At 44.0% G+C, this 52,817-nt stretch overlaps 6 protein-coding genes and 1 pseudogene across 6 annotated transcripts; 5 read left to right on the top strand and 2 right to left on the bottom strand.

Annotated features, from left to right (window-relative positions):
* Positions 1-6,784: 6,784 nt before the first annotated feature.
* Positions 6,785-6,901, bottom strand: LOC136654756 (5S ribosomal RNA; annotated as a pseudogene).
* Positions 6,902-9,439: 2,538 nt separating this feature from the next.
* Positions 9,440-10,369, bottom strand: LOC136652398 (olfactory receptor 5AP2-like). The gene has a single exon (XM_066629335.1). It carries the CDS (start codon positions 10,367-10,369, stop codon positions 9,440-9,442), a length of 930 nt encoding a protein of 309 aa, XP_066485432.1.
* Positions 10,370-22,768: 12,399 nt separating this feature from the next.
* Positions 22,769-26,139, top strand: LOC136652399 (olfactory receptor 10C1-like). Its single transcript, XM_066629336.1, has 2 exons — positions 22,769-23,689; positions 26,077-26,139. The coding sequence occupies exons 1-2, from the start codon at positions 22,769-22,771 to the stop codon at positions 26,137-26,139; spliced, it is 984 nt and encodes a 327-aa protein (XP_066485433.1).
* Positions 26,140-27,098: 959 nt separating this feature from the next.
* LOC136652400 (olfactory receptor 2AP1-like) lies at positions 27,099-29,719 on the top strand. The gene is made up of 2 exons (XM_066629337.1): positions 27,099-27,238; positions 28,795-29,719. Exons 1-2 carry the CDS (start codon positions 27,099-27,101, stop codon positions 29,717-29,719), a joined length of 1,065 nt encoding a protein of 354 aa, XP_066485434.1.
* Positions 29,720-32,836: 3,117 nt separating this feature from the next.
* LOC136652402 (olfactory receptor 11L1-like) lies at positions 32,837-33,802 on the top strand. The gene has a single exon (XM_066629338.1). The coding sequence runs from the start codon at positions 32,837-32,839 to the stop codon at positions 33,800-33,802; it is 966 nt and encodes a 321-aa protein (XP_066485435.1).
* A 4,826-nt stretch (positions 33,803-38,628) lies between these two features.
* On the top strand, positions 38,629-39,594 carry LOC136652403 (olfactory receptor 11L1-like). Its single transcript, XM_066629339.1, has one exon. It carries the CDS (start codon positions 38,629-38,631, stop codon positions 39,592-39,594), a length of 966 nt encoding a protein of 321 aa, XP_066485436.1.
* A 4,372-nt stretch (positions 39,595-43,966) lies between these two features.
* LOC136652404 (olfactory receptor 10A7-like) lies at positions 43,967-44,932 on the top strand. The gene has a single exon (XM_066629340.1). The coding sequence runs from the start codon at positions 43,967-43,969 to the stop codon at positions 44,930-44,932; it is 966 nt and encodes a 321-aa protein (XP_066485437.1).
* Positions 44,933-52,817: the final 7,885 nt, after the last annotated feature.

The following is a 52,817-nucleotide window of genomic DNA, read 5'->3' on the forward strand; positions in this document are numbered from 1 at the left end:
ACTGAGTTCACACTGAGATCCGTTTCTCCCCCAAGTCCCTTAAAGAGAATTAGGCATAGTCCACTAACAGCAGGAGCAGTTTTCCATTCACGATGCAATCATATGCATACTTTCCTGGAAGTAAGTCCCATTGAACTCAGTGAGGCTTACTTCTGAGTAGATATGCATAGGATTGGGCTGTCTAGTGCTTAAATCCCATATGAGGAGGAAAGTAACTGCTACTTACCCCAGCCAAGCCTATGTGAAGAATGACCAAAACCACCCTTTAAATCAGGAGTGTCAAACATAAGGCCCACATAAGGCTGGATACGTCCCCTGGAAATGTTTTATTTGACTCTCCTTATGATCATTGGGAACTCCCAGCACCACCTTGAGCTGCTCTCAGCTGCTAAGCTGCAAAGTGAAGCCTTGGCAGAAGCATGATAATTGGGCTCTCCCATATTTTGAAAGGATCAAAGTTGCATACTTTCTCTTCTGACATTTGCAGCTGATGAGTTCCTACATGAGAACAAAGAACTTATTTCTAACCATCATTTGCTTACTGATGTCACTTCCTGCTTACAGAGCAATCCTATCCACACTGACCTGGGAGTAAGCCTCATTGACTACAATGGAACTTACTTCCATTTTATGGATATCATGAATAAGCCTGCAGAAAACTTTATGCAATATCATGAATAAGCCTGCAGAAAACTATGATATCCACAATGCTGGCATAACTCGATTGGTGTAGGGCTCACAATTTGGCAGGCATGCGCATGAAACGTGGGCATAAAGGATAGATATGTCCCAAAATCTATAGTCCTTTTACATTCCAGGCTTGTTCCATTTGTCTGCTTCATGTTATATCAAAATTAGAGGTGGCACAAGGAAAAGGTCACTCAATGAACTCCTGCGTGGTTAAAAAAAATAAACATCACCACCACACACACACAATTGCACCTTCTCCCTCCATCTTTCAATTCACCCACCTGATGAAAGTGTCTGAAATAATCAAGAGTACTGACAGCTTAGCTGAAAAGGATGGCTTTGTAGAAAAGCAAGGAGCAATATAGGATATTATGAATGCTGGAGTGAAATGGCAGAAGCTACAACAGGAAACTAGAAAAGGTTAATATGCTGTGGCAGAACACCAGGATTATTTATATTCCTGCATTCCTGTCATCTGGCATTCTTGCACAGTTCATAAGATTTCAAGCAGTAAGGAGTAAAGGAGAGGGAGAGGAATGATCAACTAAAATAAGACAGAGAGTAGAAGAAGAAAGAGATTAGCATCTATTGATGCTGGCACTGCAGCTGTGTTAGAGAGGATGGGGGTGTATGAGGTTAGAATGATGAAAGGGTTCTGATCCTACTATATTACTTAGGGCTCAATCCTAACCGACACTTATGCCAGTATAGGAGCCCTGGGAGGGTTGCAAACGTGCCGTAAAGCACGTTTGCGCCTCCTCCCTACCGCTTGTGCCAGTGCACCCATGCTGACACAAGCAGTGAAGTTAGGCGTGGGGGGCGGGGAGGAGGTGGGCGGGGCGTTTCTGGGTGAGGGGAGGGCAGGCGATGGGCGGCCCTGGCAGCAGGAGCGTGGGGAGCCAGGGGCAGGGCTGGGACCTGGTGGTTATGCTGGATCCCAAACCCCGTCCCCAGGGAGAGCGGAGCGGCTTCAAGTCGCTCCACTGTCATCGGACTTGCGCCACCTCCAGAGGTGGTGCAGGTCCGAGGCGAGGAGACCCATTGGGGCCAGCAGCCCTTACCCATGTTGGAGGAATTTCTCAAAACTGGTTTCCTCCTTAAGGGGGAAGCAGCTTCAGCAGCAGACCCCCCCTCTTGCTGGGAATCAACCCAGGGAGCCTCCCACACCCGGCTGACTGCTAATCAATAAAAACAGACAACAATGGCTGGTTGAAGTTTCAAAAGAAATCATTTACTCACGGTTCCATAGACGCATATGGTTACAGCATCTGAATACGTTCAGAGGTACACTAAACTCAATAGACAACAAGGCCCTAAGGCTGCCTCGTTCTGCGTGTGCCATGCAGTCAAGATGGCGTCGCCAGGAGAGCCCTGCTGTGTGCCATCCCAACGGGTCAGTGGTCAGTGAAGTAAAAAAAAGGAAGAAGAGAGCGAGCCCGGAGGAAAGGAAAGCTATATAGGGTCTGGGCCACACCCCCCCACATAGGTCATCCAAAAGGGACAGGTAAATTGGTGATGACACTGGGTCATCGCTTAACCCTTTCAATGCACAGTATCCTGCCACTTCTTGGAAGCAGACGGAGTTGTACCAACTCCAACAACCCAGGGGTAAGGGGAGGAGCTTCCCCTTGCCTGTGGCTGAGCCGCTGCTGCCCAGTAACCCGCATTAGACGCAGCGCAAGCCTCCTGGCTTGCCTGCTCCAGCACGGGTTAGAATTGCACACTTAGATATCATACCCTGGTCTCAGAATTCACTGAGCTGCCTACTTTTCTTTTAGATGAAAAGTCCGAATTCTACACATGACTACCACAGATAATGACATTGGTAGTTTGTACAGGTTTATATATAGAATTAAGGACAGAAGCAAGATTTGAAAAAGAGCTTCCTGATGTTTAAATCCGCCATTCTACAGCAGACACTTTCTCAAATCAGAGGCATAATACTTCATGATTCCTTCCCCCCACATCAAACTATTTTTATGTAATAAAAACCAACAACTTCTTGGGCTTAATTACAACATCTGTGAATAACTCTTTTCAGGGCTCTCTTGACCTCCCGATTTCTCAGACTGTAGATGAGGGGGTTTACCAAGGGCAGGGGTCGGCAACCTGCGGCTGCAGAGCCGCATGTGGCTCTTTTAGCTGTCTGCTGCGGCTCCTCCAGGTGAAAGTGGCAAAGGGGGTGACAGGAGGCACCTGTGTTGGGAGGGCAGGCTGCTTCCCTCCGCCCCCTGAGCTCACTGCCCTCCTCTCCCTCACCCCCACCTTGGTTTCCCTTTTCAATTTTGCCCGCTCTCTGCAGGCTTAAGCTCTCTGTTTTTCCCTTCCCCAACTCTCCAGCAGGACGCCCTCCTCCTCAGCCATTGCGAGCCCTTGCAGGTCCCCACTCAGTACAAGGAGAGGCTTTTCCTCCACAGCTGTGGAGACATCCTGTGTGTCTACTCAGTAGTAAGCCCCATTACAGCAGATGAAGCTTACTCCCAGGAAAGGGTGCCTGGGATGGCAACCTTGGAGCCTGCTCAATGCCAAGCGCAAGGATGGGTGAGTGGGAGCCTGCACAGGTCTGTTCAAGAGCAAGCCCTGATGTAGGCTACTCCCAGGAAGGTGTGGAGGGCTGTAGCCTCAGCCCCCTCCTGTGCAGGTCTACTCACAAGTAAGCTGTAGTCAGTGGGGCTTCCACCCAGGAAGGTGTGGAGGGCTGTAGCCTCAGCCCCCTCCTATGCAGGTCTACTCACAAGTAGTCAGTGAGGCTTCCTCCCAGGAAAGTGTGGAGAGGACTGCAACCTGAGAGCTCCAACCAACTTGTCTGCTCAGAAGTCCCAATGGGGCTTACTCCCAGGATAGTGTGGAGAGGGTTGCAGCCTGAGTGAGGGAGGACAGGCAGGTAGGCAGGGCAGAAGCTGGCCTGTGGCTGCCCCCCCCCTTCTTCTCTTCCCCACCTCTGGAGTTTGTGTCATTTCTTTCTTCCAGCAGGGTGCCTCTGGAAGGTGGGGGGAGTTGTTTAGTATCCATGTAAGATAAGCAGATGTCATAACCACTATATGTATTGGAATCCTGGAAGATCTGGTGAGGAGGTAGGTGTGGCGTCAGCAGTGGCCCCTTTAAGGGTAAGGCCTGGGCTTCCAGGGCATGTGCTGCACAGCTGCAGCCACTTGAAGGCAATAGGGCCCTCAGGGATATAAGGAGCACCTGAGGCAGGAAGGGGGGTGTGGGTTGGAGAAGTGCTGCAGGTTGGAGAGGCGACTGACTTGCCTTATTGACTTGGATACTCTGACTGATTTGACTGACTGACTTTGGAATCTGACTTTAGGAAGCCAGCGGTAGGACAAAAGGAGGAAGGGTAAATGCAGAAATCAAAAGAACTAACAATGTAGAAGCAAGCTGGGTGTCACTGCAGGACAGTTGTAGAATTGGGAAGGAGTCACAGAAAAAATGGTTGATCACATTTGGGCCACAGAAAGTGAGCTGTGACATCAACGACGGGATGATGGTACTGGCCATAAAGCCACTGATCCAAGATCCACATGCCAGATATTGGCAGAGCCTGCGATTCATCAGTGTTGCATAATGGAGGGGCTTGCATATTGCTAAATAGCGGTCATAAGACATCACAGACAAAAGGTAACATTCTGTGCCAACCAATCCACCAATGAAAAAAAACTGCGCGATGCACAGCCTTATGAAAATACCCTTATCCCCAGATAGGAAACCGACCAGCATCCAGGGTAGAATGGTGGAGCTGTAGCAGAGTTCCAGGACAGATAAATTTCCTAAAAAGAATTACATAGGTGTGTGAAGATGCTGGTCAGCTACAGTGAGCAGCACTATGAGAAAGTTCCCAGCCAGGGTTGCAATGTAAATTAAGAGGAAGAGCAGGAAGAGAGGAATCTGCAGATCCTGCACATCTCCAAATCCAGTAAGGAAGAATTCTGAAATTGCAGATTCGTTGTTCGTTTCCATTTTTGCCATCACATGATCATCTAGAGCAGCCATCTAGAGCAGCCACTAGTGTGCCACGAGTGGTCCACAGGTGTGACTCAGGAGTTTGGGGGAAGATCATTTATTAGTAGGGCCAATGGGGATGTGAGCCCCCCACTGGCAGCATGGTGTGCTTTGTCAATTGTCAAAAAGCTGATGGTGTGCCTTGACAATTTTAGTGCCTTGTCAATGTGCCATGAGATGAAGAAGGTTGAAAATCACTGATCTAGAGAAAGAGTTAGAAAGGCAGAAACAGAAGATCATATTGGAAAAGATGAAGGTCAAAATGTCTGCATGTTGGGCAGTGCACTTGATTGTTTTGCAGTGCATTCCTGAGTATTTTCACTCAGAAGTAAATCTCATTGCATTCAATGTGGCTTACTCCCAGGAAAGTGTGTATAGGATTAGAGCCTCAATGACATTTGTCCTTTTCTGTTTTTAGTACACCCACCCAAATAAAGGAGAAAACAAAATAAAAAAAAATGTAAAAACTACAACCTAGTTCACTGTGTTGGAGAATCCCAAAATACCTGATGCTTGCCCCCACTTTTTCTTGGACATGATTCATTCTTACTCATATGATACATACCTGAGCTATCTTCAGATACACAGTATGTGCAAATGGAAACATGCTAATTGGTCCTTCCATGCATTGGTCTGACCTTCAGAACAGAGCTTATACATGCATAACATACAGGCTCTTATCTGTGTTCTGTACACCAGAAAGTCTATTTCTGGACTCTTCCTTTGTATCATACTCTATTCAGAAGATTGGTATATAATGTTTGGGAGCAGAGGCAGCAGGTAGAAACCTTTTCTGGCCTTCACATGTAAATTCAAACTCATGGAATCTGCTCAGAATGAAAGAATTAAAGAAATGTCCCCCACATTTAATCATCATTTGTATTATAAACATTGTTGGGGTAGTTAAAAAATTTTGTAAAATATTTCCTTGTAAGCAAAATATTTGACACATCAACCAATCTACATGTTTTCACCATTGAAATGAAAAGAAACCTAAATTTTTCCTTCTTTCCTTCCTACCTACAAAAGAGAGTTGTTAATACCTGTAAACCTTGTCCCATCCAAATATCCCAACTCCCTTCTAATGCCCGCCTTTTGGCAAATTAACACCCTCCGTATCCAAGAAACAACAGCTGTGGTGTGCAAAGGAATGAACACAGAACCCCTTATCTATAGCAATTAACAAGAATTTATTGCTACAAACACAGACACTCCCTGCAAGTCCTCTTGTCCAGAGGCTTTCCCTCCCCAAAACTCCACTTAACTCAGTGGGTGAAGGTTTGACACCTCCAGTCCAATCCAATCTCCAAAGCACAGTCCAGTCTTCTGAAGCAGAGTCCCTCCTCTCCAGCAGTGTTCTCTCCAGCAGAACGTCTCCTCCACCAGGGTCCTGGCAGTCCTCTCTTCTGTGTCCTCCAGCAGAGTCCTGGCAGTCCCCTTCTCCTGTAGATCTGGGTCAGGGTCCGGCTTCCGGCCAGGTCAGCATCCCACTCCTGGCTAGCCTCCTGCTCCTTCTGAAGCTGCCTTTTATCCTGCAGCCCCTTGTTAAGTCCAAATGCAGCTCAGCTGAGCCATCTCTTCAGTCCATGTCCATTCAAAGTCCCATCAAGGTGAAATGAAGCTCAGGTGTCCATCAGAGTCCCATTGGCCTTGATTGATTACAGCTGTGGAGCCAGCCCTGCCCTTCCCAGAGCTGTCAACCAGCTGTCAAAACATGGAATCGCTGTCAACACCACATCATCCACCTGATGATCTTCTGATCTTCCATTGCAAACCTTGAAATAAGAAGAAACTGATTTTTCAAACTGATTCTCAGAAATAAAGATATATTCTGGATATTTTCAACCAAAAAATTATGAGCCAGGTAAGATTGGTCATCATTTCTCCATACAGAGTGTTATAAGATTGCCCTTGTCAAGGAGCAATAATCTGTTTTTAATAAACAGAGTTCAATTACACTCCCCCCCCCAAATATCCTCTCTTATCAACCCTCTGATAAGATGCTACACACATGGTGGGTACCTTGAGCACCTTCAGTACTGTATTTGCAAATGGTAGTTGGCAACCTTCAGTCTCGAAAGACTATGGTATAAGCCTACAGCACCCAGTATTCCCAGGGGGTCTCCCATCCAAGTACTAACCAGGCCTGACCCTGCTTAGCTTCCGAGATCAGACGAGATCGGGCATGTGCAGGGTAACAGTTGCTGCCGTTGCGAATATGAAGCCTTTTCATATAAGAAGATTTCTTCTCTGCTGTGGGTCATTTAAACATATGCTAAATAGGACTCAACCTTACTTTTGTAGATGAGTCACATCAGGGACATACATATTTCTCTTAATGGAGATGTGCTGCCCACTGTCTTTCCTTCTAACTTGCTTTGCAGAACACATCTCCTTCAGCCAAAAATTCTTTTTCTGGCCCTTGTAACTGGAAGATCTTGGTTCCATTCTTATCCTCAGTTCACTTTCTCCTCACCATTCTCTTACGTATTATTTCTCTGATCCACATGCGGATTAATTATCCTTTCACCCCATGGGAAAGAGAAAGCTCGCTGGGTCACTCTGGAAATTGTCTTTCATTCAGTGCAGTGTTTGAAATTCTAGGGAGACAATATAGTTCAGGAAATAGACTTCTAGTGAGGCAATGTCACATGATGAAAGACATAGTTTTTCAATATGGGATACTTAACTCCAGTGTCAGAAAAAGTATTTTGGCTCACGTTCAATGCTATTTGCAAGAAGATCTTGGTAGGGGCATTTGAAGCTTCCTCCGTTTCTAGAATCAATTAATCCCCCTGTTGGCAACACATCCTGGGATGCAATTCTGTGCTCCGCCTTGCAGTCTATTAACATCCCAATCCTAAACTTCCTTATCACCCAGGACTGTAGTGGTGCCAAAATGGTGACCACTGCATCCTATGGGGAAAGGAAACAATGCCAGGTCTCCTCAGAGTAACGGAACAAACATTCCCTTACACCGTGTAGTGACCAGGCTGCCCCAATGGGTTTCCTTGGATCTGTGCCTGCTATTGAGCTGGAGCAGAATGGAGGAGACCCATGTTGGGTTTCCCGGCCCATTATGGCAGTTAGGATATGGCAGCAGAGCCTGCCACCATCTCCGCCCCCTCCTGGGCCCATTCTCTCCCACTCCCTGACCTCTCCTTGCCCAGTTCTGCCTTCTCCCCACCCCTCCCCTGCTCCAAAATGCCCTGCCATTGGCTGGTGATAAACCTTACCACTGGGAACCCTCGCCACTTGTTCTCTGGCGCCACGGCACCATGCCATCTGCCACTGGGCCCAGTGCCAGGGGTGCACCTGTACCTCTGGCACAAAAGTGCTTTAAGGAATATTTTGTGACAGTCCGGCCAATGGCACTGGTGGAGTGCTGGTGCTGGGCCCAACAGGCTTGGGCCCTAAGTCACAGGTTTGCCAGAGGTCATGGGTTTGTCCCAGTGATATGACTCCATCATCATGCCAATACAGTGCTATGAGTATGCCTGCATAGCTTTTGGATGGCTTATCCATTATGCTGTCAAAATTCCATTGGTGCAAGGCCCACACTGGCCAGACACATGCATGCAATGTGGCCATAAAGAAGCACAGATTTGTCCCAAATCGTTTAGCCCTCTTACATTCCAGATTTATTCCATTCCTCTGCATAATGTTATGCTGAAATTAGGGTGAATAGGGAGAGTGAAGCAGGCAGCAGCAATCCCAGATGCTCCTAAGTCTGCACTCTTGAAACAGAAAAAGATGAAGCTGCTCAGTCCTCTCCTTTAACTTCCTGGGCATCTTGAAATGTAAAGAAGAGAGATCTCTGACCACTTTTTTCTTATTGCACCAAAGCATCCAAAAGAGTCAAAAGTGGGCAGTTCAATTAGCTCCTTTCTTAGTGCTGCAGTGGTGCTAAGAAAGGCCAAAGCAGGAAGGGGCAACATGTGTGTACAGTATATATAAGCATGGGCATAGACCAAAGAACCATGGTGACCCAATGACAGGGATTTCTCTGAGGGCTCCCAGAACATGTCACTGTTGCAGCACACTGGAAGTTACCCCTCTTCCATTCTCACCCACTTTCCAGCCTATTAAAAGGGTTGGAGTAATGCTAAAAAGGTGCGCCCTTCTCTTCGTTGTTCCTCTCCTCCATCCCTCCATCTCTCTCTGGTGCAGGAAATGATGCTATGGCAGACCACCAGGATTATTTATATTCCTGCATTCCTGTAATCCGGCATTCCTGAACCCTTCATAATATTTCAAACACCAAGAAGGAGAGGAAGAGATCAAATAAAGCAAGGGAGAAAGACAAGGGAGAGAGATAGCTCTCTTTATCCACATCAACCAAGAAGGATAAACAACCACTGACGCTGGCAGTGCATCCGTGAAAGAAGGGATGGGGATCCATGAGGACAGTTGGGATGAAGAAGGGGTTTGAATTCCTTTGCATTACTGATATCATGGCCTGGGCTCAGAATTCACTGAGGCACCTAATTTTCTTAGAAGAAAATAAAATCTGAATTAAACACATCACTAGCAGAGATGGTGACAGTATTTTGTGTAGGTTTATTTATAGAATTCGCAATATAAGCAAGATTTGAATAAGAGCTTCCTTATGCACAGATCAGTCACACAGCCATTCTACAGAACACACTTCCTCAAATCATAGGCATAATGCTTCATGCCCTCCCCACACACCCCTCCTGACACATCAAACAATTTTTAGTTGATAAAAATCAACAACACCTTGGGCTTAATTACAACATCTGTGAAGAACTCTTTTCAGGGCTCTCTTGACCTCCCGATTTCTCAGGCTGTAGATGAGGGGGTTTACCAAGGGTGTGAGAACAGTGTAGCCGACAGAGAAGAATTTATTGATATCTATCAGTTCATTAGTCTCTGGTAACAAGTAGACAATCATGAGGGTCCCATAGAAAATGGTGACAACAGTGAGATGAGAGGAGCAGGTGGAGAAGGTCTTTTGCCTCTCGGCTGAAGAGATTCTCAAGACTTTAACAATGATGCAAACGTAGGAAGCCAATGTTAGGACAAAAGGAGGAAGGGTAAATGCAGAACTCAAAAGAACTAACAATGTAGAAGCAAGCTGGGTGTCACTGCAGGACAGTTGTAGAATTGGGAAGGAGTCACAGAAAAAATGGTTGATCACATTTGGGCCACAGAAAGTGAGCTGTGACATGAACGACGTGATGATGGTACTGGCCATAAAACCACTGATCCACGATCCACAAGCCAGATATTGGCAGAACCTGTGACTCATCAGTATTGCATAATGGAGGGGCCTGCATATTGCTAAATAGCGGTCATAAGACATCACAGACAGAAGGTAACATTCTGTGCCAGCAAAGCCACCAAAGGCAAAATATTGCATTATGCAGAGCCTAATGAAAACACGCTTATTCCCAGATAGGAAACTGACCAGCATCTGGGGTAGAATGGTGGAGCTGTAGCAGAGTTCCAGGACCGACAAATTTCCTAAGAAGAAGTACATGGGTGTGTGAAGATGCTGGTCAGTTACAATGAGAAGCAGGATGAGAAGGTTCCCAGTCAGGGTTGCAATGTAAATTAAGAGGAAGAGCAGGAAGAGAGGAATCTGCAGATCCTGCACATCTCCAAATCCAATAAGGATGAATTCTGAGATTGCAGACTCGTTTTTCATTTCCATTTTCTCCATCACATTATCATCTACAGAAAAAGTAAAAAAGGCAGAAATAGAGGATGATGGCGCATCGTGAAGGATGAAGATCAAAATGGTTGTAAAGTGGGTAGTGCACTTGGTTCTTTTAATGGGATTTGTCTTTTTCTGTTTCATAAAATACATCCACCCAGAGGACGAAAAAAATTACATTTTAGCTCACTTTCTTGGGCCATGATTACAATCAGTATGTGTAATACATAGTAACCGAAGATGTGCTGAACAACATTGAGTGCCTGCCTGTGCTGGAGGAGCTTGACAGTCAACCAACTCTAGCAGAACTTAAAGTGGCCCTGGACTCCCTTGTCTCTGGCAAGGCACCTGGGAAAGACAGCATTTAGGACCCCATGGAAGCCTCTCTGAGGCTCCTGACGGGGTCAGAAACTGTGCTTCTGGTTTACTGGAGGCACAGTTTATAGCAGGGGTGTCAAAGGTAAGGCCTGGGGGCTGGATGCAGCCCACAGAAGCTTTTTATTTGGCCCTTAGGCTCTCAGTTGCTGAGCAGTGCTGAGCTGTTACTGCTTAAAGGGCAGCCCACATGAAAATTGGGCTCTCCCATATCTTGAAACATGATCAAGATTTGTGTATTTTCTCTTCTGTCATTTGCAGCTAATGAATTCCTAAATATGAAAAAGTGCTTATTTTCTGTTATGACCTGTTTAATGACATCATTTCCTGCCTAATGACATCACTTCTGGTCCTCAGCAGGCATCATGAATGCTATTCAGGGAAACCTCAGGAAACTTCCCAGATGCAGGCTCAGGTTGCGTGAGGCTCCGTGAGCCTAAGGTGAATGGGGGGAGTGGATTTCTGTACGAGGGGGACGGGGACAGCCCATGGGGGGTGCCATTGCGGACCTTTGCCTTGGGGTGTGGGGCTTGGGAGGTCCGCCACTGCAAAACTCACTGATTCAATCAAAGAACGCATCTGCTTTGAATGTTTGCAATAATGGAATATCAGGAAACTGATTTTTATAACCAATGTTTTTTAAAGAAAGCAAATACATTTGAGAGGATTCTGACCAAATAATACATGTCAGTAAAAAATGTTCCATGATCTCCACTTTAGACAGAGTGCTGTAAGATTGCCAGTGTGTACTATCAATCTTTTTGGATAGGAAACACAATAAACACCCTGAGAATATATCTGGCTGTTACACACATATGCGTATCTTCCCCTATATATATTGTGTGATATATAGGAGAAGCTACTGATGTACATTCCTTCTCTCCACAAACCAGCACATAAACAATGCTACAATCACAGTGAACTCATCTGACAATACAAAGTCCTTCTCTACATCTTGAGGGGTCTGAAACCATCTTATGAAGAACAGTTAAAAGAGCTTGATATATTTAGGCAGTCATATTCAAATATCTGCAACATACAAGGAAGGAGTGCACCTACTCTCTATGACTCCCAAGGACTAGCATCAATGGGTTGAAACTACCAGGAAGTGGATTTGAACTAGACATGAGGAAGTATTTCCTAACTGTAGCAGCTGTCCTACCTGGGAAACTGCCTTGTGCAGCTGTGGGCTCTCCCTCATTGGAGATTTTCAAGCAAAGGTCAGACAGCCTTGTTAGGATGCTACCACAGTTGCCTGAACTGAGCAGGGGGTTGGACTGGATGACCTCGAATTCCAATCCAACTTTATTCTATTGTTTAAGACAAGGTTTTTGGTTTTCTTCTCTGTTTTGAAACACTTCAGGATTTACAGAAGTAGGAAACACATTTACCTTATAGAGAAGCCCTTTCCTGGATGTCTGTCTGGTTGTCTCCAAGAATGTCTCTGTCTGTCTGTCTGACTGTCTGTCTGGATGTTTCCAAGAAAAGGAACAACAATTCTGTCATCTTCTGCTAATCACAGGTCATCTCTTTCAAAAATGGATACTGTTATTGGCTTCTAACAGGAATGCTTGATTCTTACTATTAGTCTGCGCTAAGTTGTTGCTCCAGTTATCATCTCACTGATCCCCATGTGGGTTCATTACTTGTGCTTCCCCATGAGAAAAAGAAACATTTAGTTTCATGAACCATTTAGGGAGTGGGCTTAGACTCCCTGTAATGGGGAAAATCCTGCAGGGAAAATGCTGGTTTAAAAATTGGTTCCTAGAGAAACAGATGATGAATGAAGATAGGTTTTGAATTTGAAAAGATTTTCTTCTGAACCAGGAAAGGAAATGTGGGTCCTGTACATCAAGGTTTGATTCACATCTCTGGGTTTCTGAATTGGCAAAGCCTTTAAGGAATCTGAAAGGAAACTAATAGAAGTTTTCAAGGCATTTTACAAAGGGGTGACTGCTGCAGAGTCTGAAACATAGCAAAACTTGATGTGTAATTGGAGGTGATGTCCTAGACCAGCCGTTTTCAACAACTTTTGCTGTGGCACATTAGTGTGCTGTGGATGGTCTGCAGGTGTGCCTCAAGGATCTGGGGGGGAGGTTCGTTTGTTACTAGGGCCACTGGGAAATGCGAGCCCCTGCTGTCAGTGAGATGTGCCTTATCAATTTTCAAAAAACTGATGGTGTCCCTTGACAATTTTAGTGCCTTGTCAGTGTGTCCTGAGAAGAAAAAGGTTGAAAATGACTGTCCTTGACAAACCATCTGAGGCTGCAATCCTAACCACACTTTCCTGAGAGTAAGCCCCATTGAACAAAATTGGACTTACTTCTGAGTAGACCTGGGCTTCCTAAACAAATTAATTATGTTGCAATTCATACATACTCTATACTGCATATTGTTTACATAGAAGTAGTTGCTTGGCCTTATCAATCAATCAATCAATCAGACCAAGTGTTCAAAATATTCCCCACTGGAGTCTATACACCTCTGACTATTGACTAATAGTGCAATTCTATCCCACCTCATGCTGGCAGGACAAGCGTGTGCGCTATTGCAAAAGTGCCATAAGGTGTTGCGGCAGTGCGGAGACTCATGGCACTGCTATAAAGGCTTGTGCCAACCTGCCGGCACCAGTTGGAGACCTGCACCCAACGGAGAAAGTAAGGCCGGCAGGCACAGGCGGAGAATGGAACAGGGCAGGGAGGGGTTTAGCTGGGAGGGCAGGAGGTGCTAGATCAGTGCTGGGAGAGGAGAATGGTGTAAACTATACCCCTTCACAAGCCTGATTTCCTGACATGGGGCTACTTGCATTTGCACCAGCTATTTTGCCGGCATAGGACTAAGTAGCCCCATTGCAGATTCCGAAGCTTACCCAGGGCAAGGGAACCAATGTTCCCTTACCCCAAGGTGCCTGTTGGTGGCCTCCATTCTTTCAAAGGAAGCAGCAGATGCAGTTTCATCACTGCTGCATCACTCTGAGGGGCAGCAGATAGGATTGGGCTGTAAGGGATCTGCAGACATCCACCAATGTGTTTGTTGACATGTCACACCTTCTCAGTTGCTTCCCTTAGATCAGGGATCTTCAAACTTTTCAGACTCAGGGCCACATCATATATTTCAACATGGTGTTGAGGGCCGGATGTGGCCCACGGGCCGGAGTTTGGATATCCTTGCCTTAGATGTTCAAATGTTGCAGTCTGTCTACTATGAAGTCTGCATAAATTAGAGAACATTAAACTTGTGTACTTTTTTGTGAGATTGCACATTTCAAATTTACCCATAGTATCTCAAACTTTAACCTGCATAGGATACCATCAGATATCAAGGTCTGGGTGGATTCTGGGATCCCTCATACTTCAGCATCAGTGTGCAACAGGTGATCTGGCATCAAAGACCCACCTGCCCAAGGCAAGGAGCAGGTAGTCCAGGTGGTCATAAGCCATCCAACAGGATATAGACCTATGCCAACATCAACTGTGGTATAAGGACATACGCAACATTGCTTAGGTTTTTACCCAGTGGAGAACAGTGGAGGTTCCTTTACCCAGTAAGGAAAAGGCCATACCCAAACACCTTACAGCTTCATGTACAGACCAGATCAGGGAGCAGCACGTGTAAACTAGAGACTAGTGTTCAGCTAACCACATGTGGGTTTTCTTTTGCTGCTTCCCTTTCAATCTCTGAACCAACCCTGTGCCAAACAGTTCTCCTTTGAAACATACCTGGGAGGGAGGAGGCTGCCTCCGGGGCTGCACACGTTTACTTGAGCTCTGTCTAAAAACTTCCTTTTTTTCCTGTTTATGAGTGCCTTCTTACAATATTTTCTTTTCTGCGGCACCTCTGAATGCAGTTTTGCAAGCCAAGTGTTTTGGTTTGCAAATGTCCCTATTGGGGATAAGAAATCAGCTTTTATCTGTAAGTATGAAGAAATGAAATAAACGACAGAGAACCAGCCCAGCTGCCTCCGGGGAAACCGCCCTGAAGAAGAAACGCAGCGTCAAGGTCTCTAAACAGCTGCTGTTATCGGAATGTCCACTTAATCATGGAAAAGTGAGTAAGACTGTGGAATTAATCTCAGAGGGTGCTGAGGTGGTAGAAGAAGGGAGTCAAACATTAAGTCAACTTGGAGAGAAGAGTGAGATGCCATTATCATCCGGTGTTTTCAAGGGGGCGGTGAAATCCAGCTCTGTGTGTAATGCAGCTACCAGCACAGATAATTTGGAATGGATAGGTCTCAAGGAACTGAAAGCCCTGTCTGGCAAACAATGTGCTCTTATCTCACAAACTCTGCTTACTATCTTCAGAGGCCAGCAGGCTATGGCCTGTAAGTTAGAGGCTTTGTGTCGTCAGTTGAAAACACTCACAGTGAAGGACAGGCCTCCCTGTGTGGGTGACATTCCTGCTGTTTCCTCAACATCGGAAGTGAGGACGGGAAGAAGATTGCAACCTTGCAAGATCTCCCTCTCCATTTTTCAAAGCCAGCTAAACTATGGCAGATGGCACACAAAATTCAGAGCAAAATCTTCTCTGAGCAGTCTTCTACGCTGTGATTTGCACAAAGTGGACTTGCAGAATGTGACCAAATTAAGGTCTTTTCCCAATTGGCAAAATATCCTGTTGTCTTTTCGACAGGATGTTATACCTCAAATGCTTCTTAAGTCATCTTCTCTTTTACATCATTTTGGAATACGACCTAAGAAAGTCTATTATGAACCTTCCATTATTGCTTTTACCCAATCTCGGGGAGTTAGACATCCCGATACAGTTAGGGCAGAGGTTTCTCCTATTAGGCCTAGAACTTTTGAGCATCTGGATTCACAACTCTTGGACCCCATTTCTGAATTTCAATTGAAAGAGTCATTTTCAGAGCTAGCTCTGCTAGAACAGGAACGTTTGATTTCTGCCTTGAAAGAGCTGGTGCAAGACTTTGAAAACATACAGGACACATCAGCTTCTACTCCTTTCCAGAAACAGGATGTTTCTCCAGAAGATTTGATGGATATGGAGGTAGCTGCGAAGCAACCTACTCCTAGGACTCTTCATCCAGACCTACAGTGTCTAATGGACTTTAAAGAACAGTCCATGATATCTTCTCTTTCTTCAACTTCTCTGTTACTCCCTTCTCAGGTTGGAGAGAATACCCTGGATGAAGTAAAGTCTGCGTCTGTTGCCCATGGCTTGGTGCTCCTATCTGCACAAAGTGGATGTCAAACCCCTGGATTAATAGAAACTGATGTTTTACAGCAAAGTCATCTATCTAGTAATTTGACTGTGTTGGAAGCTGATGAACTTTCATCTGGCAATGATCAGACAGTTTTGGATTATCCAGCTCAGGGTACTCAGTGTTCTCCAAAAACTGCAAACTTGTACCCTGTTGTGGAGTTGGGCTCAAGCCCAGTTGGGATCCAAAGAGTTTCCAATGGGGTTCCCTGTAGAAATGTGGGGGCTGTGACCCCAGTATTGAATTCCTGTGTGGCAGCCGATATTAGTTTTACCATCTCCTCTGTTGCAAATAGTCAGGCTCCTTCATGGGTATTTGACCCGAGTGCAGCTAATGTACTTCATCTTGTTTCATGGAATGTGGCGGGGTGGGCCGGGAAATTTGGACAGTCTGATTTTTTTTGATTTTGTCAAGAAATGGGATGTTTTATGTTTTCAGGAAGTCTGGCTTTCCTCTCCCCCCCCCCAAGTAGATGGCTTTAGAGCTTTCTTAACCCCGGCGGTCCCTGGTTTGGGAAGGGGCAGACTTAAGGGGGGATTACTTTCATTGGTTTCTACAAATTTGTCTATTGTAGTGGAATCCTTGCCCGCTTTTGACCGTTATACTCTGGTGGTAAAACTTAATTTACAGCCAATTCCCTTAATTTTGGTAAATGTGTACTTCCCGCCACTTGTGGGTTTAACCACCTTAAGGCAAATATGGATCAATTTTGAGAAGCATCTTGGGGAGATCCAAGAGGCATATCCTTCTGCTCAGGTGGTCATTTTGGGGGATTTTAATGCTAAAATGGGCAGAAATGATTTGGAACTTTTTACAAAATTTGGAGCTTTCCCCCCATCTTTTTCTGACCCTCCTCCATTGCGCAAACGTGTTTCTAACGATTGTAGGTGTAATCGTCAGGGCTTATTTTTGGCCCAATGCTGCATAAAGCAAGATCTAATAATCCTTAACGGCTCATGGCCAGAGGATCACCCAGCAGGGTGTTCCTTTTGGAAGGGAACTAAACCCTCACTTCTAGACTATGTGGCTATTTCTAGGTCGTTGCTACCGGATTTGTTGGATTTTAGGGTACTCAGTAGATCAGAGAGCGACCATCTCCCTTTATCACTCAAATTGTCAACAGTTGAGCAGTTTAAGTCAAGAGAGATTCATCACCCTACTGACCTTTTAGGTCCTGTGACAAGTTGTGTGAAATGGACCAGTCATGTTAGTGCTAAAATTCAAGGGCTTTTGAGTTGTGAGCGGGTAATGGGCTTTAGGGATGCAATTATAGCTAAGGAAGGTGATCCTTTGTCACATTATAATAATGTTGTTGCTGCCTTAAAACCTTTTTTAAGTAATTATATGTGCAACAATATTAGTCTGAGAAGTAGATCTTATGACTGGTATGATTCTGAATGTAGGATCCTGAAGAAGCAGGTTACTGCTGCTTTGATTATGGCGAGAGAATCTCAATTGGAGGTTCATTATGTGCATTTAAAAAATTTAAAAAAAACAATTTAAGGAAACTATTAAATTTAAGAAGAAAATCTTTATAAAGAAAAATTGGGAAGATTTAATTAGTGCAGCTAATCAGAAAAATACATCTCTCTTCTGGCACATAATTAATCCACTACTGAAGGTGTTTCCCTCGGGAGCCCCACATTATATTACAGCATCAGAATGGGTGGAACATTTTCAGGGGATTTATGCATCGGAAGAACCCCCTTGTCCAGATTTAAGATCTAAATTATTAGCTGAAGATCTTCCATCTTGGGAACCTGTAACCAGTGAGGAGGTTGTCTCTCTTATTAGGAGAGTTAAAAGTGGAAAAGCTCCAGGGGAAGATTTTATTAGAAGTGATTTGCTTAAAGAACATCAGGATTGGTGGGCTCCAACTTTGGCTGCCCTATTTTCGTATATTGATGAAACAGCTAATATGCCTTCTGATTGGGGTTGGGCGATTATAGTTCCCATTTATAAAAAAGGAGGTCATGAAATTCCCTCAAATTACAGGCCTATTAGCTTGCTCAATGTCATCAGTAAACTTTATGCCTTGCATCTGAGAGAGAAGCTATTGGCCTGGATGGAATCTCAAGACATTATAGCCGATATTCAGGCAGCCTTTTGCCCTGGAAGATCACACCTTGATCAGACTTTAGTGCTGCAATTTCTTGTTGAAAAACATCTGGCCATTAGGGGTTCTAGACTTTTTGCAGCCTTTGTTGATTTCAAGGCTGCTTTTGACCTAATCCCTAGATCAAGGCTATGGGATAAGTTTGCAGCCTCGTCCATTGACCGTCGATTATTGCTGCTTATGGTTAGCTTGTACAGCAATTCTGGCATAAGGATTAGGTGTTCATCTAATGGTCATCTAACGAATCCAATTTTGGTTAATAAAGGGGTTAGACAGAGTTGTGTTCTTGCCCCCCTCTTATTTAACTTTTATATAAATTCATTGATCACTTCTTTTGATGATCTGGCCTTACATCCTCCAAAGCTTGCTGATCGTCATGTTCCTGTTTTGGCATATGCCGACGATGTGCTTATATTATCAAGAACACAGGTCGGCATGAGGAGGGCTCTTCGCCATCTAGCCCTGGTCAGTTCACAGGAGGAATTAATTATAAATTCTGATAAAACAAAGGTGCTGGTTTTTGCTAGATGTTATAAGGCCTTTCGATGGCTCCTAAATGGGAAACCCATTGAGCAGGTTAAAATAATAAAATACCTGGGGGTGATCTTTCATTATCAAGGAGGCCGTTTGGCCCACAAAAACTATGTCGGTCAATCAGCTCAGAAAACATCTGGTGCCATTTATCGTTTTTATTCATCCAAAGGCGCCAAATTTCTCCCTGCGGCTTTAAGGCTGCACACTGCTAAAACTAGGGTTCAATTGCTCTATGGCTCTGAGATCGCCCCATATTTAAATACCAGGTCTTTGGAGGTGATCCAGACCAAATTTTTGCGCCAATTGATGTATGTTCCCCGATGTGTGCCAAACACTGTGGTCAGGTTGGAATCCGGTACCCCAAGTATGGAGATGTCGATGTGGCTAAATGCCTTACATTATTTTTTGAAGATTCTCTCGCGACAGGATAACTTTACTTATTTGATCTTTTTGGATCCTTTTGTAGGCACCTGGGAAAAAAGGTGCTTGGATCATTTCAAACTCTGTAATCTCTCCCCAGAGTCTTTAATGATGATGAGCCCGGGAGACGCAAAAGAAATTTTGCGTCAGAGGTTGGTAGACCTTGAATTGAGATCTGCGAGAGCCAGACTTTCTGTGTGTGTTTTTCTTGGGGATCAAGCTCTTGCATTTTCTCCTGCTAGATATTTTTATAATATTGTTATACCTAAATTTAGGATTGCTTTTACTAAAGCTAGGTGTAATGCACTTTTATCAGCAGTTCTTTTGGGGCGTTATGCAAGGCGTCCCTATTCAGAGAGACTGTGCCCCTGCCCTCAAAATGTGGTGGAGACAACTGCCCACATTGTTTTGCAATGTCCATACTATGACGATTTGAGATCTAAATTTATCTCCCCGATCTTCGGTATTGAAACGGGGATGCAAGTGGAGGAGCAGCTTGCTTTTCTGCTTTCTGATGTTTACTCAGATATATCACTCAGGGTTGCCCGCTTCTGTTATGCTGCACAGTTGGTAAGGAAGAAAATTGAGAGTGTAGACCTCTGATTTTATGATTTTACATATGTGTAACGGGGTGTTGGTTTTAATTCTGTGTATTTTGTTTTGTTGTTTGTGACGAGCTGGTTGGATGACCGTAAATAAAGTATCTGGAAACATACCTGCTTGTTTTGATCCCTTTGCAAATTCCCTCCCCTATTTGGATTCTTCAGCCCTTTAGGCTGCAAATCATATGCACAGTTACCTGGGAGTAAGTCCTTTTGACTGTAATTGGACTCTTACTAACAACCCAATCCTATAATTGCACAGGATTTGGCTGTTTATTACAACAGTCATTCCCAAACTTTTGAGTGCTGTGACCCACCTTGTGCTCTGAGGTGGGTTGTGACACAAAGTTCAAATCTGTGCCAAAAAGCCTTATCTGGAGACCTTGGAGGCTGTTTCAGGTTGTACTGGTCTGCTGCAGGCCTCCATTGGCCTCTGCAGGCCTCAGAATGCCTCCTAGACACAACAATAAGTCTTAGAAGAAAACCAGGAGTAAAGCAAAGTAGCTTCTGCCAACTGGAAGTAGGTTCTGGTAACATCTGGGAGGCATTCTGAGGCCCAGAATGCAGCAGGCAGGCACAATCCAGAAGCAACCTCTGGGGACTCCAGGTAAACCTTTTTGGTGCAGATCTGAGCACTGAGTCGTGATCCACTGGTGGGTGGTTTACATAGGCAGGTTTCCCTCTACAATACCATCAAGTCATATTCAGACAACAGACTTTTTTTATCCATCCTCACCACAGTGACTTTTTTCATAATTGTTCAGGATCAGTAGGTGGTGGATGTTGGTTTAAGGTCCCCCCAAATAACATCATTAATTATAGCTTGTTTTTCTGTAATTTGAAATGCTCATTACCAGAAATGTCAAGGGAGAGATCTCTCCTTGCTGTGTAGAACATAAATACCCACACCTGAGGGCATTTAGTGTGGAAGAACACAGACTTTGATAATTTTCTTGGTCTCTTGGAAAGATATTGACATGCTAGGCTTTACCTATGTATACACTGAGATATTGGTGTGGGGAATACAAAAGACAAGAAGAAGACTTCTTGAGTAGAACCATGCCTTGTCCAAGACAAAGATTTAAGTATGTAATCTTCTGAGGCTAGGAATCAAGCAATGCAGTGGATAAAGAACTTCAATTTACAAATTCACCAGCAAGGTAAATAATATATTTTTTCTTCTTCCTGTTTGATGCTTGGTCCAACTACTGCTTGAAATATTACTCTAGAGAAAGATTTCTTTCTCCACTGCCCTCTTTTCAAAGAGATGTTGACTGGGAAATAAGACTTTTCCTCATCTCACACCCTTGGGCAATGGTCTCCAATTGGATGAGCCAACAATCCAATACAGAACTGGGTACAGAGGTAAGGGGCCTAGTTTATTCCTCTTGCCCACTTTATTCCCTATGATGGGAATGGCAGAGCTCCCTGCCCAGGCTCGCGGTGTCCCCTGTCGTGTTGTGCATATAATAAAGTAGAAATTCAAAAATTAATCATAGTTGAAACTAAGCTGATTAGATCTGTGTTTCCAAAAGCTATTTGCATGCCAAGATACAAAAGACTGGCTTCAAACTGTGAACCAATGAATTATGACATTGGTTCCCAAATGTTTTAGCACTAGGACGCATTTTTCAAAACAACACTAACGGGACCCTGTTGTATTTACCAGACTTTTTAAAAAGGAGATCAAGAAAGAAATATTTTATTTATTTATATATAAGTAATAATAACCAGAAAAAAGAGCCTCAAACTTTATCTCTTTCTATTTATACATGCTTGCAAACTGCAGGAACTAAGCTTCAAGCAGGGCAGTTAGCAGCTGATGCCTGCTTAACTGTCTCAGACCCCCTCCCAAGAAAAGATAGCCAAGCCTGTAGCAACCATCAAAACAGTGTAACAAAGAGAGGGGGGGGAGAAAGAAGAAGAAGACAGGGAGAGCATGAACTTAGGGGAAAGCTTAAGTTTAGCAGTGCTCTAACTGCTCTGCTAAAATGTCAAGTTAGTCCTTTCGGTTGGCAATGTTTCTTGGCGAACTAACAAAGTGTCTAGCTAGCTAACCACAAGAAACCTGCAAGAGATTAACTTGCACACATAGACAGCACCCATTTTAATTAGAAAAGCAAGCATCCTTGAACAAGTCAAAGTGAGACAAGGCTACTCCCCCTTTGAAAGTAAGGAGGGGGCAAGAAGATGAGAGGGACGAAGTGGAAAGGTACCAGGGAAACTTCTCCTTTTGGAGACTCTTTATTTGAACTGCAACTGAAATAGAAAAAGGCACATAAAGGCAAAAGCTAGGACAAAATAGTCTTTGCCTTCAATTGTAATTCACATATAGGGACATAGTAGTCATTAGAAGCAGGCCATAGGGGACTAAAAAGTTACTAGATTTTAGAAAAGTTTAAGAGATACTTAATAAAAGACAAGAAACCTTAGTTTGGCAGAGAGGTCCCACAGGTGTTCAATGTTTACATTAACACAGGGGGAAAGTATGCTGATAAGATAATGACACCAGGCAAAAGCACATTGTGTCATCTCTTTTAATGAGGTTAGTAAGAAGACCTGTCAAATTAATTTTAATTGGATTGAATGATGGGAATATGAACAGGCACTGAGTGAAAGGTGTCTCTAATGTTATCTATAGCTTATTGGGAGTTTGCCCCATCTATGATGTGAAATTTCAGCCAATGGGAAGTCTAGATTTTAGGACAAAGGAACAGAAATGTATAAAAGTGTCGCACCCCTCTGAAGAGTGCCTTTCGGATTTGAGCTTAGTCTCCCAGAGGCCACAGGCATGCCTTGCTGAAACAATAAACAGCCTTCAAAGCCTTCCACCTTTCAGTGTCTTGCTTATTTGGTCTCAGCAGCACTGGACAGACCCACACCTGTCTACCAACTGGGGCTGCCCTTTGGGGCAGGGTATGACACAGCTCTCTTGCAAATTGCAGGAGCTGAGCTCTTTGCAGGGTAATTTGCAGCTACAGTATTTGATTTTTCAATAACCTCAGGGCTTGAGGCAATTAATTATTTGATCTTTCTATCCACCAAAAATCAAGTTGCAACCCACCAGTGGGTCCTGATCCATAGTTTGAGAACCACTGAATTATGACATTTGTATGTTTTACTTTTTCTAGATGCAGTACTTTGCAAGCAAAATGTGGCAGAACATGACTACAGTTTCTGAATTCCTCCTTTTGGAATTTGGGGATCTTCCTGAACTGCAGGGTCTCCTCTTCCTGCTATTTTTAGTGATCCACTTGGTGACCATGGCTGGGAACCTCCTCATTCTTGTGCTGGTTGTGACTGATCGACACCTTCACACCCCCATGTACTTCTTCCTAGGGAACCTGTCCCTCTTGGAAGCCTGCTACAGCTCCAACCTCGTACCAAAGATGCTGTCAAGTCTCTTGACTGGGGAAAAAAGTATATCTGTAAAAGCCTGTTTCACACAATTCTCCTTGTTTGCTGGACTGGGTGGCACTGAGTGCTACCTCCTAGCTATGATGTCTTACGACAGGTACTTGGCCATATGTAAGCCACTGCATTATGCCATTCTGATGAGTGGCAGGCTGAGCATTCAGTTAGCAGCTGTCTCCTGGGTCAGTGGAATTCTGGTTAGCCTAAGCTTGACTGTGACAGTGTCACAATTATCCTTCTGTGGCCCCAATGAAATTGATGATTATTTTTGTGATGTTAGTTCCAACGTAAGACATATCTCCTGCAGTGACACCTATCTATTTGAATTGTCAGCTTTCATTTTTACTTCAATATTCACCTTACCTCCCTTTATCCTGACTGTGGCATCTTATGTTCTCATCATACTCACAATCCTCAGAATCCCTTCCACATCTGGGAGGCGAAAGACCTTCTCTACCTGTTCCTCTCATCTCACAGTGGTTGCCATGTATTACGGAACTCTGATGCTGGTCTATATGTTACCGCGATCCAGCGACCTAAGTCAAGTGAAAAAAGTCTTTTCGCTCTTCTACACAGTCTTGACACCCATGTTCAACCCCCTCATATATAGTCTAAGAAACATGGAAGCGAGGGCAGCCGTAAGAAGGGGCTTGAAAAGGCTTAATGTCTGTTTGACACTTTGCACGTACACACACTCTGAATTAAAATAACTAGAAAACCAAAAGAAGTGTTCTGAATTATTTTTGCCTCCTGGTCATGCTGGTATCTCTGTGGGGTGTTCACCTGCTGTGCAGAATGTGTTGTTGAACAATGTGTTGTTCCCGAGGAAACACAGGTAGTCTGCTAGAATGATCCAAGGGTAAATTATTTCAAGGAGTTAGGGTCAAACTTATCTTTGTTACTCTTTATGCGGCTTATGTTTTCAGCACAAGTTCTAAATCAGAGACTCAGAGTGGTTCTGCTTGGGAAATGCTCATTTCAAACCAATGTGCACACATCCTAGAGGTTTGCATGTATCTTTTCCCCTATTATAGATGCTGGTAACAGCTATTGTGTGCCTTCCTTCCTTCCTTCCTTCTTCTGCCTCATTCTGCCCCAGAACAATGCTGCTCCTAGAAAGATGTGTGCAGAATCCTCCTTGAGGAAAGTCGCTTCTTATACAGAAACTTCAGCACAAGCCCATGCATGTGGACTCAAAAGTAAGTCCCATTGGGTTCAATAGGACTTACTCACAGGAAAGTGTTTATAGGATTGCAGCCTGAGCTTCCTTTGAGTCTTTTATGTTAAAGAAATCCGGTTTACTGTATATTTTCTGCTAAATTGAGTATATCAGCATACGGAGTACCTCCAACTCAGATTTTACTTTTGACTTGGGTTTTCTCTATGCACAAATTTGGTTTGTTCAGCAAACCATGAAAGATCATGGTAGCCCCTCTCCATGTATTTTCTTGGATCTGTGACAATCTTAGGGCACAATCCTAACCAGGTCTACTCAAAAGTAAGTTCTATTTTGTTTAATGGGGCTTACTCTCAGGAAAGTGGGGTTAGGATTGCAGCCTTAGTGTCTTTTTCTGAGACAGGTGTATAGTGTTTTTCTTGTTCCTAGACTTCCTTTGATTCTAAACTTTCCACTGACCACCATGAGCTCCTGGGAGGAAGGGTGGTATAAACATTTGAAAAATAATCTGGATTATCTACTTGATTGAGAACAGCCACGTTGTTATGAACTGTTTTGATCAGGGGTATAGTGGAGGAGAACAGTGAGATCACCCAGCAGAGTCCTTTCTCTTGCACCACAGCTCCTGGCCAGCTTGAATACAGGAATTCTCAGCCAAGAATTTTTAAAGGAGGGTCTGTAATATCCCTGGCCCTCACTAGATGGTGCCCTCACCCAAGCAGGACTTTCCTATCTTTGATCTGCCAAAAATATTTGCAGTCTTTACAACTGTGGGGCTCTCTCTCTCTCTCTCTCTCTCTCTCTCTCTCTCTCTCTCTCTCTGTGAATGTTGTCATTGAGACAAACCCAGCAGTATGTCACTTAATCTGGCAGAAGGAAGAAGGTGTAAGGTGCCAGGTGTGAGTGAGAGGAAAAGAGTGTTGGGGGGGGAGGGGGTTTGTACCTAATTAAAATGTCACTGGGTTCAGTAGGGTGGTCAAAACAGTAGCATAACTAGAGGGGGGCCAAAAATGTCTGCAGGCACTGCAATGCACTATCGGCCCTTCCTATTAGCTGTCAGAGCCATTCCAAGCTGTGACAGCAATTCTCAGAAGACACCATTGGGTTTGGCAAGCACATGTGTAGTGTTGCTGCTGCCAGGAATGACTCTGATGGCTAGTGGGAGAGGCCACTTACGCAGCACATTACAGCATTTGCAGTACTTACTGTTTTGCTCCCCCAGCTATGCTACTGAGTCAAAATGTGTTAGTGGGCTGGATGTGGCCTGTGGGTCATAGTTTGGAGCCCCCTGTTAAAAACCTTTAAATCCTCCATACCTTAAATTTATCAAACAACAGCAAACCCCTCTTTGCCATTCTCGTTGCTTACTCATATAAGAGTTAATAACCAGGTCCATTAACCTAATGCATTTAGAGCATCATGTTCCCAAACTTTTCAGCGCCATGGCCTATTTTGTCCACCATGGTTGGTCATGATGCAATACTGCTGGTAGTCACACAATGCTTATTGGGAGGCCCTGGAGGCCTCATCTGGGTCATGCCAGGCTCATGACCCACTCAGCTTCCACAGGCCTCAGAATGGCCTACAGAAGTGTCTGGAAGCAACGTCCGATTTGTGGGTGCTACAGGGTGACCCCAAAAAAACAGAACCATTAAAAATTTCATTAAATCCTACAAAGGTCCAGTAAATTTCAAGAAACTTACTGGACTTAAACTTATTGAGTTTAATATTTCATGCAGAAAGTCGACTTGTATACCCTGAAAGAAAAAAGAAGAAAAATTAAAATTAACAGTTTTATTCAAAGATTTGTGGGTTCTGTTTTTTTTTTGGGTCACCCTGCACTTTCAGCTCGACCAGAAGTTGCTTCCGGTCACTTCTGTGGGTCATTCCGAGGCCCGCGGAGGCCAATAGAGTAGGTCACAGGCCTGGTGTAACCTGGCAGGGGCCTCCCAGTGAGCATTCTGGCACTACAAGGAGCATTGCATTGGGTCTGGCACACATGAGGTTGTGACCCACCCGCACATGGGGTTTCAACCCACAGTTTGGAAAACACTGTTCTAGAAGCTTGATAAAGAACATACACAATGTAGAGTAGCCCTATAAAAGCTAGATGCATTGTTCTGGATCATTAGGCAGTGAACTGTGGTTTGATTTCCACCAGAAAAGTATTATTATTATTATTATTATTATTATTATTATTATTATTATTATTATTATTATTATTATTATTATTATTTAATATTTAATATTTAATATTTAATATTTAATATTTAATAATTAATTATTATTATTAATAATAATAATAATAATAATAATAATAATAATAATATTATTATTATTATTATTATTATTATTATTAACAGTATTTATATACCGCTTTTCAACTAAAGTTCACAAAGCGGTTTACAGAGAAAAATCAAATAACTAAATGACTAAAAGTATACTTTATTACAAGTTGTTTTCTGTAATTTGAAATGCTCATTATCAGAAATGTCAAGGGAGACTTTCTTCCTTACTCGGTAGAACACAAATATCTATTCCAGAGGGTATTCATTCTAATATGGAAGAACACATACTCTGATTATTTCCTTGGTCTCTTTGGAAGTTAGGGATGTGTTGGGCTTTATCAGAAGGAATTTCCCAATGTATAAATTGAGATATTGGTATGAGGAATGCAAAAGACAAGGATAAGACTTCTTGTGCAGAGCCATGCCTTGTCTCTTTCTCATGAACATTTAAGTATGTGATCCTGACAGACTCAGGAATCAGGTGGTGCCATGAATTCTAAGACACCCCCCTGCACTATTTTTAGTGAAAACAATGCTTAGTAAATTAATGAAAAATTAATGACAACACAGCTGCCCTCAGACATGCACCACCAAACCAACCTGGAGAGTAGGTCACCCCCATGCATGGTGGCCGATCTCATTGCCAGGGTCACCTGCACAACCAAGGAGCATGCTACCAGCAAACCAGCCGCTAACTCCACAGTCCACATGGAAGCTACTGAGTGAGCCACAGACAGATTCTGCAACTACTTATAGCTCTAAGGCAGGCTTTCAGTGGACTGGCAACAAAAACAGTCGGAGAGTGGATTTGGGGTTGGAAAGAGGAGGCTGCACATGGCTGTAAGTCAGGCTCGAGTATACAGGCTTCAGTTGGTGCCAGTTGTGAAGCCATAGTGGCAGTACACAAGGCGCTGTACCCCTATAGCCACAGGGAAAGGCAGTGACCTATGAAGACTGAGAAGGAAGTGAGTGCTGTATCAAAGCCAATGAGAAAACAGGAAAACAGTTCAGGCCAGGTTAGCAGGATCCTTCTCTGATGGACAGAGAAGGCTGACCCTGAGACTCATCATGGTGGTTCTGTGTGTATTATATGGGAGTAGCCTCCCTCTCCCATGCAACAGGGACTGGAGACACTCACAGAAACATATTCATTTTATTAATTACAGTATTTTTATAAAGCACCTTTTTCATAGACTTATGTCTCGTAGGCTCAAGGCAGTTCGTATAGGCAGGCTGACCATAAATGTGTTTTTTTCAAATGGGATTTTAACAAGCAGTGACAGACCTGCCATTAAATGAACAGGACATGCCCTGGGTGTGGAGCTTCGCACACCTTTAGGACCACACGGAAGCCTCCCTGAGGCTCCCGATGTAGTTTGCCAGAAGCACAGTTTAAAGCTTCGGGGAAGCTTTAAGAGGCTTCCCCAATGTGTCCTGGGATTACGTGAGGCTCAATTCACTCCAGATAAGTGGGGGGAGCAGAGCTGCATGCGGGGCGGGGGCGGATCCCATGGAGGGGTGCCATAGCGAACCTTTGCCCCGGGGTGAGGGGTTGGGAAGGTCCGCTACTGGTAACAAGTGTTATTCAATGAAAGTCATATTCCTCTGTTTCTCTAGATCAGCCATTTTCAAATACTGTTTGGGAGAGGGTCATTTATCAATAGGACCATTGGGAGATGTGAGCCCCTATTGACAGCACAGTGTGCCTTATCAATTGTCAAAGAGCTGATGGTGTGCCTTGACCATTTTAGTGCCTTGCCAGTGTGCTGCAAGATGAAAAAGGTTGAAAATCACTGCTCTAGATGTTTCTCTTCATGGTGCAACCTTTGTCCTGGTTGGACAGCTCTTGTGCTTTCCAAACTTCCACAGGCAGCTGGAAAACATGCCTCAGGCAGGTTCTCAAGATGTTATTAATATTTTGCTAGTCCACATTCCTTGACCTCTAGCCAGTGGCTTCCGATCTTGTATCCAAGGCAAAACCCAAGCTGATCCTGCTTAGCTTTTCAGGCAAGGTGGAAGCTCAGCCACCAGACAACACCTCCTGCCCTCCTCCTCCTCCTGAAACTTATTCAGGTTTTTTTAGGATATATTTGGATCATAAGGATTGGTTAAACTCAGAACCAATGAATTACAAAATGTATCTTTTACTACTACTACTACTACTACTACTACTACTACTACTACTACTACTACTATTATTATTATTATTATTATTATTATTATTATTATTTTCCAGATGCAATACTTTTTGGGAAGAAATGTTGCAAAATTAAACAAGAGTTGCTGAATTCATCCTCTTGGGATTCGGGGATCTCCCTAAACTACGGATTCTTCTCTTTCTGCTGTTCTTTGTTATCTACTTGGTGACCATGGCTGGGAACCTCCTCATTCTTGTGCTGGTTGTGGCTGATCGACACCTTCACACCCCCATGTACTTCTTCCTGGGGAACCTGTCCCTCTTGGAATCCTGCAATAGCTCAAACCTCTTGCCAAAGGTGTTGCTAAATCTCTTGACAGGAGAGAAAAGTATACCTGTAAAGGCCTGTTTTGTGCAGTTTTTTATCTGTGTTTCCCTGGTAGGTGCAGAATGCTACCTCCTAGGTGTGATGTCTTACGACAGGTACTTAGCCATATGCAAACCACTTCACTACACCACTCTTATGAATGGCAGGTTGAGCTTCCAGTTAGCAGTGGTGTCATGGGCAAGCGGTGCTCTGCTGGGAACCAATTTAATTTTCCAATTGTCCCAGTTATCCTTCTGTGGCCCCAATGAAATTGACCAATATTTTTGCGATATTGTTCCAGAGATAAGGTATCTCTCCTGCAGTGACACACATTTAATTGAACTCTCACAATTTATTTCTTCTAGTGTATTCACCTTCCCTCCCTTTGTCCTCACCGTGGCATCCTATGTTTTCATCATAGTCACAATCCTCAGAATTCCCTCCACCACTGGGAGGGAAAAGGCCTTCTCTACCTGTTCTTCCCACCTCACTGTAGTGGCCCTGTTTTATGGAAGTCTGATGTTTCTCTATGTGATACCACAATCCAGGAACCTCAGGCACATGAAGAAAGTGTTTTCTCTTTCCTACACAGTCCTGACTCCTATGGTCAACCCCCTCATATATAGTTTAAGAAACAGGGAAGTGAAGGAAGCCATGAGACAAAGTTTGAAAAGGCTTGTGATGTGCATGGCATGTTGAATTGGAACACAAATTTTGAATTGAAATGATTGGTCAACCAATGGAGATCTCATGTATTATTCTTCCTGGTCCTGCTTATACCTCTGTGGGGTTTTCACCTGCTGTGTGCGTAATATGTTATGTTATGTTCAATATAGGCTCAATCATAGTATGTAGGAAATTGACGTCAGAATGATCCAAGGGTAAATTGGAGTGCTAGGATGGTATAGTGGTTCAAGAATTCAACTTGAACCTGGAAGATCCGGGTTCAAATCCCAACTCAGCCATGAAGTTTCCTGGGTGACCTTCGGCCAGTCCTTCCTGATCTATCTCACAGGGTTGTTGTGAGGACAAAAGAAGGTGAAAAACCTTCTTATGTACACCATCATGAACTCCTTGGCATAAAAATGTGGAAAAATAAATAAATGGCTTACAGATTTACAGTGTGGAGATATGTATTCATCTGTGTTTCTAGTGGAGCAGCATGAGCTCCAAAAGAACATGAATACATCTCCAAGCATATTGTATCACTTGATCACAGTTCACATGAACTTGTGCTGCCAGTGCTGCCTCTCCTCTCACCTAGTCCAAGGAAAACAGTAACCTACTTTATGGAAGGGGAGGAGGCACTGTGCGTGGCAAAGGTAAAAATGCACAGCACTCCAGTCCTCAAGCTAAGCAGCAGATGAATTCCATATCCCTTGTGCTATGTGTGTGCATTTGGGAGGTAATCAGCTCAGGGAGGTTCCCTGCACCCCATTCTCCCTCCTCTGAAGAGGGATACTTTTTAGATGGGAGTTGCTTCATCACTCAGTCAGCTAAGCATTAATTAAAATAACACCAATGTTTCTCAAACATTTAGGGACATTTGCTCCCTAAGTAAGTTTTTGCCCCTCCCCCGCAAAAATTTAGGATCCCCAGGATCATGTCGCCAAGGGGGGCGCTTTAACTCACACAGGGCTGCAGCAAGCTGCAGGAGGTTCAGGGAGCCCCACACAGCCCTCTGCAGGGCTCCCTGAGGTTCAAAACAAGTGATTGCAAAGCACCTCCTGGAAACCGCTCACTTTTTTTGTGCTTGGAGAGCTCTGTGGAGGATTTGCAGGGCTCCCCACACCTCCTGGAGCCTGCTGCAGCCCTGTGTGAGTAAAATCACCTGGCTTGCCCCCCCTTAGTGACACAATCCAGGGGATCATGTCACTGCCTCCCCCCCTTCCCCTTCCCCTTAAAGGGATGGGGGAACTTTTACATGAACTGGTGGGTCATGACCCACCAGTTTGAGAACCACTGCCTTACATATTGCTGATGGTGATTCTGTAAGGTGTTCACTTTATCACAAACCCATCCTCAGCAAGATCAATCTTCAATGTCTGCATGGAGCATGCAGAATTCCTCCTATGTAAGTTTTTCCATATCTTTAATATGCAACCCTCATTTTACTTCAGAGTAGTTCTATGAAAGTAAATGAGGATCTCCTGAATGACAGGTGTGGTTTTGATTGTGGCCTCAAGTCCCACTGGAGATCTTACTTTATTCTTTTGGAAATGAATTTTTCTTCTTCATAAATTGAAAGGCTCATTATCAGAAATATCAAGGGACTTCCATTTTCTACTTTAGTGCAGAATATGTACATCCACAGAGAATGCCACCTCACTGTGGAACAGCATGTAGGTCATGGTGCTGATAAACCAGACTGCTGAGCAAGGAGACAGAGGTAAGGAAGTCTCTTTAAGAGACAAACCAAACCAAAATGAAATTTAAAAAGGGGGGAAAAAAAACTTTGAAAAAGGGTTTGACTATCTGTCAATAACTGCAGTATGTGGTGCAGCTAGTGGGAAGGTGATCTGACCAAGGAATTTAAACCTGTTGAACAGAATGATGCAACCTGGTTATCCAAGGATCAGAAATATCCATGGTAGAATCAGGGTTGCATTTGGAATTAAGGATGAAATGACTTTTCAGTGTGTAGTTGCTCATGTCTGACTCCATACTTCACGTTTTGATGAAAATAACTTTCTATTTTTTAAAATTATTTCATACTCTGACCATGAAAAGGCATAATAAGAATATCAATCTCACAATATTGGACTTAATAGCTCTGCCTCTCTCACACACACACTGCTCCCCATATAACTGCAGTATGTGATGCAATAGACATGTAAGGAGGTGAATGCAGGGAGGAACACCTCCGTTTTGTTCCCACAGCCTGGAATGGCTCCAAAGGGGAGAGGGGCCCCTTGCATGCCCCAGTGAGGCTCCCTGCAAAACATAGGCTGCAATCCTATCCACAATTTCCTGAAAGCAAGTCCCATTGAACTCAACTGGACTTACTTCTGAGTAGACATGCATAGGATTGTGCCCTTAGTCCTTTGCATCCTCTCTGACTATGGCACTGTCCCTAGGACGAGGATGATGATGATGATGATACTGAGCTGATTTCACATCTTCAGATCCTACTCAGTTATTCGTTCAACAATTTGATATCTTAAATGCTGGCTCCTAACTTCTCAACTTTGGTATTTTATGACAATCAGTTATAATTGAACATCAGTGTTTGAAAATACAAAGGAGCAGAATTTAAAAAAAAAAAAAATCATTGACAGATGGTTGATTATTTTCAAAGTACCTGAGAAAGAGATTAGACTCTAAGGGCGCAGTCCTAACCCCTTATGTCAGTGCTTTCCAGCACTGGCATCGCAGTGCCAATGGGGCATGTGCTGCAACCTGCAGTTGGGTGTCACTCATGGAGGCCTCCTCAAAGAAAGGAAATGTTTGTTTCCTTACCTCGGAGCTGCATTGCCCTTATGTCAGTGCTGGAAAGAACCAATATAAGGGGTTAGGATTGTGCCCTAATTCTCTTAAACTAGCTAGGAAAGAGTGGTTAATACGGTCATATTTAAATGAGCAGCAACTGTTACCCTGCACATGCCTGATCTTGTCTAATCTTGGAAGCTAAGCAGGGTCAGGCCTGGTTAGTCCTTGGATGGGAGACCGCCTGGGAATACTGGGTGCTGTAGGCTTATACCATAGTCTTTCGAGACTGAAGGTTGCCAACCATTTAAACTGAAATTCAACTTATGTCCCCTCCCCAATCACTACCCTTTTATCCAAACCATTACAAGATCTTTTTTTGTTCCCTAGATGCAGTCCACAGCAGAAAACGTGTGGCAAAATCAAACAACCATTTCTGAATTCCTCCTTTTGGGATTTGGGGATCTTCCTGAACTGCAGGGTCTCCTCTTCCTGCTGTTTTTAGCCATCTACTTGGTGACCATGGCTGGGAACCTCCTCATGGTTGTGCTGGTTGTGACCTATCGGCATCTTCACACCCCCATGTACTTCTTCCTGGGGAACTTGTCCCTCTTGGAATCCTGCAACAGCTCAACCATTTTGCCAAAGGTGTTATCAAGCCTCTCGTCTGGGGGGAAAAGTGTATCTGTAACGGCTTGTTTCACACAATTTTTTATCTTTTCTTTCCTGGGAGGCACTGAGTGCTACCTCCTAGCTATGATGTCTTACGACAGGTACTTGGCCATATGTAAGCCACTGCATTATGCCATCCTGATGAGTGGCAGGCTGAGCTTTCAGTTAGCAGCTGTCTCCTGGGTCAGTGGAGTTCTGGTTAGCCTAAGCTTGACTGTGAAAGCATCACAGTTATCCTTCTGTGGCCCCAATGAAATTGATGATTATTTTTGCGACATTACTTCTAATATACAATATATCTCCTGCAGTGACACCTATCTATTTGAACTGTCATCTTTCATTTTTACTTATATATTTACCTTACCTCCCTTTATCCTGACTGTGGCATCTTATGTTCTCATCATACTCACAATCCTCAGAATCCCTTCCACGTCTGGGAGGCAAAAGACCTTCTCTACCTGTTTCTCTCATCTCACAGTGGTTGCCATGTATTATGGAACTCTGATGCTGGTCTATATGTTACCACGATCCAGGGACCTAAGGCAGGTGAAAAAAGTCTTTTCGCTCTTCTACACAGTTTTGACACCCATGTTCAACCCCCTCATATACAGTTTAAGAAACATGGAAGTCAAGGATGCCTTGAGAAAGGGTTTCAGAAGACTTATTGTCTTTATGATAAAATAATCCGCCCATGGGCATGTACCTATACACTGTGAAGTTATAGTGGTGGAATCATTGCTCAAGCAAATGGTAGGCTATGTGAAGTGTTTTGGACTAGAGGGCGTAATCCCAAATCCATAACTTGTCCAGTTCTAACAATGAAAACACTATTTGATCTATTGACTCAGCATTATCTGGTCTGTTCCTATAATCAATGAACAAAAACCATTTTTTAAATATACGTACCATTGGACTGTTTCCCCCCTCTTTTTTCCTCCCAATTTGTCCAGTCCACAAATGTAAAATCCAATGCTATTAAATAACCAGTTTTTCTGTTATGGTGTCTCTTTCAGTTTCCAATATCTTGCTCACACAAACTTTGCCGCTACAAATACATGCAGGCATGGCATCCTCAAGTCCGTTAATTCGATTCCTGTCATGTTATTCAATATCAGTTTAGCTATAACAAAATCCAGTCTCTTCCCTCTAATGATTTCAATGACTAGCCCCCAATTCTTCTATTCTTTTGGACAAGACAGGTACTAAAACTGCATCCCCTGCCAAACATTTCCATCTTTTATGCTTATTAGTCCGACTCATTCTGTTAAGACATTTTGCTTCCCAGTACTAGCCCTACATTACTTTGTACAGAGCTTCCTCCCACAAGGTGCATGCAGTTATTTGTTTCATATTCCTATGTATAGGTGTATGCCACTTAATGACACGTATATGTTCTCCAATTCCCATTGTTGTGTGATTAGGACCTTAAGGATACAATCCTAACCACACTTTCCTGAGAGTAAGTCCCACTGAACAAAATAGGACTTACTTCTGAGTAGACCTGGTTAGGATTGTGCCCTAAGTGAACATTTAACCCAGGGGTCTCCAAACGTTTTGGCCAGAGGGCCGCATCAAATATCTGGCGTGGTGTGTAGTGCCAGAAAAAAATTTAAATATAAAATTTAAATAAATAAATTAGAGATGGAACTTAGATGAGTGAATAAATGAATGAATGGGCTCATTCATTCAACCTCTCTGGCCCTCAGAACAACCTCCAGACACAATCAGAGCACAGTTCTGGTCATGTTCAGTTGGGTGGACCAGAGACTTTCAGGGGACAAGCGGTTGGCCATGGGCCGGAAAGAGGCTTGCTGCGGGCCACATCTGGCCCCCGGGCCGGGGTTTGGAGACCCCTGATTTAACCCAATCTACTTCCTTTGTTGTGTCAACAGATGCTCCCTGCCAGACCCTCATTGGCTGCACAGGCTATTGGGGGCTAATTCTTTGCATTAAGAACCTCTTTGTTGTGTAAACAAACACTCTGCTGCAAGCTGTGGAAGGCCTCATTGCCTCATTGAGAGCCTCTTTGTGGTGCTTTGACCATCATTCTATTTGGATATTTTGCTACCCAATAAGCTTTGTTAATAAAAAAGTTCAGTGTAAAATAAATAAAACAACAGCATCAGGACATCTTTCCATAGTTTGATTTGGTTGTCAGTGTGTGCCCTATCACCCCACAGGGAGCCATACTGTACTTCTCAGGGGCCATATGTTAAAAAAAAAAGAAAAAGAAAGAAATATTAGGGGGTCACAGTAAGTTACTGAGAGGGCCACACAAATGTAATTGCCAGGTGTAGACAAGTGAGGGTCTGGATGAGGCAGTGAGCAAACGGAAAGGGTTGAGAAGCCCTGCTTCAGATGGCCTGAGATACTGGTCAAAAGAGTTTGTTTGGGGGAAGGTTGTAGTCCTCCCCTGCAAGTGGAAGAAGTGCTTTCACTGTTCCCTGCTCCTTTCCCTCTTACTTATCCCCTTGAAGAAAGAGGGGAGAAATTCAAGAGGATACTATCACCTCACTGATGAACTGAATTCAACCTTTGCATTCAGAGGTTGAATTCAACCTTTCCAAAACCTCTTCCTTCTCCCAGGTTCATCTGGGAAGTCCAACTTCTTCTGTCTTCCTATGTCCCTTCTTCTCCTACATTCCTCCCGAAATACTTTGCCTGTTCTTCTAAGGAGTTCCTCTTCCCTCCTCCTAACAGCTCTCTTTAGGGCTCCATTGTGTGCACCTGTTAGTGGTGGAATTCCTCTCTTATAGTGTCAGAGTGACAGCCCAGTCCCAGCCATGATGCGTGTCCTGCTGTTGTGAAAGGTCCTGTGATCTACCACCGGAAAGCCGCAACTGAATCAAAGCTGCACTGGTGTATGTGGGTGTGGTGTTTCATAGGTGGGGGGCAGGGTGTGAGTGGGAGTGGGTGGATCTCAGCAGCGAATTCACACATCAGATCCCATATCTATTTTTTTCGTCCATTCCGCTCCCTTTCTCTCCTTGGAGCTATGCCAACTATATAGGCCATCAGGAACCCATGGATAGGTAAGTGAAAAAAATGTTTTCCCTTACTTCAAGCTGGCTTTCTCCCCCCCCCCAGCATGCAACATGTGCCCCCATGGCATGACTGCATGCTTCAGTGTGCCGAAGGATAGGATTAGGTAGTGAGCATATGACTATAGTGAGTTTAAGTTTAAACCCCCTACTTTGGTTCTTGAGCACTTTCAATTAATTTTGGCACACTTTAAGTCTTCCCTCAGTCATGCTTTCAACCACCAAATTGCATACACATGCCATTAGCTTCAACACAGGATTCCTGCTCATGAATGTTCACCCTTCCTGTGCACATGCTGTAGAGGCTAATTTAAAAAAAATTAAGAAAACGTACCAGAACCACATGTCACATACAAGGGACAGTATCACATATCAGACAGAATTTTGTATTTAGATAGCATAGACCTGAGTTCAGGACAGCCTAGCCTGCCTCACAAGGTTGACATGAGAGTATGCTACCCTGTGTTCTTTGAAGGAATGTCAGAATAGAATTGTTTGACGGATAATATCATAGGGCATGGAGGGCATGGTTGGATATGTTGATCATTGTGCCAAAGGTGAGTGTGTGGTTGTCCGATTGCTTCATCACTCAGTCAGCTAACCATTAATTAAAACAAAACCTTACACATTCCTAATGGTGATTCCATAAGGTGAGCATTTTATCACATGCCCATCCTCAGCAAGCCCAATCCCCACTCCAGTGCCTGCATGGAGCATGCAGAATTCCTCCTATGTGTTATTCCATGACTTTAGTATGCAACCCTCGTCATACTTCAGAGTAGTTCTATTAAAGTAAATGAGCATCTCCTGGATGACAGGTGTGGTTTTGATTGTGGCCTCAAGTTCCACTGGAGATCTTACTTTATGAAATGAATTTTTCTTCTTCATAAATTGAAAGGCTCATTATCAGAAATATCATCAAGGGACTTCTGTTTTCTGCCTTAGTGCAGAATATGTACATCCACAGAGAATGCCACCTCACTGTGGAACAGCATGTAGGTCATGGTGCTGATAAACCAGACTGCTGAGCAAGGAGACAGAGGTAAGGAAGTCTCTTTAAGAGACAAACCAAACCAAAATGAAATTTAAAAAGGGGGGAAAAAAAACTTTGAAAAAGGGTTTGACTATCTGTCAATAACTGCAGTATGTGGTGCAGCTAGTGGGAAGGTGATCTGACCAAGGAATTTAAACCTGTTGAACAGAATGATGCAACCTGGTTATCCAAGGATCAGAAATATCCATGGTAGAATCAGGGTTGCATTTGGAATTAAGGATGAAATGACTTTTCAGTGTGTAGTTGCTCATGTCTGACTCCATACTTCACGTTTTGATGAAAATAACTTTCTATTTTTTAAAATTATTTCATACTCTGACCATGAAAAGGCATAATAAGAATATCAATCTCACAATATTGGACTTAATAGCTCTGCCTCTCTCACACACACACTGCTCCCCATATAACTGCAGTATGTGATGCAATAGACATGTAAGGAGGTGAATGCAGGGAGGAACACCTCCGTTTTGTTCCCACAGCCTGGAATGGCTCCAAAGGGGAGAGGGGCCCCTTGCATGCCCCAGTGAGGCTCCCTGCAAAACATAGGCTGCAATCCTATCCACAATTTCCTGAAAGCAAGTCCCATTGAACTCAACTGGACTTACTTCTGAGTAGACATGCATAGGATTGTGCCCTTAGTCCTTTGCATCCTCTCTGACTATGGCACTGTCCCTAGGACGAGGATGATGATGATGATGATACTGAGCTGATTTCACATCTTCAGATCCTACTCAGTTATTCGTTCAACAATTTGATATCTTAAATGCTGGCTCCTAACTTCTCAACTTTGGTATTTTATGACAATCAGTTATAATTGAACATCAGTGTTTGAAAATACAAAGGAGCAGAATTTAAAAAAAAAAAAAATCATTGACAGATGGTTGATTATTTTCAAAGTACCTGAGAAAGAGATTAGACTCTAAGGGCGCAGTCCTAACCCCTTATGTCAGTGCTTTCCAGCACTGGCATCGCAGTGCCAATGGGGCATGTGCTGCAACCTGCAGTTGGGTGTCACTCATGGAGGCCTCCTCAAAGAAAGGAAATGTTTGTTTCCTTACCTCGGAGCTGCATTGCCCTTATGTCAGTGCTGGAAAGAACCAATATAAGGGGTTAGGATTGTGCCCTAATTCTCTTAAACTAGCTAGGAAAGAGTGGTTAATACGGTCATATTTAAATGAGCAGCAACTGTTACCCTGCACATGCCTGATCTTGTCTAATCTTGGAAGCTAAGCAGGGTCAGGCCTGGTTAGTCCTTGGATGGGAGACCGCCTGGGAATACTGGGTGCTGTAGGCTTATACCATAGTCTTTCGAGACTGAAGGTTGCCAACCATTTAAACTGAAATTCAACTTATGTCCCCTCCCCAATCACTACCCTTTTATCCAAACCATTACAAGATCTTTTTTTGTTCCCTAGATGCAGTCCACAGCAGAAAACGTGTGGCAAAATCAAACAACCATTTCTGAATTCCTCCTTTTGGGATTTGGGGATCTTCCTGAACTGCAGGGTCTCCTCTTCCTGCTGTTTTTAGCCATCTACTTGGTGACCATGGCTGGGAACCTCCTCATGGTTGTGCTGGTTGTGACCTATCGGCATCTTCACACCCCCATGTACTTCTTCCTGGGGAACTTGTCCCTCTTGGAATCCTGCAACAGCTCAACCATTTTGCCAAAGGTGTTATCAAGCCTCTCGTCTGGGGGGAAAAGTGTATCTGTAACGGCTTGTTTCACACAATTTTTTATCTTTTCTTTCCTGGGAGGCACTGAGTGCTACCTCCTAGCTATGATGTCTTACGACAGGTACTTGGCCATATGTAAGCCACTGCATTATGCCATCCTGATGAGTGGCAGGCTGAGCTTTCAGTTAGCAGCTGTCTCCTGGGTCAGTGGAGTTCTGGTTAGCCTAAGCTTGACTGTGAAAGCATCACAGTTATCCTTCTGTGGCCCCAATGAAATTGATGATTATTTTTGCGACATTACTTCTAATATACAATATATCTCCTGCAGTGACACCTATCTATTTGAACTGTCATCTTTCATTTTTACTTATATATTTACCTTACCTCCCTTTATCCTGACTGTGGCATCTTATGTTCTCATCATACTCACAATCCTCAGAATCCCTTCCACGTCTGGGAGGCAAAAGACCTTCTCTACCTGTTTCTCTCATCTCACAGTGGTTGCCATGTATTATGGAACTCTGATGCTGGTCTATATGTTACCACGATCCAGGGACCTAAGGCAGGTGAAAAAAGTCTTTTCGCTCTTCTACACAGTTTTGACACCCATGTTCAACCCCCTCATATACAGTTTAAGAAACATGGAAGTCAAGGATGCCTTGAGAAAGGGTTTCAGAAGACTTATTGTCTTTATGATAAAATAATCCGCCCATGGGCATGTACCTATACACTGTGAAGTTATAGTGGTGGAATCATTGCTCAAGCAAATGGTAGGCTATGTGAAGTGTTTTGGACTAGAGGGCGTAATCCCAAATCCATAACTTGTCCAGTTCTAACAATGAAAACACTATTTGATCTATTGACTCAGCATTATCTGGTCTGTTCCTATAATCAATGAACAAAAACCATTTTTTAAATATACGTACCATTGGACTGTTTCCCCCCTCTTTTTTCCTCCCAATTTGTCCAGTCCACAAATGTAAAATCCAATGCTATTAAATAACCAGTTTTTCTGTTATGGTGTCTCTTTCAGTTTCCAATATCTTGCTCACACAAACTTTGCCGCTACAAATACATGCAGGCATGGCATCCTCAAGTCCGTTAATTCGATTCCTGTCATGTTATTCAATATCAGTTTAGCTATAACAAAATCCAGTCTCTTCCCTCTAATGATTTCAATGACTAGCCCCCAATTCTTCTATTCTTTTGGACAAGACAGGTACTAAAACTGCATCCCCTGCCAAACATTTCCATCTTTTATGCTTATTAGTCCGACTCATTCTGTTAAGACATTTTGCTTCCCAGTACTAGCCCTACATTACTTTGTACAGAGCTTCCTCCCACAAGGTGCATGCAGTTATTTGTTTCATATTCCTATGTATAGGTGTATGCCACTTAATGACACGTATATGTTCTCCAATTCCCATTGTTGTGTGATTAGGACCTTAAGGATACAATCCTAACCACACTTTCCTGAGAGTAAGTCCCACTGAACAAAATAGGACTTACTTCTGAGTAGACCTGGTTAGGATTGTGCCCTAAGTGAACATTTAACCCAGGGGTCTCCAAACGTTTTGGCCAGAGGGCCGCATCAAATATCTGGCGTGGTGTGTAGTGCCAGAAAAAAATTTAAATATAAAATTTAAATAAATAAATTAGAGATGGAACTTAGATGAGTGAATAAATGAATGAATGGGCTCATTCATTCAACCTCTCTGGCCCTCAGAACAACCTCCAGACACAATCAGAGCACAGTTCTGGTCATGTTCAGTTGGGTGGACCAGAGACTTTCAGGGGACAAGCGGTTGGCCATGGGCCGGAAAGAGGCTTGCTGCGGGCCACATCTGGCCCCCGGGCCGGGGTTTGGAGACCCCTGATTTAACCCAATCTACTTCCTTTGTTGTGTCAACAGATGCTCCCTGCCAGACCCTCATTGGCTGCACAGGCTATTGGGGGCTAATTCTTTGCATTAAGAACCTCTTTGTTGTGTAAACAAACACTCTGCTGCAAGCTGTGGAAGGCCTCATTGCCTCATTGAGAGCCTCTTTGTGGTGCTTTGACCATCATTCTATTTGGATATTTTGCTACCCAATAAGCTTTGTTAATAAAAAAGTTCAGTGTAAAATAAATAAAACAACAGCATCAGGACATCTTTCCATAGTTTGATTTGGTTGTCAGTGTGTGCCCTATCACCCCACAGGGAGCCATACTGTACTTCTCAGGGGCCATATGTTAAAAAAAAAAGAAAAAGAAAGAAATATTAGGGGGTCACAGTAAGTTACTGAGAGGGCCACACAAATGTAATTGCCAGGTGTAGACAAGTGAGGGTCTGGATGAGGCAGTGAGCAAACGGAAAGGGTTGAGAAGCCCTGCTTCAGATGGCCTGAGATACTGGTCAAAAGAGTTTGTTTGGGGGAAGGTTGTAGTCCTCCCCTGCAAGTGGAAGAAGTGCTTTCACTGTTCCCTGCTCCTTTCCCTCTTACTTATCCCCTTGAAGAAAGAGGGGAGAAATTCAAGAGGATACTATCACCTCACTGATGAACTGAATTCAACCTTTGCATTCAGAGGTTGAATTCAACCTTTCCAAAACCTCTTCCTTCTCCCAGGTTCATCTGGGAAGTCCAACTTCTTCTGTCTTCCTATGTCCCTTCTTCTCCTACATTCCTCCCGAAATACTTTGCCTGTTCTTCTAAGGAGTTCCTCTTCCCTCCTCCTAACAGCTCTCTTTAGGGCTCCATTGTGTGCACCTGTTAGTGGTGGAATTCCTCTCTTATAGTGTCAGAGTGACAGCCCAGTCCCAGCCATGATGCGTGTCCTGCTGTTGTGAAAGGTCCTGTGATCTACCACCGGAAAGCCGCAACTGAATCAAAGCTGCACTGGTGTATGTGGGTGTGGTGTTTCATAGGTGGGGGGCAGGGTGTGAGTGGGAGTGGGTGGATCTCAGCAGCGAATTCACACATCAGATCCCATATCTATTTTTTTCGTCCATTCCGCTCCCTTTCTCTCCTTGGAGCTATGCCAACTATATAGGCCATCAGGAACCCATGGATAGGTAAGTGAAAAAAATGTTTTCCCTTACTTCAAGCTGGCTTTCTCCCCCCCCCCCCAGCATGCAACATGTGCCCCCATGGCATGACTGCATGCTTCAGTGTGCCGAAGGATAGGATTAGGTAGTGAGCATATGACTATAGTGAGTTTAAGTTTAAACCCCCTACTTTGGTTCTTGAGCACTTTCAATTAATTTTGGCACACTTTAAGTCTTCCCTCAGTCATGCTTTCAACCACCAAATTGCATACACATGCCATTAGCTTCAACACAGGATTCCTGCTCATGAATGTTCACCCTTCCTGTGCACATGCTGTAGAGGCTAATTTAAAAAAAATTAAGAAAACGTACCAGAACCACATGTCACATACAAGGGACAGTATCACATATCAGACAGAATTTTGTATTTAGATAGCATAGACCTGAGTTCAGGACAGCCTAGCCTGCCTCACAAGGTTGACATGAGAGTATGCTACCCTGTGTTCTTTGAAGGAATGTCAGAATAGAATTGTTTGACGGATAATATCATAGGGCATGGAGGGCATGGTTGGATATGTTGATCATTGTGCCAAAGGTGAGTGTGTGGTTGTCCGATTGCTTCATCACTCAGTCAGCTAACCATTAATTAAAACAAAACCTTACACATTCCTAATGGTGATTCCATAAGGTGAGCATTTTATCACATGCCCATCCTCAGCAAGCCCAATCCCCACTCCAGTGCCTGCATGGAGCATGCAGAATTCCTCCTATGTGTTATTCCATGACTTTAGTATGCAACCCTCGTCATACTTCAGAGTAGTTCTATTAAAGTAAATGAGCATCTCCTGGATGACAGGTGTGGTTTTGATTGTGGCCTCAAGTTCCACTGGAGATCTTACTTTATGAAATGAATTTTTCTTCTTCATAAATTGAAAGGCTCATTATCAGAAATATCATCAAGGGACTTCTGTTTTCTGCCTTAGTGCAGAATATGTACATCCACAGAGAATGCCACCTCACTGTGGAACAGCATGTAGGTCATGGTGCTGATAAACCAGACTGCTGAGCAAGGAGACAGAGGTAAGGAAGTCTCTTTAAGAGACAAATCAAACCAAAATGAAATTTAAAAAGAAAAAAAAAAATTTGGAAAGGGTTTGACTATCTGTCAATAACTGCAGTATGTGGTGCATCTAGTGTGAAGGTGATCTGACCAAGGAATTTAAACCTGTTGAACAGAATGATTATCCAAGGATCAGAAATATCCATGGTAGAATCAGGGTTGCATTTGGAATTAAGGATGAAATGACTTTTCAGTGTGTAGTTGCTGATGTCTGACTCCATACTTGTCATTTTGATGAAAATAACTTTCTATTTTTGTATTTATTCTTTCATACTCTGACCATGAAAGGGCATGATAAGAAAATCAATATCATAATATTGGACTTATTATCTCTCTCTCTCTCTTACACACACGGCTTCTGAAAGCTGTATATAACTGCAGTATTTGATGCAATAGACTTGTAAGGAGGTGAAAGCAGGGAGGCAAGGAAGTGAACACCTCCGTTTTGCTCCTACTGCCTGGAATGGCTCCAGAGGGGAGAGGGACCCCTTGCATGCCATGGTGAGGCTCCCTGCAAAACTTAGTTCTTTCCACCCTCAGTGACTAAACCACTGCACCAGCCCCCCCCCCCCCAATAAAAATAAAGTACTGAGCTGAATATTTCACATCTTCAAATCCTACACAGTTATTTGTTCAACACTCTACATTTGGTATTTCAAATGCTGGCTCCTAACTTCTCATCTTTGGTATTTTATGACAATCAATTTTAAGCAAACATCAGTGTTTGAAAATACAAAGGAGCACAATCATTGACAGATGGTTGATTATTTTTCAAAGTACCTGAGAAAGATGTTAAACTCTAATTCCCTTACACTAGCTAGAAACAAGTGGTTAAATGGTCATACTTTTAATGGTCATACATATGGCCAATGGTCACTCCCCTCACTGCCCTTTTATCCAAACCATTACAAGATCTGTTTTTGTTTCCTAGATGCAGTCCACAGCAGAAAAAGTGTGGCAAAATCAAACCACCATTTCTGAATTCATCCTCTTAGGATTTGGGGATCTTCCTGAACTGCAGGGTCTCCTCTTCCTGCTGTTTTTAGCCATCTACTTGGTGACCATGGCTGGGAACCTCCTTATGGTCGTGCTGGTTGTGACCTGTCGGCATCTTCACACCCCCATGTACTTCTTCCTGGGGAACTTGTCCCTCTTGGAATCCTGCAACAGCTCAACCATTTTGCCAAAGGTGTTGACAAGCCTCTCGTCTGGGGGGAAAAGTGTATCTGTAACGGCTTGTTTCACACAATTTTTTATCTTTTCTTTCCTGGGAGGCACTGAGTGCTACCTTCTAGCTATGATGTCTTATGACAGGTACTTGGCCATACGTAAGCCACTGCATTATGCCATCCTGATGAGTGGCAGGCTGAGCTTTCAGTTAGCAGCTGTCTCCTGGGTCAGTGGAGTTCTGGTTAGCCTAAGCTTGACTGTGAAAGCGTCACAGTTATCCTTCTGTGGCCCCAATGAAATTGATGATTATTTTTGTGATGTTAGTTCTAATATACGATATCTCTCCTGCAGTGACACCTATCTATTTGAACTGTCATCTTTCATTTTTACTTGTGTATTCACCTTACCTCCCTTTATCCTGACTGTGGCATCTTATGTTCTCATCATACTCACAATCCTCAGAATCCCTTCCACATCTGGGAGGCGAAAAGCCTTCTCTACCTGTTCCTCTCATCTCACAGTGGTTGCCATGTATTACGGAACTCTGATGCTGGTCTATATGTTACCACGATCCAGGGACCTAAGTCAAGTGAAAAAAGTCTTTTCGCTCTTCTACACAGTCTTGACACCCATGTTCAACCCCCTCATATACAGTTTAAGAAACATGGAAGTCAAGGGTGCCTTGAGAAAGGGTTTCAGAAAAATTATTGTCTTTATGATAAAATAATCTGCCCATGGGCATGTACCTATACACTGTGAAGTTATAGTGGTGGAATCATTGCTCAAGCAAATGGTAGGCTATGTGAACCATTTTGGACTAACGGGTGTAATCCCAAATCCATAACATGTCCAGTTCTAACAATGAAAACACTGCTTGATCTAGTGGCTCAGCATTATCCTTTCTGTTCCTATAATTAATGCACAAAATTTTTTTTTTAAAATATACCTACCATTGGATTGTTTCCCCCCTTTTTTTTTCCTCCCAGTTTGTCCAGTCCACATATGTAACATCCAATGCTATCAAATAACCACTTTTTCTGTTGTGCTGTCTCTTTCAGTTTCCAGTATTTTGCGCACTCAAACCTGCTACTACAAATACATTCGGACATGGCACCCTCAAGTCCGTTAATTCTATTCTAGTCATGTTATTCAATATCAGTTTAGCTTATAACAAAATCCAGTTTCTTCCCTCTAATGGTTTCAATGACTAGCCCCCAATTCTTCTATGGTTTTGGACAACATGACAAGTGCTAAAACTGCATCCCCTGCCAAACATTTCCATCTTTTATGCCTATTCTTTCATCCAACTCATTCTGTTAAAGACATTTTGGTTTCCAGTGCGAGCCCTACATTACTTTGTACAGAGCTTTCTCCCATCAGGTACATTTGTTTCATATTCTGATGTACTTGCATTCAAATCCTATCTGGTATCTCCATTCCACATGTGTATGCAAAGGTGACAGGTATGTACTTCTGATACTGTGTACATACAACAAAAAATCCCTCCTATGGAGGATGTTTTGGATGTTTGGAGGATGTCTGAATACATGTTTTGTTGTTGTTGACTAGACTGTCAACAGAAAATGCAACCTGCATATCTGCAACCTGACAGTTATATGTTTCTGATGCAGCAGTGAACTCAATTCCTATTGCAACAAAAGAGGAGAGGATATATCTTTATTGCATTACAGTACTATAGTACTGCAAAATGAGCATGGCAAGTTTACAATGAAATGTGTAGTGTATGGTGACTCTACATTTTCTTATACCTATATGTCAAATGTACCACACAGAAATAACAAAGTGAAGTGTTGCAGCCCTAGCCTAGATTTTCTTCTACATTTGTTACAGACTTGCCATGACTTGCAGATCAACAAATGTAATAGAACCCCCCCCCCCCCCACACACACACACCAGGTTCTCACATAGATTGTGACCTACAAGGCTCCATGTGTGGCTCCATCCCTGCTTTACATGCTCATAACCAGTCTCTAGGTCAGTGATTTTCAATCTTTTTCATCTCATGGCACACTGACAAGGCACTAAAATTGACAAGGCACACCATCAAGTTTTTGATAAATGACAAGGCACACCATGCTGCCAGTGGGGGGGGGGGCTCACATCCCCCATTAGCCCTATTAATAAATGACCTTCCCCCACATTCCTGTGGCACACCTGTGGACCACTCGTGGCACACCAATGGCACAGTGGTTGAAAATGGCTGCTCTAGATGAACAGCAAACTGAAACACTGGGCAGCCCTAAAGAGAGTTGCAAACCATTTACAGGATTTGCTCTGGAGTCTCCAACAATCAGCATCAATCTATGAGTGACTGCTGAAAAAATCCTGGAGATTTTTAGAGGGTCTCCCCGGTTTCAGGAATAGCTTCAATCAAATTTTTCAACACTTGAAGTTATCCTTGTGATGTACTGTGCTAAGAGCCAGACCAGAGGCCTGACAGTGTGAGGTTTTGCTGCAGGGGCCATAGATTGTGTGGTTGGGCCTGCTCTTCTCAAGTTCTTAGAAGTGAGAGGCTGGAAAGGACTGGAATTTAGGTTATACTGTTCCATCAATTCATGCTACACCTGATGTGAGGATTTTGCCTGGTGATAATTGTCCAATAAACACACCTGGAAGAAAGATTAAGAACTCTTTGTTCCTCCTCTTATGGGAGTAGCAATGGCTAAAGGCCCTCTCTTGCACAACTGGCTCCCCAAAGAAGAGCCTCACAGTCCCTTTATACATTCCTTAAGTTTAGGATACTCCAGATGTTTTTACCATATAAGGCAGAGGTTTTCAGACTGGGGCATGGCAACGCCCCAGCCTGAGGGCCCTGGCCTCTTTCCCCTTAAGGGGTGGGGGCAGCCAGGAGGCAATGAGGAGGCAGTGGCGCAATCCCCAGGATCGTGCTGCTCAGGGTGGCTGCAGGGACTGGGATGCACTCACCAGTCCCTGCAGCACCCTTTCCAGGGTGTGGGGAGCCCTGCACAAGCCTCTGCAGGGCTCCCCAGGACAGCAGAAGTAAAAGTGGAGGGCTACAGGGACTGGTGAGTTCATACCAGTTCCTGCAGCTCCCGTGAGTGGCATGATCCTGGGGATCACGTCACTGCCTTTCCCCCACCCCCGCTGCCTCCCCTTCCCTGCAAGGACTTACTTTGGGTTTCAAACTCCAAGAGAGTCTGTAGGATTGGGCTGTAATTCATGTATATTTTGAGCAAAAACAGTATTGCTTATAATTGGGCAGGAGGGCAGGAGGTCTGGCTCAAGTGGCAGAGTGGTTGCCTTGTTTGCCTAAAGATCTGGTGACGCCACAGCTGGAAGTATCTGAGAGCTGTCAACATGCTGATAATGCTGATGAGTGGATCCTCAGTGAGAGAGAGAGGAGTTGCTGTCAGCAGAGCATGGGAGGTGAAGCAGCCAGAGGGAGGCCAGACTGAGAAGGAATCCAGCTGTAATGAAGACATTCTATGAAAGATTACAACGTATTGCAAAAATCCCTACAGGGGTTTAGGAAAGCCTGGCTGTGTAAACTGCCTTGAATTAAAGTCTGAGGAGAAATCTGATGACCAAGAAAGGCAGTATATAAATACCGATGAGGATGATGATGATGATGATGATGATTAATTGTCAATACTTTCTGTCTACAAAGCTGGCATATGTTAAGGCTGCTCTTACAAGTTATAAGAAATTTATACACATTTATAAGAAACTATAGAATACTGAGTATAAAAATATGTCCCTTTTATCCGAAAATGGTACCCAAGGTCAATAGATACGTGCTTATGATACTAAAATCAACAAAAAGATCTACCATGTCAGAGAATTGTGACAGGAGTACATTTTCCTTGAACTGAATTTCAGTCCAATCCTACACACGTTGCTTGCTGCTAAAGCACCTTCTGTTCTGGTGCTGACCCCCCATAAAGCCGTCAGCGCTAGTTGTAAAAGGAGCTCCAACCGGGTGCCACTTACTGCATTGCTGGGAGTGCCAGCAGCAAGGCCTACACATTTTCACCCATGCCACTGGAAAAGAGGGAAGGGGAAGGGGGAGCAGGAGCAGGGAGGGGCAAAATAGGGCAGGGGAGCAATTGGTGTGGGGGATGGACAGATTGGGCCTAGGCCTGCCAAAACTGTATCCCCATTCCTGGGTCCAGTCCCGCAGTGTGGATCACAAAGATTTGTGCCAGCTAAATAACTGCAGGTCCAAGTAGACTCTTTCCCCCCCGCACTATAGAGGCATACCCCCGGGTAAGGGAATGATTGTTCCCTTACCTGCAGGAGACCTCTGCCACTTTCCCCCATAGGATGCAGCAGTCTCCATTTTGGTGCTGCTGCATCAGTGGAGGGGGGGCAATTGATAGGATTCCATTTGCCTGAAGATAACATCCGACGGTCACCAGTTCGAGGCCACTGGCACCGTGTGACCTTGAAGCAGCTGACAAGCTGAGCCGAGCTATTCCATCTGCTCTGAGCGTGGGAGGATGGAGGCCAGAATGTGCGACCAGATCAAGAAAGAAACATCTGAATGTTGTGGTTTCTTGAAAGACAGAAACCTTCTTTCAAATTGTAAAAATCCCTACGGGGATTTAAATTGCCTGCCTATGTAAACCGCCTTGAGTAAAGTCTAAGGAGAAATCTGAGGACCAAGAAAGGCAGTATAGAAATACCTGTATTTATTATTATTATTATTATTATTATTATTATTATTATTATTATTATTATTATTATTATTGCGGGCAGGCGGCACACGAAAAAGGCGTATCACACGAAAAAGGAAGGAAGATCTCGCATTGATACCAGCAAGACCCGGGATCAGAGAAAAGTGGAGGAATTTGCACAAGCGCTTGAGGAATCTCTTCCAGGCCCGGCCGACGCAAACGCATCCAACAGATGGGAGCATTTCAAGAATACTGTTTACAACACCGCCTTGTCCATATTCGGCAAGAAGACCAACAAGGCGGCAGACTGGTTTAAAGCCCACTCTGAGGAGTTGACACCAGTCATTGAGGAAAAGAGGAGAGCTCAAGCAGCATACAAGGCCTGTCCCAGTGAGCGCAACCTGCAGGTCCTCCGAACTGCTCGCAGCAAAGTCCAACAGACTGCCAGGAGATGTGCTAACGACTACTGGCTCCAGCTCTGTTCCGAGATACAGATAGCAGCTGACACAGGCAACATCAAGGGGATGTATGATGGTATCAAGCAGGCCCTAGGTCCAACACAGAAGAAAATTGCCCCTCTGAAGTCTGCCACAGGCGAGGTCATCCAGGATCGGGCGCAGCAGATGGAACGCTGGGTGCAGCACTACTCTGAGCTATATTCCAGAGAAAATGTAGTCACCGAAGAAGCACTGAACAACATTGAGTGCCTGCCTGTGCTGGAAGAGCTTGACAGTGAACCAACCCTAGAAGAACTTCACGTGGCCCTGGACTCCCTTGCCTTTGGCAAGGCACCTGGAAAAGACAGCATCCCTGCTGAAGTCCTAAAATGCTGCAAAGAGATCATTGTCACTGAGCTGCATGAAATCCTCTGTCTCTGCTGGAGAGAAGGTGGAGTACCTCAAGACATGAGGGATGCAAACATCATCACGCTGTACAAGAACAAAGGTGACAGGGGTGACTGCAACAACTACCGCGGCATCTCTCTCCTTAGCGTTGTAGGAAAGCTGTTTGCCCGAGTTGTACTAAAGAGGCTCCAGGTACTTGCAGAGAGCGTCTATCCAGAATCGCAGTGTGAATTCCGAGCCAACAGGTCCACCACTGATATGGTATTCTCCCTTAGACAACTGCAGGAGAAATGCAGGGAACAACGACAGCCACTCTTTATAGCCTTCATAGATCTCACAAAGGCTTTCGACCTGGTCAGCAGAGACGGCCTCTTCAAGATTCTCCCCAAGATTGGATGTCCACCCAGGCTCCTCAGCATCATCAGATCTTTCCACAAGGACATGAAGGGCACTGTTGTCTTCGATGGCTCCACATCAGACCCTTTTGACATCCGAAGCGGAGTGAAGCAGGGCTGTGTTCTTGCACCAACCTTGTTTGGGATTTTCTTCGCTGTCCTGCTGAAGCAGGCCTTTGGAACTGCAACAAAAGGCATCTATCTCCGGACCAGATCAGACGGAAAGCTCTTCAACCTCTCCAGGTTGAGAGCAAAGTCCAAAGTCCAGCTGAAATGTCTGCGTGACTTCCTCTTTGCCGACGATGCAGCTGTCACTACCCACTCTGCCAAAGATCTCCAGCAGCTCATGGATCGTTTTAGCAAGGCCTGCCAAGATTTTGGACTGACAATCAGCCTGAAGAAAACACAGGTCATGGTTCAGGATGTGGACTCACCTCCCTGCATTACAATCTCTGAGCATGAACTGGAGGTTGTCCATGACTTTGTGTACCTTGGCTCAACGATCTCCGACACTCATTCTCTCGATACCGAGCTAAACAAGCGCATCGGTAAAGCAGCTACCACGTTTTCCAGACTCACAAAGAGAGTCTGGTCCAACAAGAAGCTGACGGAACATACCAAGATCCAGGTCTACAGAGCTTGCGTCCTGAGTACACTTCTGTACTGCAGCGAGTCATGGACTCTTCGCTCACAACAGGAGAGGAAACTGAGCGCTTTCCAAATGCGCTGCCTCCGACGCATCCTCGGCATCACCTGGCAGGACAAAGTTCCAAACAACACAGTCCTGGAACGTGCTGGAATCCCTAGCATGTATTCACTGCTGAAACAGAGACACCTGTGTTGGCTTGGTCATGTCGTGAGAATGGATGATAGCCGGATCCCAAAGGATCTCCTCTATGGAGAACTCGTGCAAGGAAAGCACCCTACAGGTAGACCACAGCTGCGATACAAGGACATCTGCAAGAGGGATCTGAAGGCCTTAGGGATGGACCTCAACAAGTGGGAAACCCTGGCCTCTGAGCGGCCCGCTTGGAGGCAGGCTGTGCAGCATGGCCTTTCCCAGTTTGAAGAGACACTTTGCCAACAGTCTGAGGCAAAGAGGCAAAGAAGGAAGGCCCATAGCCAGGGAGACAGGCCAGGGACAGACTGCACTTGCTCCCAGTGTGGAAGGGATTGTCACTCCCGGATTGGCCTTTTCAGCCACACTAGACGCTGTGTCAGAACCACCTTTCAGAGCGCGATACCATAGTCTTTCGAGACTGAAGGTTGCCAATACAAAATACAATATTATTATTATTATTATTACTACTACTACTACTACTACTACTACTACTACTACTACTACTACATCACCTGTACACAAACTTGATGGGTTTATTTTTCTGATACAATGCTGGTAGCCTCATTGCCACCTCCATTACAGCAGCCAATTTGACCCTCTTTTTCTTTTCCAGAAGAGGAAATACGTGAGGAAACACTCTACCCCACTGCTCTCCTCCAATTTCTCTCCACTGAGGAGCCACTGAATAAGCTGGGGTGGGAACTTGAAGAGCGTGTAGATAGCAGAGGAGGGAGAAAGCATATGACCCTGCAGTGGGAGGAAGGTGAGCAGAGAAGCGGTGGGAGGAAGGCAGGTGGTGTGGCACACATGACAACGGGACAACACAGCAGTCATTCTACCTCCTGCATTTGTCACCTCATCTCTCCTCTGTCTATGGTGTGAAGTAATCATCCAGTCCAAAGGAGGATTCTACTGATAATGGTAAAACAATAATATGTAAAAATTCAGTTTCACGCTAAAGCCTCATGAAGTATTTAATGTCCTCCTAAACTCAGAGAGGGACGTCATGAAGTAAGTCTTTAGGAGCAAAGTATTCCATCATTTTAGAGCAATTATTGACAATGTTCTACTCTGTCTACACCCCAAGAGATTTCATCTCATATGTTGAAGGGCTATGTGATCGACTTTTGGTCTAGTATAGATCAACTTGCCAACATTTGTTTGTATCCCCTCAGAAAAATCTTTGTTTTCAAAGTGCCCTTCCTTTTGTCACATATTCCCTCACCTATTAGTATTGTTAGACGTGTCATGAGACAGTTTCAACCTGGTGGTGTAGAATATAAATTACAGTTCTGAAGAGACCGTTGCCATATTATGAACTGACACAAAACTTGGAGGTGAGTATACTCTTTGGGATGAGTAGAGGGAGGTTGGGGTATGTCTCTGTTTGGGAGAAATCTAAGAGATGGGGAAAAGAAGGGAAAAAGAAATAGAACCAGTGATTCATAAATGTTTTGCAGATTCAGTACATAACGGGTCTATTAGGTATTGTTACTCTGGTAAAATCAGAACTAGATCCTGTTGTAGTTGGGTCTAAAATCACCCCTTTTAGATAATATGTATTATTGTACATTATTGTATTATAATTATACTTATGTATTTCTTTTATACCATTTAGGGAAAATACCTTTCAATGCCGCTGATGATAAAAGCATGATACCTGAAATTATTGGTCATCTTTCCCACAACCTAGGGTGCTAGATCTCTAGTATCCTATACGTAGGAGAGAGTTACTGGGAAGGGGACAAAATATATAACAAAATGATGGCTTCTTAAGTGTAGGTTTATTCTTTTGCTGCCTCATCAAGTCAGGAGATTGTGCTGGAGAGAAGAGAATAACAAACATGTACTTAAAAGAAAGGTGCAGGATATT

Source organism: Tiliqua scincoides, chromosome 5, assembly GCF_035046505.1.
Source record: "Tiliqua scincoides isolate rTilSci1 chromosome 5, rTilSci1.hap2, whole genome shotgun sequence".
In the NCBI taxonomy this organism is placed as follows: domain Eukaryota; kingdom Metazoa; phylum Chordata; class Lepidosauria; order Squamata; family Scincidae; genus Tiliqua; species Tiliqua scincoides.

Bases quoted from the DNA above. Each gene is read 5' to 3' on its own strand.
- LOC136652398 (XM_066629335.1), bottom strand. From the start codon at position 10,369: ATGGAAATGAAAAACGAGTCTGCAATCTCAGAATTCATCCTTATTGGA.
- LOC136652399 (XM_066629336.1), top strand. From the start codon at position 22,769: ATGCAGTACTTTGCAAGCAAAATGTGGCAGAACATGACTACAGTTTCT. The intron at 23,690-26,076 runs GTAAGAAGGGGC...CTGCACTTTCAG, and splicing joins ACATGGAAGCGAGGGCAGCC to CTCGACCAGAAGTTGCTTCC.
- LOC136652400 (XM_066629337.1), top strand. From the start codon at position 27,099: ATGCACCACCAAACCAACCTGGAGAGTAGGTCACCCCCATGCATGGTG. The intron at 27,239-28,794 runs GTGAGCCACAGA...AAATTAAACAAG, and splicing joins GTCCACATGGAAGCTACTGA to AGTTGCTGAATTCATCCTCT.
- LOC136652402 (XM_066629338.1), top strand. From the start codon at position 32,837: ATGCAGTCCACAGCAGAAAACGTGTGGCAAAATCAAACAACCATTTCT.
- LOC136652403 (XM_066629339.1), top strand. From the start codon at position 38,629: ATGCAGTCCACAGCAGAAAACGTGTGGCAAAATCAAACAACCATTTCT.
- LOC136652404 (XM_066629340.1), top strand. From the start codon at position 43,967: ATGCAGTCCACAGCAGAAAAAGTGTGGCAAAATCAAACCACCATTTCT.